Source organism: Nicotiana tabacum, chromosome 19 (assembly GCF_000715075.1).
Source record: "Nicotiana tabacum cultivar K326 chromosome 19, ASM71507v2, whole genome shotgun sequence".
In the NCBI taxonomy this organism is placed as follows: domain Eukaryota; kingdom Viridiplantae; phylum Streptophyta; class Magnoliopsida; order Solanales; family Solanaceae; genus Nicotiana; species Nicotiana tabacum.
In genome coordinates, this window is record NC_134098.1 from 87,694,529 (window position 1) to 87,766,296 (window position 71,768).

General features: G+C 40.1%; 5 protein-coding genes across 8 annotated transcripts; 1 reads left to right on the top strand and 4 right to left on the bottom strand.

Annotated features, from left to right (window-relative positions):
• Nucleotides 1–2,111: 2,111 nt before the first annotated feature.
• Nucleotides 2,112–3,248, bottom strand: LOC107794955 (uncharacterized). Its single transcript, XM_016617514.2, has one exon. The coding sequence runs from the start codon at nt 3,246–3,248 to the stop codon at nt 2,112–2,114; it is 1,137 nt and encodes a 378-aa protein (XP_016473000.2).
• Nucleotides 3,249–10,084: 6,836 nt separating this feature from the next.
• On the top strand, nt 10,085–15,649 carry LOC107812713 (protein NLP2). 2 transcript variants are annotated; one of them, XM_075238161.1, is made up of 5 exons: nt 10,087–10,414; nt 10,886–11,979; nt 12,347–12,394; nt 12,483–13,467; nt 14,087–15,649. In XM_075238161.1, the coding sequence occupies exons 2-5, from the start codon at nt 11,155–11,157 to the stop codon at nt 14,971–14,973; spliced, it is 2,745 nt and encodes a 914-aa protein (XP_075094262.1). In that variant the 5' UTR covers nt 10,087–10,414; nt 10,886–11,154; the 3' UTR covers nt 14,974–15,649. The 2 variants fall into 2 exon arrangements, with proteins under 2 accessions (XP_016493353.2, XP_075094262.1); XM_016637867.2 differs by having other exon boundaries at nt 10,085–11,979.
• A 2,292-nt stretch (nt 15,650–17,941) lies between these two features.
• LOC107812712 (pentatricopeptide repeat-containing protein At2g17210-like) lies at nt 17,942–20,722 on the bottom strand. The gene has a single exon (XM_016637866.2). The coding sequence runs from the start codon at nt 20,494–20,496 to the stop codon at nt 18,283–18,285; it is 2,214 nt and encodes a 737-aa protein (XP_016493352.1). The 5' UTR covers nt 20,497–20,722; the 3' UTR covers nt 17,942–18,282.
• A 491-nt stretch (nt 20,723–21,213) lies between these two features.
• Nucleotides 21,214–25,869, bottom strand: LOC107812714 (putative galacturonosyltransferase 3). 2 transcript variants are annotated; one of them, XM_016637869.2, is made up of 9 exons: nt 25,641–25,869; nt 25,321–25,370; nt 25,121–25,181; nt 24,944–24,982; nt 24,677–24,814; nt 24,418–24,555; nt 24,000–24,334; nt 22,981–23,926; nt 21,214–21,633 (listed from the first exon to the last, which is right to left on the bottom strand). In XM_016637869.2, the coding sequence occupies exons 1-9, from the start codon at nt 25,695–25,697 to the stop codon at nt 21,358–21,360; spliced, it is 2,040 nt and encodes a 679-aa protein (XP_016493355.1). In that variant the 5' UTR covers nt 25,698–25,869; the 3' UTR covers nt 21,214–21,357. The 2 variants fall into 2 exon arrangements, with proteins under 2 accessions (XP_016493355.1, XP_016493356.1); XM_016637870.2 differs by lacking the exon at nt 24,944–24,982 and having other exon boundaries at nt 25,641–25,868.
• Nucleotides 25,870–36,566: 10,697 nt separating this feature from the next.
• LOC107806885 (putative serine/threonine-protein kinase PIX13) lies at nt 36,567–41,471 on the bottom strand. 2 transcript variants are annotated; one of them, XM_075238163.1, is made up of 6 exons: nt 41,037–41,471; nt 40,491–40,822; nt 38,111–38,246; nt 37,852–37,994; nt 37,459–37,582; nt 36,567–37,291 (listed from the first exon to the last, which is right to left on the bottom strand). In XM_075238163.1, the coding sequence occupies exons 1-6, from the start codon at nt 41,101–41,103 to the stop codon at nt 36,891–36,893; spliced, it is 1,203 nt and encodes a 400-aa protein (XP_075094264.1). In that variant the 5' UTR covers nt 41,104–41,471; the 3' UTR covers nt 36,567–36,890. The 2 variants fall into 2 exon arrangements, with proteins under 2 accessions (XP_075094264.1, XP_075094263.1); XM_075238162.1 differs by having other exon boundaries at nt 36,567–37,345.
• Between the last annotated feature and the right edge of the window lie 30,297 nt (nt 41,472–71,768).

Here is a 71,768-nt window from a genome sequence, read left to right on the forward strand (position 1 = left end):
CCTCGGGACCTCTACCAAATATACCAACAAGTTCTAAAACATCATACAAACTTAGTTGGACCCTCAAATCAGCTCAAACAATGCTAAAACTATGAATTACACCCCAATTCAAGCCTAATGAACTTTGAAATTTTTAATTTCTACAAACGACTCCGGAACCTACCAAATCACGTCCGATTTACCTCAAATTTTTCCTACAAGTCATAAATGACATAGTGGAGGTACTCAAATTTTTAGAATCGGATTTCGACCCCGATATCAAAAAGTCAACCCCCGGTCAAACTCCCCAAAAATTCAACTTTCGGCATTTCAAGCATAATTCCACTACGGACCTCCAAATAATATTTCGGACATGCTCCTAAGCCCAAAATCACCATACAGATCTATTGGAATCATCAAAATTTATATCTGTGGTCGTTTACATATAAGTCCATATCCGGTCCACTTTTCTAACTTAACTTTTTAATTGTGAGACTAAGTATCTCATTTCACTCCGAATTCTTTTCGGACCCGAACCCACTAACCTGATAAGTCATAAAATAACTATAAAACATAAATTGAGCAGTAAATGGGGGAACGTGGTTATAATACTCAAAACGATCGACCGAGTCGTTACATTACCCAAAAGGATATCCAACAAATACATGAGGTGTGGTTCTAGGTTCAAATTTATCTCTGTGGCCCTTGGGCACTATAGGATAGCACAAGCAACCAAAACTCCTCATATGAGAGTAAGTAGGTTTTCTGTTGTATAGTAGTTCATATGGTGACTTGCCCTTAAAATTAGAAGAGGGCAGTCTATTTATTATGTAGGTTGCACATATGATGCATTCATCCCAATATTTTAGAGGCAATTTTGACTGAAATAAGAGGGCTCTGGCAGTTTCTAACAAGTACCTATGCTTTCTTTCTACTATGCCATTTTGTTGTGGTGTATAAGGGCATGTCTTTTGGTGGATGATCCCTTTAGAAAGAAAAAAACTGATTTGCCTCTGTGTTGTTAAACTCTAGACCATTGTTTGACCTTATAGGTTTGATAGTAGTGTTGAATTGATTTTCAATCATTGATACAAAGTTTTTGATAATATGCAGGGCATTACTTTTGCTGGTTAATAGGTGGGTCCAGGTGGACCTACTATAATCATCCACCATGGTAATGAAATATCTGAAGTTATCATGAGTTGGCATGTGGTAGGGACCCCGGAGATCAACATGAAGTAGTTGAAAGATTTTGGTGGAATTGGTGGATTTTCTAGAAATGGCAATCTCCCCTCTCTTGCCATTGGGCAGACAAAGCATGTAAATAGTTGTTTTTGTGAGAAAGATGCTGGAATACTGGATATTCCCTTCATTTTGGCAAAGGGTACATGACCCAGTCTGTTATGCCACAACACATTTATATCATCACTTGAAGAGATAGAAGGACTGATGCTATTCACAATAGGAAATTGCACTTTATTATTTGGAGAACATGTATTTACAATTGAATGAGATATGCAACTATCCCTAAACAATGAGATATTTACAATAGAATGATGAAACAATGTAATTTGTCTGTGCAGCAAGTGGAAGAAACCGAACTGGCAATTGAACTATTTACTGTTGATTCTGAATGGTTGTTCCCGAGACACCTTGGGTAGAGAAGATACAGGCCATCACTGGCTTTACCAATATTCAGAGGCCTCATCATTGAAAGGGCGTGCAAAAGACAAATATTATCAGTAAAGCCAACAATGCTTTGAGGGGTTGAACTGGTTAATGAATGAATTGATATGAGATTATATATGAAGGAGGGTATATAATGACTTTGTGCAAAATGATCTTGGGAAACAATGTCACACTTCCAATTTGTGTTACTTTTACCTTGTATCAGTTTGGAGAACTACTAATAAGGGATATTGTAGGGTTATAATATTGGTTAGTAAAGATATATTGAAGGTTATGTGATTAGAGGCTCCTGAATATAATATCCAAGAGTCAGCCTTGTTTTTGAAGCATTCAGAGGACAATTTGCCAAAATCAATAGAAGAAGTGTAATTTATTATGCCTGCTAAGTTCACAGCACCACTGACATAGTTTGTGGAGATGGAACTCTCTCCTCCTGTTCCAATCTAAAAATGTTGCAGCAAATTCAGGATCTGTCCATATTGTTCCTTAGAAAGGTTGACATGTCTGACCTCATCTCTATCTTCTGATCCGTCCTTTCCAGCTGGCATTGCTTCAGCAGAGGTCCCTTGCACAGTGGCTACTATTCTCCTTCCTTTGTTGAACCTTGCAGCTTGATTCATGTTCTGTCCTGCGTTTGAACTTTGAGTGTGTGAATTTCTAAAACTCTGAGGGTACCCGTGTAGTTTGTAGTACTTATCCTTGGTATGCCCTGGCCTCTTACAGTAATCACAAAATGGTCGAGGCCTATTACCTCCAATGGAATTGCTATTGTTAGAGTAATTTGTTTTGTAGGAACCATGTTTTGATGTGTTGACATTTAAGGAAGCAGACTCAAAAAACATTTGGTTATTTGGTTTGATCTCTCTCTGCTTCTCATTCTGAATGAGCAGTGAAAAAGCCTGTGCAAGAGTTGGCAGTGGATTCATCATAAGAATGCTTCCACGTACAACAATGTAGACCTCATTAAGTCCCATAAGGATCTGTATCAATCTCCTGTCCTGCTCGGCCTCATGTATGTTCTCCTTGGCACCACATGTATAGGTACAACTGCAGTGAGTCTTCTTATTCAAAGTATTCAGCTCTTTCCAGAGCTTTTTCAGTTTAGTGTAATAACCTGTAATGTCCAGCACACCTTGAGACAAGACGTTTATCTCTTTTTGAATCTGGTACAACCTAGCACAATTAGTTTGCTCATAGCGATCCTCCAATTCTCTCCATAACTCAACAATATTATTAGCATATTCCACACTATCCGCGATGTCTTTAGAGAGTGAATTTAGAATCCAAGACGTTACCATATCGTCGCATCGCTCCCATTGTCGAAACCTTTGAGTTTGAGGATCTGGTGATTTGCACTCTCCACTTATAAACCCTAATTGGTTTTTGACGGACAAACCTCGCATGACACTACGTCTCCAGGATCTATACCCAATTCCACTGAAAGGAACTGAGACGAGCATTGCTCCAAGATTTTCTGACGGATGTAGGTAGAGTGGATCACTTGGATCTATTCCGGTGCTCGTCGCAGTGACGACACCGGTATCACCAACATATGTATCTTCCTGATTTAATACAACCATGAATAGATGAATTTGTTGTGTCACACACTAATTTCAGGTGAAACTTTAAGAATCAATTATCAATTTTGCAGTTCGAACAAATTAGGGCAAATGACGATCGGACTAGAGAGACAAACTAAAAAAAAAGAAAGTAGTAGGCAAAATTGAGAGGGATGATGGCGGATAGTCGAGCATGAGCATCCTTGCTCTGATACCATATTAGAACTGGGATTGAAGATGAGCTTGAAGCTCGATCTGGAGCTTCAATGGAGTCCTTCTAGAGAGTTCTGTGAGAGAGAAAACATAAGAGAGAAATAGGAATTGGAAAAGTGAAAGCTCGCTTTCTTTTCTCATTGTAGTACAAAGTATATACATGTACAATACCAGAAACTATAACTAATGCTGAGCTGGCTAAGCTGGCCCACTAACTAACTCCCCTAACTGTACAACTAACTATCATTACATATAAAAATATAATTATACAAGTCTCAATAGATTCCTCTAAGTAATCAAAAGAGGCTAGTTGAATCATTGATTAAACCTATTTATGAGGATAATCGAAAGAGATTCTCCTAAAGACCAATCCATTACGAATTCTTGCATATCTTCACCGAGCTTAAATTGGTTCATATTGTGAGGTTGAAACTTAATCGAGAGAGGATTTTCTACTAAGCATTTGTACTGATAATTAAGTGAATTCGAGAGACTCACTTGAACATTAGAAGTGACTAATCTGAATTTACATTCCAAACAATTATCTTGCACTTATTCCGTCAAAACCTATTTTCTCCCATTGATAACTACCTTACTTTCCTTTGTTGCGATTGTCATTAGTCGATAACTTTAGATTCTTAGTTATTTGTAGTTAGAATTCATATATATCTCCATTGTTGATCCTCCTGGATAACAATCTAGCTACAAACTACGATAATACTGTTTAAATCCAATCTATGTGGACACGATATTATACTATACTATCTTTGACTAGCGAGTATAATTCGGATAATACTCGTCAGATGATTTATTTATTTAATTCAAGAAATTTTTCTTTATAAAAAATAAAAAAGAAAGTACAATAATATTAAATAAAATCAATCTACTTGATGTTGGCGCTTTAAAACACAACGGAGAATATATATTATAGCAAGAATATAAGTATTTATTATATTATTGATTAAGATTATGTGCAAAACACAAAAGAAGTTAACTATAGTTAAGTATTAATAATTATAATTAAATAAAGCGACAAATGTCATTTGCTTATTAGTTGGGTGTAAATATCCGATGTGGATAAATTTTTACCCTTCTATTCCATTTGATCAGTTTAAAAGTAGAGGTAGTTTTGGGTGCAACCACTTGTATTAAATTAAGCTTAATTGTGTTGTGTAGCCATAATTAATCATGTATTGGAAATTAGAGGTTAAAAAGGGGCAAATAAACGTACGTACGTACGGGATGCCGCATAAATAGTCGATCCCTCAGAGATGGGAAAGGTGCCGTCCTTTCTCGTAATTAAGACACACATAGAATCTCTCTCTCTCTCCCCCTCCTGCCGCATATGTGTTTTTTGGTTTACAAGACCTGAGAATTAAGATCAGCTTCTTTTTAAAATAACCAATACTATTATTTGTGCTTTTAGAGGAAATCACCTACAAGTTTACTAAGGTTTTATTTATAAGTCTTGAGAATTTAGATGCCCTCTTCCCTGTCTGCTGATCAAGCAAACTGCTTGCTGGTTGGGAACACGTTTAGCTATATAACTTCGCTTATACATCAAGAAAAGGAACATTCCTCGAAATTTCACAATTACATTAATTAGCCAAAAGACAAAATTCAAATATATATATATATATATATATATATATATATATATATATATGTATATATCACCAAAAAATATACTACTCCAATTTATATCGATCTCAGTAGCAGTTGGCAGGGTTGGCATCTGCACCCACTCTATTAGAATCTTATTTTCTCTTTAATTTAAGAGATGCAGCAGACCAAGTCAGTTTTCCATGAGCAAACCCGACTATTTCGTTAACTACTTATAATGATAAGACCAAATTAAGTTTTTTTTGGCATAGTTTATCGCGTTACAAAGAAGTTTTTATAACCACATAATTGTCATGGTCGCACAAATCTTTTACCCCTTAAGTTTTTAACACCACAAATTTTAAAAATCTTTTTTTTTCTTAAACATCGTGTCGAATCAAACTTTCTCATCTAAATTTAAACAGGGAGTATGTTTTTTTTGTCCTTTTTTCCCTTTCAATTGCCCACATATATCGTAACTTTTCAAAAACTCGTGCGGCTGCGGGATATTTGTTACAGTTTAATGTTAGACAGTAAAAGGACATTTGCAATGTCACCTGATCTATATATATTTCGAGTTCTGACCAAAATGTGGTTCTTTTTTACTTAAAAGAGCCAAAATATGTGAAAAAAATGAGCGGTGATCATAATATATATAACGTCATTTTAAAGTGCACTATACCTTTAATGGCCGTTTACCCAGTTAAGTATAGCGCCATTTTAAAAGGTGATATATATATATATATATATATATATATATATATATATATATATATATATATATATATATATATATATATATATGTATATATATATATATATTTATCGCACTATACATATTATGTGGGCCCATCAATAATTTTTCTGGGCTTAACTGACATAACAAAAATTCAATTGGGTATAGCACCCATATTTAAGGCGCTATACCTCAAATAATTGTACCCCCGGGACTGATTTTTGCCTTATTTAAAGAGGTTAAGGATTTTATAAAAATTCATTCATAAATATGCTCAAGTCTTCTAAAATATTTCTTCGTTAAGTTGTTTTGCATTTTATCATAATGTCTGAAGAGCGAAGAATTAGAGTTTCATTATATTGGGAGGGGTGAGGTTGTGATGGCGAATAACTCAGTAAGTTATAGTTTATCTCCACAGTGTCATGTTAAATTGCCACTTACAATGCAATGGAGTACGATACATTGGTATCGTTGTTATGTAAACAAATGAGTGTGAGCAAATGTTCGGTGAATATAAAAGTAATCGGAAGATATCCATATTCTGTCACTCTGCAAGAGGTTGCTTGTTATGCTGAGTTTAACATCGAAGACGATAATTCTGAGAGGTTTTTTGAGGACTCCAGATGAATACCGGGAATTTCTTGTGATAAAAATGTTGAAAATATACGTCAAGGCTGAAGACGTTCGCAATAATGAGTTTGCGCAAAGTAGGGATATCCCTCAGTCATCAGGTGGTTATTTTGGAGCAATTTTAGTCGAACAGGTTCCGACTGAAAGAGTTTGGATATCCCTATAAGGTTATTTTGGAGATTTTTTATATGTTAGTTTATTATTTTATATGTTAGTTTATTATTGTATATGTTAGTTTATTATTTTATATGTTTGTTTGTTACTCACTAATTTTTTACTATAATAAAATGAAATGATTAATTTTTTATAACTATACAAAATTTATTTATTAAATATTCATATAGCAATACTTAGTTTGACAAATATTATTATTTTCTCATGTTATTTTCTTACGTTTGTTGACTAGAATTGGAGAGAGTTTGTGTTTGAACTATCAGTTTTTTTGGTCGTATTTTGGGATTTAACCGATACTTAAATGATTAATTTCAATAACTATAAGGATACTACGCTAAAGGACACTATATTTTACTACGCTAAAAGGGCACTACATCACAAATACGAGCTCTACATTAGGCCACAAGATATCACTACAGGGAACTAAAGTAACAATTTATCTATTTTACTAGTCTTTTAGCAAATAAATAACCTAAATCGGATAAAAATAATAAATTAATTTAATCACAAAACAATCACGAAAATACATATACCACAGTAAAAAGTAACTAATTAATATTTTTTTAACAACTAATAATAATTTCTCTATTTTACTATTTGTTTTAGCACACTAATACTATAGTCCGGATAAAAAATAACAAATTAATTAAATCGCAAAACAATCACAAAATAACATAGAGCATATTAAAAACAACTAATATGCATTTTTTATACGAGTTTTAACAAAAACTAAGTCAGCATACCTCGATTTAAAGTTTTTGGAAAGTTGAAGATGTGGTGATTTGGAGCCGAAACGAGCAACCCACTACGAGATAACGCCTTAGCTAGGATGTGGGACCGAAAATCTATCCTTTTTGTGGGACCAGTGGGCTCCACTCGAGCTTTTTTTCGTTATCAATGGAGGGGGGATCGCTGGTTTTGGCTCGTTTTTTAGGGGAGGGGGGATAGTTTTCTGTTGGTGGGGAAAGGGAAGGGACGACTTTTTATATAGGTATAGCGTCCTTTATTAAGACGCTATAGTACAACGTCTTAATAAAGGGCACTATACCTTCCCGCTTTTTTGAGGTTCAAATACAGTGCCTTTTAAAAGAATATTATACTTAACTGGGCAAACGACCGTTAAGGTATAACGCCCTTTAAAGGGGCGTTATATATATTGTGATCACTGCTCATTTTTTTCATATATTTTATTTTTTTGAGTGCAAATGAATCACATTTTGATTGCGGCCTCTATATATTTTTACCTTTTTCGGGTGGATTTTATGATGAGCAAACACCTACCTTACAATACCATACTCTTTTAGGTACAAAAACCTCTTTAATTGGTCCTACCAATGACATATCATTATTTATTTCTTTTGTTTGTTTTTTAAGCTAATCGTGATCGCATTTCGTCCATTACAATAACATAATGATTATCAATCTCTTATAGTGCTTTAAAGAAGATTTTATGCGTACAATTTGATACTAAAATGTGTAGTAGTAAAACTGTAACTTGTGATTAAAATAATAGAAAATTGAAACTAAAAAGGGAAAAGTTTCAGAGGAGTGCAAAATGAACTAATCGCAGGAGGTAGGTATATATAGGTTTCCAAATAAGTTAAGGTTAAAAGCTTGTGAACTCAACCTTGGTTTCAGGTGTTGTCTACAGAAAGAATCTCAATGGATTCTCTTTCTTTCCTTCTTTTTCTGCTCTCTCGGACACAGTCAATGGAACGCCAAGTTTGAGAATCTTTTTTCAGGGGCTCCACCCCAAAAATCATGGACTCCGTTCCCTTGCGCCCATTCTTTCTAATTTTCATTTTTCTGTGTTTATTCTTTTGTTTATATATACGGTCACAATTTTCCAAGTTAAATAATACTCTACTAGTATTATTATCTTTTCACTTCATCGTCTTCCTAAATATATTTCTGTATGGGTCGAAATCAGTCTGATAGTATTCGAAATAATATTATCCAAGAAGTAGAAATATTCGTAGTCGAAGAGTCGACGGAAACCGTGATCGAGATGACGACAATGGTCGAGGTCGAGCATCACTAATGAAGCTGTAACGGCTAGCTAATTTTCGAAATAAGATGTTAAACTGTTAGGGTTTGTTAGAAATATATATATATATATATATATATATATATATATATATATATATATAAGAAGAGGGGCCAATAACGGAGGGCATGTGATATTCATTAGTAAGAACAGACCTTCACAAAAGATTCATCACTCTTACCAAGATACAAACATCACATTTTCATCAAGATTCTTGTTTATATTATTCCATTCTTTCCACCATATCCGAGGATAATTCGAACATTCGAGGATTTGTTTGTCATTCATCATTGTGAGGAGGAATAATCACCCAATTCCTCATTTATTGGGTGAATCATTCATTTTATTTATTTAAATGTCATTTATTATTGTCCGTTACTATTTAATGCAATATTATTGCTCAAATTACTTGGGATGATTGTTGCACACTATTATTATATTTCTACCATATCTGTATAACGTTAGTCACACTTTCGGAACTCGCGTCTAGAAATATTATTGTTAACTAAGATTAACCTTTTAGCACATAAATTTAATTATTTGGGCCAAAAATTACACTTTTGGTCAAACTAAGCTATATGACAATTGTTTAATTTCTCTAACATATGGAGGCTTTTAGTGTAGTTGCAAAAGCGCTTCAAAATTTGATTGAGGTCATAGATTCAAATTTCAAGTGTAATATATTTTGATTTTTTTATATTCCTTATAAAATTTGTGTTACGTAAAAATCATTTGTCCGGTGAGAAAAATAAAATAATAGATATATTTGCTACACTCAAACTTCTCTATAATAATCACTTGATATAGTAATATTTCACTATAACTATAAAAGTCAAGTTTTTTTCGGAAACTATTTTTTTTTTGTTATATTTTACCTCTCTATAATAACATTTTACTTATAACAACAACCGTCTTTATAGCAGTACGTTATTTATAAAATTATCCCTAATAACTGCCATCTTTATAGAAGTAGAATCTCTAATATTACCAAATAATAGTTCTGGAAATTTTGACCAAATATTTTGAAACATTAATATATTCACTATAAAGCTAAAAAATCATTGAAACAAGTGAGACTGTTATAGAGAGGTTTGACGGTATTAGGTAAATGAAAAAATATCCAAAAAAAATATATATTTTTTTTTAAAAAGAAAAAGATTTAAGTAATAGCCTTAAAGTATTGTATTTTTTTTTTTTGATGTGGGACAAGGTTTTTCTTAAGCGTTTTTTTTAATCCTCGGAATCTTTAAAGTTACTAGTAGAATCAACAGCAACGGCAAGTACCATTTAGAATAGGAATATCAAAGGGGCCACGAAAATGAAATAAATGAAAGGTGATTTTCCTTTAAGCGCGAGTGAGTGTGTGTATATGTATCTTATTCTATTCTTTAAAAAGTGGCTTACATCAGCAGCCAGCGGCAGTTCATATAGGGTGGCATACCTTTATTCATATACTAGTACACCACTTTAACTGTGTCCCATTTCTCTGTAGTGCTCTCTCTCTTCTCTATATTCTCTCCTCAGTTACAAATATTTCTGTGGATGTCCTGGGTTCTGAATTCTGACTTCCTTTGGTAACAAATTAAAAGCAAGCCACCCCTTTATATTTATACACATCATTATATATATATATATATATATATATATATATATATATATATATATATATGTGAAGTGACTTTACCAAATTCTTAGAATGTTTTCAGTTCTTGAAATTAGTCTTATAACCAGCCAGACATGCCAGCTTAATTAAAGACTATATATATTTCAAGAATCTTTCTCAAAGTGAGTAACTTTTATTCTACGGAGTATCTTTTTTCCACTCCCTGTAATTGGTGGTCTTTCTTTCTTTCTTTCTTTCTTTTGCTATACATGGTTGAATTAATGAGGATGAGTTCTTTTTTGTCTATAAAGTGCAGTGTGATTGTCTGCAAAGTCAAATTCTGCATTACATACTCGATGTAGCTTTTGTTTAACTCCACAAAGACGATAACTTTGGAATTGGAATGTTTGTCTCCTCTTGTTGTTTAGATCATACTATTTCTTACCCTTAGATCCATAATCCGTCCCTCTTGATTTGCTTCTTTTGTTGACGGCTCAGGTTGTTTATAGTTTCTCTTTAGTTTAAATTCCTTAGGGGGGGCTTCTGTATCAAAGGTTGCAGCTTTGTGTTGTTTGATTAGCATTTTGGCTATGTAGTGTAGAGTAATTTTGCATGGAAATGTATGGCTCCTGAAATGCATTTGTGAATTGCAGTTAATTTGCAAACCAAAACTAAAACTGATGAGGTTTGTGGAAACCGGGCTGATTGGGTTTTGGAAGGCGGAGGAAAGAAATCCTTCATGGAAGTTCCTCTTCTTGTTTTTCATATATAGGCTGCTTTTGTGTTCTGGCTCGTGATCGTGATTTTTTGCCCTCTCTCTCTCTCTCTCTCTCTCTCTCTCTCTCTGTTGGATCATTGATTTAGGGCTTCTTTTTTAATATTGGGATGGGAGATTCAACTTGAGGCTAGTAGCTATTTCATTATGGAAGATGGTCCCTTTACACTTCATGACATGTTTGCAAAGCTCTCTTCAGACAACACTATTGCTACTTCTGATTTTAGTGAATTCCTCTCCGACGGATTCTGGCTAGAGACAACTAATCACGCCTCCAATTTCCTTACTCCCTCCTCTTTGGCTTCTCAGCCCCTTTTGTTAGATACTACTAAAGCAGGCCATTTCCTTCCTACCACAGATCAACTAACTTTGCAGGAAGAAACTGACAAAGATAAGATTTTGTTTGCCCAAATGGATGATTTTTCTCCAACTAGAAGAGAAAACTCTGAGACTTCCCCTCGTCGGTTGTGGATTGGGCCAAACATAAACCCGAATCCAACTTTATCAGTAAAAAAGAGATTGGTGCAAGCCATTGAACACCTAAAAGATTCCACAAGGGATAAAGATGTCCTAATTCAGATATGGGTCCCAGTCAAGAGAGGAGGCAAACATGTCCTTATTACTAATAATCAACCCTACTTCCTCAACCCAAACTTCCAGAGTCTAGTAGAGTACAGATATGTCTCCCAAAATTACCAATTTGCTGCTGAGAAGGATTCAAAGGAGTTGGTTGGGTTGCCTGGCCGTGTTTTCTTGAAGAAGCTACCAGAGTGGACTCCTGATGTTCGTTTTTTCAAGCGGGAGGAGTATCCACGAGTTAATCATGCTCATCAGTATAATGTTCGGGGTTCCATTGCAGTTCCTGTTTTTGAAACTGGCAGTGGAACTTGCTTGGGTGTTGTTGAGATTGTGACTACTACTCAGAAAACTCACTATCACCCCGAGCTTGAAGACGTCTGCAAAGCTCTTGAGGTATTTCTTAATTGCTTTTTCTCTCTCTTTAGTGTGTCTTACAATTAATGTCCGTTCCCAGAATAGTTAGTTAGATTAGTAATATTAGTCCATTATTTGGTAGGTGAGGAGAGAGATTAATTTTCTTTCGAGTTCTGAATACAAGTGATGAAGTATTGTTGAAGCAGGAAGTTCTATGTTTCTTTTTCTTCCTGTGTATTGGTGATTTTGCTTTGTCTTTGGTAGCTATTATGCCCTGTTGGTTAGGTTACCAACAAAATAGCCTCTGACAAGTAACTTTTGCTACTCATTTTGGGCTACTATGATTCTCTGCTATGACAACGAACCATTTCTCTTGGAAGTTAAAGAAGCCTTTTCCTTCTTGTAGGCTGTTAATCTAAGAAGTTCTGGCATCTCAAATCCTGCAAAAATCAAGGTAGATCCTGAAATTAATCTTTCACTTTCTCATTAGGAGGCGGAGCTCCATATTCACCTCTGATATCGTAGTTGTGATTCTATATCAGGACTGCAATGAGTCGTACCTTGCTGCCTTGGCCGAGATTCAATATATCTTGACATGTGTGTGTGATACACACAAGTTGCCATTGGCTCAGACTTGGGCCCCGTGCATACAACAAGGTAAAGGTGGGTGCCTGCAATCCGATGAGAACTCTGCTTCTTGTGTTACCACAGTCGACGAAGCTTGCTATGTGCGCGATCCACAAGTGTTGCCTTTTCATTACGCATGTTCTGAGCATCACTTGCTTAAAGGTGAAGGAGTTGCAGGTGGAGCATTCAATACAAATCAGCCATGTTTTGCTACAGATATTACGGCCTTTAGCAAGACAGAATATCCACTGTCACACCACGCGAGAATGTTTGGATTATGTTCTGCTGTAGCAATACGCCTTCGAAGTATATACACAGGGTCGGCTGACTTTGTTTTGGAGTTCTTCTTGCCACTTGATTGCAAAAATACTGAAGACCAAAAACAAATGTTAAGTTCACTGTCTTCTGTGATACAACAAAGTTGCCGAAGCTTACGTGTTGTTACGGATCAGGAATTACAGGAGGAAAAAGAACTCCTACAACGTGAGAAGGTCATCCTTTCTGCTGGAGAATCACATGAAGAAATATCAAGAAAACCAGTCTCTCCACCTTACGGGGATCAAGATGCTTCTTCCTGGCTTTCTCAAATGATGGATTCCCAAAGAAAGGGTAAAGGAGCCGCTGTTTCGCAAGAAGAAAATTTTAAGGTGACAGCAAACCATTGGAGGGAATCCATTCATGCATCTACATACTCAGAGCCAAACCAGATCCAGGATAATTTTGGACCCAACGGAGGTTCTGGGGGTTCCTTAGATTTTTCTTCTGGTACAGGATCACATTCCTCAGGTGCCAAGAGAGCAGGTGAAAGAAGACGGTCAAAGACCGAGAAGAGCATCAGTTTGCAGGTACTCAGGCAGTATTTTGCCGGGAGCCTAAAAGATGCTGCAAAAAGTATTGGAGGTAGGATAAGTTGCCTAAAACTTCTACTTCCAGTCCCACTCATTTTATAAATTCTGGATCGAAAAATAAAGCATCGTCATTTCACAATCATGTACCTATTTTGTCTTTAATCACTACTGTGGATTTGGAACTTTAGAAATTTACAATTTCGGCCTTTTAAATAAAGAACTATGCATTTCTCTGCCTTTCTCTTAATTGTCTGCCTCTTTCATGGCATGATTGTCCCCCTGGGCAACTGTTAAAATGATGCACTGAAAATCCGTGGACATCTTGAGTTCTTTGAGAATTATATCCTGGGACTGCTCTAAATGACTCAATAGTACTGATTTTCAACTATTTCTTCAGACCAATTATGCATCATCTTGATTAACCTCTCTACTTTCTAGTTTGGAATCCTTAGGACATGCTCATGTGATCCTTTTGGGTTTTCATCTTTTCCAAAGTTATAATTTTTTTTATATTTATCATCTCAAAATTTTAGATTATTTCTATAATTGTCTTTTCTACAAGTTTGTGCATCCATGATTTACCTTAAGGCCTCAAATTTGGGTCTTGAGCACTATCATCTCTGCCATATTAGCTTGTCATTGATTACTTATCAATTTCTTCCAACTTGCAGTTTGCCCTACAACTTTGAAAAGAATATGCAGGCAACATGGAATCACAAGGTGGCCTTCTCGCAAGATCAAGAAAGTGGGCCACTCGTTGCAGAAACTTCAACTTGTTATTGATTCAGTCCATGGTGCCGAGGGTGCTATTAAACTCAGTTCTTTCTACACTAACTTCCCAGAACTTACCTCTCCAAATAATCCAGGGACCAGCAATTTATCTGCTTCTAAGAACCATGATCATCTGCAGCAAGTAAATACTCAACCTGATGGCAGTGCATTAAGCCCTGTGACCACTACTTCCAAGTCAACTTCTTCATCTGGCAGTCATAACTCCAGTTCAAGTTTATTCTGTTCCACTGATTCAAAGCATTTATTTCCCCTTACAAATGTTTTTGCCACGGGGAATGCCACAATGGAAGAACACCCTGGAGGAATGCTAAAGAGAGCACATACAGAAGCAGAATTGCATGACATGGGTCAAGAAGAAACCAAGCTTTTGGTTCGATCACAGAGTCAAAAAATTCAAAGCAATCACATTTCTCTGGAACCTCTGTGTCCTTTGCCGACGAGTAGCAACCAGGTTATACGGGATTCAGCTACATTTAAAGTAAAAGCCACTTTTGGGAAAGAAAAGATCCGTTTCAGCCTGCAATCACATTGGGGTTTTATAGATGTTCAGCAAGAGGTCTTAAGGCGTTTCAATATAGAAGATGGTAAAATCGATCTAAAATATTTGGATGACGACGACGAGTGGGTGCTTCTGACATGTGATGCTGATCTTGAGGAATGTATAGATATACACAGATTATGTAAAAGGAGAACCATTAAAGTCTCCCTCCACCATGCTTACCATCCCAATCTTGGAAGTTCATTTGGTAGCAGTGGCCCTGCCTAAAGCTATATTTGCTTTGCTTTACAAGTTTTTCCAGATTTCGGGTCAGGTTTGCTTGCTACGAAGCTAGCAGCTTATCACTGTGGAGTATTCTTGGCAGTCACATGTAAGTAAAAAAGGGCCTAATTCACTTTTCATTCCTAGTGTTAATGTTGGATGCACATGCACACAAAATGGGAGATGACAGTTTAAAGCTACAACGTATTGTTTGCACTAGTGGTCAATGTGCCGTAATGTGCCCCGTCAGATGCAGTTATTTGACATTCTTGTTGATTACACGATGTGTACCCATTGTATTAATGTTTTTAAAAATATCAATGGGAATGTACTACGTATAGAACATACAATTACGCATCGAGTGAGATGGACCCTTGGTCAAGCTGTTTGTGGGAGAGGAGAAATAGTCTTCAGTGGTCGTTTAGCAACAAGTTTAGCATTTTCCAGCTACAATGGATACAGCGTAACGATTTGGGCAATGATAATCATACCCTCTCCACACTATATGTCTAATAATGTACTTTAGCTAAGTTCCAACCTTATGTAGTTGTTATTGCATTCACTACCAGGAGCCTAACAAAACTGAACTAATGGCTTGGTATCTACTTTATGGATCTTTCTGATCTTGTAAAAAGACTCGTGGAATGAATTTTGATAGTAGTATTTTTCCTGTGACAGAAAAGACTGGGTGCCTACTTAAATATCAATGATAACAAGTTCAACAAATTTAACTGCTTCTACTTACACCTAAGAAATCATCGGTGATATGAGGTAAACATCTCTTGATAAATATATCAACATCTGGCTAGGAACTATTGTCTTCGAATAAGTCTTCGCATAACTTGTTGGGTTATATAGAGAAATTCGAGCATGTAAAAGAATTTCATTTTCAGAATGTTTGGAACTATTAAACGAAATGAAGATACTAAAAAAGGAAGTAATTGTGTCCATGTTCATCTCCCTCTTTCCTAGCGTCTTATGTGTTACCCCTCCCCCTCTCTTCGTCGCCCTTTTGTCACCACCGTTCAGTGGACAGCAGCGATATAACCCACTGCTGAGATATAATTCCCAATCCAATGTAAGTTACGACCAGAGGTGCCAAAATGGTTAAAAGAACACAGTTAACCACCTATATTATTCATTAAAAATGGGTTGGATAATGAACTTTTTAAAAATGGGTCAAAGATGGATAAGAACCATATTATCCATTTAGAAAATGGATAACCAATGGGTAACCAATGGATAACTAATGGGTTTAACTTTTACATTTGTAAAACCTCAAATTGGGGGTTTCTCAAATTTGGGAGACTAGGAATTCTCCCAAAAGTGTTCATATTCAAGAAGTCATGGATAATATGGTTACCCATATTATCCGTCGGTTAATCCGTTTTTTATCCGTATTAAATATGGGTCGGGTCGGATAATTTATCCGTTTATTCATTACTCGTTTACGACCCGAACGATATCCAACCCGACCCCCCTGTTTGCCACTCCTAGTTACGACCATTTGACTGGCAAAATGTTTGCTCACCCCTATCCCCTAACTCCATAATAAAGAAGAATTTTGAGAAACCACTATTGTTTAGTGGCTATTAACTTCCTATAGCTACTATATATATAATTACTTCTTATAACTACTATTCAATTGTTACAATAGTGTATTCGCGAATACAACAACAAAAAACGCCTAAAAATCATGACAGTCCAGTTGTACGCGCATGTATTCACATGTATTCGTGCCATATATTCATGAATACAACAACAAAAAGCGCCTAAAATCAGGGCAGTCTAGCTGTACGCGCATGTATTCACATGTATTCGTGCTGCTGTATTCATGAATACAGCAGCAAAAAGCGCTTAAAATCAGGGCAGTTCACCAGTACGCGCATGTATTCACATGTATTCGCACCATGTGTTCATTAATACAGTAACAACAATCACTTTAAAAATAGGTATGTTCAGCTGTCTAATAACAGAAATAATATCAATTAGCGTGATACACTCCTAATATAACTCAACAAAATCAATTCTAATATGCCTCATCATCAACGCAATTAATTAGAATGATTTTTCAGTTGTATATAACTTTTGTATTTAGTATGTTTCAATTTTTTTTTTTTACTGTTGCATTCATTAGATTCAATGTTTGTATTTACTATATTCGCTATTTTATATTCAGTGTATTCAAATGTATTTGTATTAACAATATTTTAGTTATTCCTAATACATGTTATTACTGATGTATTCAGTATATTTCATTGGTTGTATTCACTGTATTTCTATTTGTATTCAGTGTATTTTACTGTATTTCACTGTATTTTAAAATTAAATGTATTCTCTGTTTATATTCTGTTCTATTTTAATGTTTGTATTCAGTGTATTTCAATGTTTATATCATGTATTCATGTATACTATATGTACAGTATGCATGAATGCAGGTGTATTTAGTTGTATTAAAAAATACAGACCTTCGAAATACATAAACACAGTAAAATATATATATATATATATATATATATATATATATATATATATATATATATATATATATTTATGTATGTATACAATGTGTTTGAGTGAATTTGTATAGAATACAATGTATTTGTATCATTGTATGTGACTAAATAGCAAAGAAGAGAAGAAAGTTCGTCGGAGATGACGTTTTCCGGCCAAGACTCCTTGTATCGATTCACTACCTCTTCCATTACAATTTACAATGCTTCCAATTTGACCGCTTCTTCCTCTTTTCTCTTTTACTTACCGCGCTAAGAATCCCTCTTTCTCTTTAATCTCGTCGTCGCCCAAGGTATTTCCGCTTCCTTTTTTGATTATCAGTTTACTTTCATATTTCTGATTTTGAGTTTTTTAGGTTTTCTTTCATGATTTGTTTCTCTTTCGTGTATTTATGATTCGGCCTAATTTGCTCGAAGAGAGAGAGAAAGAAGAAAAATTCTAAGAGAGAATCGTGTGTTAACTGAAAGAAAGAGAGAGGAAAAACATAAATAACATATTTCATGCTTCAATGATATTATATACCATAAATACTTATTTTGCTATAAAATATAAAAGGTAGCTATAGAAAATAATATTTTAAAATGATTTTGGTTTATAATAAATAGGGTGTATACCTTTGCTATAAAATTTCCTAAAATTTATAGGTAGGCATCAGAAGCAGAAAACCGCCAACAAGCTTCCACCCCCGACATCCAACAATTCAGAGTTTTGGCCCCCTAATTTTTCGGTTTCCTTGCAGCAAAAGAACGACAGCTCTTTAGTTGTGGAAAAGTGCCGGTTTTCATAGAACACAAAAGAGCCCTACCTGCAAGTGATGTCCATTTTCATACACGAGTGCAGTTGCTGAATGGCGAACTGCAATTCACCAGACAAAGAATGGTGGTTATCTCCTGCAAGAAACTTGCATGCCTTAGCATTCACATACACTAAGCTATAGCCAGCTGTAACCTTGACACCTCTCTCCTTAGACAGCATTCTCATTTTGCTGGCATCACCCCACGAATGACCTGATGCATACATGTTTGATGCAAGAAGATAGCCAGCTGAGCTTGACGGCTCGAGTTCAAGTACTTGAGGGAGGGCATTGGCACCAAACTCATAGTTCTCATAGTTCCTACAGGCACTCAAGAGCGCCCCCCATGCACTTGCACTAGGCTTTACTCCTCCACGTAGCCTTCCTATCAAATTCATTGCACTATCAACCTTTCCAGCCCGAGCTAACAAATCTACAAGGCAAGAGTAATGTTCTAAGCTTGGTTCAACCTCATGATCCCAAATCAACTCCTCAAAAAGAGATAGCCCTTCTTCTACCAGTCCCCCATGACTACAAGCGGACAAAAGAGACAGTGCTGTTACTTGATTCGGCCTCAGACCACTCATTTTCATCTCAGCAAGTAGGGCTAGAGCTTCATTTGGGAGGCCATTCATACCATATGCTGTGATAATGGCACTCCAGGTAACGACATTCTTGTGTGGAATCCGTTCAAACACTTTTCTCGACAATTCAACAGAACCACATTTCGAATACATATCTAAGATCGCAGTTCCCACTAGTACATCAGATGTCAACCCTCTTCGAATAGCAATGCCATGAGCCCACCTTGATCTTTTCAGGTCTGCAGAAAGAGAGCAAGCTTCAAGAAGATGTAGCATGGTAATGGCATTGGGCCGTTCAGTAGTGTGGTTCATCTCTCGGAAAACAGCAATGGCTTCGTCAGGCATGCCACAGTGTGTGAATCCAGCAATCATGGTGCTCCAAGTTACTGCATCTTGCGTTTTCATAATACTAAATTGACTCCATGCATAATTTATGAGATTGCAACTTGCATATGCATCGATCAAAGAGTTTGTAACCAACTCATTCAACTCAAAACCTCGTCGGAGTACTCTGGAATGTATCAACTTGCACTGGTAAGGGTCAAGGAAGGACTTACATAACTGCAGTAGATTGACCAGAGTCACCTCATCAGAATCAACTCCAGCCTTCCTCATCGAATCAAATAAAATTAGAGCCTCAGAATGCTTCTCATTTTGCACAAGTCCTGACAACAAAGAGTTCCAGGATACGACATTCTTTTCGGGAGTTTCGCGGAAAACTCTCAATGAAGAATTAACATCGTTGCATTTAGAATACAAGTCGATCAGGGAGTTCTGTACAAACAAATCATAACCCAGACCTCTAGAGATAACAAATCCATGAATTGACTCTCCCATTCTAATGGCCATCAATTTGCTGCAGGCTTTGAGTACACTTACCACTGATTGTCCGTCTAGCGTTATCCCAAAATCAATCATCCGTTTAAAGAACCCGAGAGCAACAGTTGCTTCCTCGCTTTGGGCATAGCCAGCAACCATGACACTCCAAGAAATAACGTCTCTGTCAGTCATTTCATCGAAAAGGTTATGCGCAAGCTGCATTCCTAATTCAGCATAAAAATTGAGGAGCGAGTTTTGGACAGAAGTTATACTTGAATATCCAGCACGAATGATAGAACCATGAATCATCTGTCCAACCTCAAAAGCTTTAAGATTCCGACAAGTCTGAATGACAAGCACTAAGGTGGAGATGTTGGGTTCAAAACCTGCAGCCCAAGCCTGAGTAAAGAACCACAATCCTCGTCCAGAAGAAGCAGCAGCAGCTCGCTCTAAGTGTCCGTGAACGATTACATTCCACGAAACTGAATCTTTGTTGGGCATGCAGTTAAAAACAAGAAGTGCAGAACCCAAATCTCCAGATTTAGCATAGAAGTCCATCATAGAATTACCGAGGGAAGTGAAAGCTAGGAATCCCTGCTTAATCAGAGAGCCATGGATAGAATTGCCATGTGCGGGTGAGAGGTTTAAGCATGCTTTGAGAAGGACGGCGAAAACCGAATGGTCTGTCAACTCAAGTCCGCTCTTCTTCAATTCACGGTAGTGGAAAAGAACGTCTTGGGATTTGCCATGATACAGTAATTCTTTCAACCTAGAACACCAGTTACAGTTCCAAGCAGGCGACGAGAAAGGAACACGCATTTAGACGACAGGGTTTTTTTTATTTCAGGGTACTCCCTTCCAACTCTAAATCCAATGACCATAACTCACTATACTCTGTACCACACCGTACCTTCTTCTCCAGTTATACGGAAGCAAGTCCACAGCTCAATTTTAGAGATTATACTGTGATTAGCTCTTACTGTTATTCAGGAGGTCGGCATTTCAACGTGACACAAATTAAAAGAACTCCCTTTTTAGTATGAAATAGCGCAATGTCAAGTGTCCTTTCACGATCCGATTATACCTTCTCAGTTCTCCCCCTAGCCGCTACATTTACACATGAGGTTCTCAACTTATCATTGAACTCATAGCTCGTTTTAGTTACTAATTTCACAATTACATATTTACACATATTTAATGAACTTTCTAATTAATTCAATTACTGGATTCGCCTGTACCCATATCTAATACTTTAGCCCCGCCCCTACCTGAGGGATGATACACTTTATCAGAAAGGTGGATCATTTTTCATACAACTTTGAAGGTTTGCTTTTAGCATTGGACTTGGAATGTCTGTATGTGAAGTGCTAAAAGACGGTAAACACAAAGGATCTACAAGTTAGTTCTGATTGTTAACATTAACAACTAAACAGAGTCTAACAGACAGACAATCATATGCCGTGATCCTTCTCAAGTTAGCTGCAGAAAAAACAAATACGCCCATCTGCAGCTATACAACATCATTAGGGTACTCTGTCGCTTGCCCATGCTCTCCCAAATTTTATTGCTACAGGAAAATTTCAAGAGTGACAAAAATAAAACCTTTTCCCTGTTTTCCTATAACAATTGTGAGAAAGAAATTGATTACGAGCAAAACTACCTTGAGAAAACATGAATTTACTACTCGCTGATGTTGCAAAGTTGAAGGTATGAATTATTGAACATTACATATCTAGACCAATAAGATTTGTACTTAGCAATTGCAAGATCCAACCATGGTTTGTAATTTCCATTGTAATGAACAACCGCCCCATTTTCTATTGCTGTTTTGTTTAGGGCAGGATCATAACCAAGACCCAAGACATGCCAGCTCCGGTCCAAAGGATAAGTCAAGTTATAAAAAGTTATCAGCCCCGGGGGTAAGGTCCCAAGTTTCCAAAGTGTTCTATCCTCATTCTGCAATGGAAAATCATAGTCAGCTGAAAGGCTACACAAGGATGAAGAAATTAACAAAATGAATAGGAACTGTGAATTTTCTTCTCTAACGGAATTGCTCTTGAACATCAAGTGCATTACGACTCTTTGCAAGAGAAAAACTAGCATTCCATACATAGGTAGATTCTAAGAGCAAGGTTTCTATAAACATGGTGGATCATAACAAGAGTTTGCAAAAAAGCCGACTAGTAGGCAACAATTCATTTTTCTAAGAGATTGTGCTATAAAGCTCAAAGGAAAATGAGCAATCATAGATAAGGTATGTTTCTTCCTTTTTATGGAGTTAGGGGGTGCTGGGGATAACAAGGGCCGCACCCTAATACGACTGTTACAATTCTATGTTTTACAAAACTAGAAATAGAGATCACAAAATTAGGTAAATAGGTGATAAGTAGACAAGCTACATGGTTTGGGCGACAAAATGAGCCCTTATCATGAATGTAGAATTTCATCACTTCTACTCAAAACCTAAAGAAGGCACCCACTATTATTCTTAAGTCTAAACAAAGCCCGAATTTGCAAAAAAGTCAAATTCTATCTCCACTGCAGAACACACTTTAAGAGCCATGTCTGAGACCCCCAATACAGCCCCGGGGGGGGGGGGGTGTATATTTCCTGACAAATTATGGCAGTTTAGTTTTGAGTCTTTTGACACAATAACATCTATCTACCCTCAAGCAAACAAAGGAGCTTTCAGCAATAATTGAAGGTTTCAATCCCATCAGTCTTCCGACTATATTCTACTTAATTCTTTGTTTTTCATCCTCACTAAATACATTGATTTTCAATAGTAATTTAATCAGTATGGTTTTTTGAGCTGCAGCACTTTCACGGAGTTTCACCTCATTTGACCATCCAAAGCAGCAGCAGAAGCATCTTTAAAGTTATAGTATCTAGTGTATTGCACTATGTCTTGGTTTTCAAATACAATCATATAAACTTGAAACTAAGATGGAGATCAATGTGATGACTGCCTAGCCTTTAGAGCCACCTCCAGGCAGCAGGAGCTATTAAACTCACAAAACCTATATGAAATTGGGAGAGATCGGTCTATTGGCCCATCACGAATGATCCATTAGCTCTTTTTTTTCTTTTCTTTTGAGGTTAAAAGGAGATCGCTGAAATATAACACACAATACCGGTATAAAAAAAACACATTAGATCTTTGTAGGATCATTTTCTTCTATTCAAATTGTAGCGGGTCAAAGAAGATCATTTCCTCATGTAAAACATTCATGATGATAATATCAAAAAACTCAGCTCATTGTGTCTAGAAGCACCAACAAAGAATATATAATATTAACTTACCATTTCCTGCCAATGATGATATATTCCTGTAATGTTGCGCCTCCTCCACTCCTTCAAATCAAAGATATTCATGCCAAATGCCCAGCCACAAGCATTTGGATCAAAATTTTCAGATATCTTCGGGTTCGAGAAGTTAAGATATTTATCAAATCTATGGAAGCTTTCTTTGCATGTCTCCACGGCACCATTGACCATCCCTTGTAGGTCGACAGACCAAAGAGGCGTCAGATCCTTTTGAACTACAATATCATCATCCAGAAACAAAATTTTCTCCAGCTTTGGGTATACTTCAGGAAGGTAAAACCTAAGATGATTTAGCATTGACAAATACTTTGGGTTCCTATATTTGAGATTGTCGGTGCCAGTTGTAAGGGAATTTGACTGATGTGCCTTGAAATAATACTCTATCATTCTAGCAGATTCAAGCTGACGTAGTACAGGGCAGTAAGAAGAATTAAGCCATGTAAAGTCATCCACATTCTCAACATGAATTGTTGCACCAGCAGGAGGATTGACAAGGAACCACATTTTCATAGCTAGGAAGTTCAATTTATCTGTCACTATATGGAAAACGTGCTTTTCAGGCTCCTTTGCGTGCAGTGTAGTAGAGTTCACAACAACAGATGTGGCTAGTACATTATCAGAAAATATTGCATAATGGTACAGAGAAGGATCTTCAAGTTTTTCCTTGTTTGGAAATCCTCTCTCTTCATATCCACGTAGGAAGTAGTCCGTCGTGAGAAGCAAGGGAAGACAATGCAAAGGCCTGGGGACTGTTTTAGCAGCCAGCTGTATCAAGAATGCACTCCTTTTCTTCAGCAGACTTAGACCAGTTTCAGCCGACTGAAGCATGACCCTTAGTTTCCTTGCTAGTGTTATGCAATCGTATAGTTGATCTTTCGCAGCAGCTAGAACATGGCCCATATCCTTTGCTCTGTCAAGTGCACTGTAGGTAAACCTAATATTAAAGACAAAACCTAACATCTAAACTTCATTAACGAAAAGTTGAAAGCACCAACCTTGGTAGAAGTTCAGCATCAGAAGTGGCCTCTCCAATTGCAAGCTGATTTACTCTAGAATGTTGTATCAAAGAATCATAAAGAGCATCTTCATTCTTAGCTTTTGCAATGGTAGCATAAGCTCTTGCCATGATTATTTGGTCACGCATAAGTTTAAGGGTAGAGTCAGAATTGGGATTTTCATATTCTTTCCTCCATATATTGTATTTACCCTTGCTAGTTGTGTCAAGCTCTTTAGCTCGCTGAATAGCAGCATCTTGAATCTGGTTTTCAATTTCCTTATCTTGTTGGATCAGCTCTGCAGTCCGTCGGTCCCTTCTTTCATTTCTTAGCCTCTGAAGCATCAGGAAGTATCTATGAATCCAAATGACTGAAAAAGAACATGAATGACAAATGTAGAGATATAAGAATTTGCCACCTGGCGCTTGAGTTTGATTGGATGAAGCTCAGATGCTTTTTTATGCTCCATGACAACTCCATACTGATTTTCATTTACGTTAGAGTGCTCAATATTGACCTCAAACTTATCCGCTGTCTGAAACTTCCCTTCCACTTCCTGAGAACAAGCAGTAAAAAGAATTGCAGTCTACATTAACAAATATAAAAACTACTATATCCTCTTCACTTTGAGAAGATGTTGTGTCCATTTAATATCAGCAAGTAAAGTAAACACACACCTTGGAACTCTTTTTCTGATCACTATCCTCATCACTAGGATATCTCCATACCCATGAAGTTGACAAGTCCTTGGAGTTTATGCTCCTAGTTCTAATAGCACCATTAGCATCAGTGTATGTTACAATGATGTCAATATTCTGCATACAGAGCAGAAAGATTATCATGGTATGGTATACGAAGATTAAAAGTAAATAAATCTAAAGGAGAAAAGAATTCTCTAGTCATCATTAGACTGTTATCCTAAAATCAAAAGATAGGTTGGTTACTTTCTCATCAGGACGAGCAGCAGTCATTAGACCTTGTTCCTGCCAAGAAATTGCAAAGTTTACAGCATATACAGGCAAAAGGGATGCAAAAATAGAAGCCAATTTTTTCATAGAGGCAGAAGTCTTGAAAGACATAGATAATGGGTTTCAAGTAAACTAAATAAATAATTGTATTACCTTTCTATTAATGCATTGTGGACAATCATATGAGGGGAAAAGACCTTTTAGCTCTCCCTGACTGGAAATAGGAGGAAGAGAAGAGAAGTGAAAAGGTAAAACATAGAAGTCGGGTAAATAAGAAGTACTAGTAACAAACTAGTAGCATTACTTGCAGCAGCAAAATTGAGTAAACATGAAGATAAGTATGATGCACTTACAGTGATGATACATTTGAGAATTCTTCTCGGGCAGGTTCAACATGTATAACCTGAATAAATAGGATAAGAAGAGTAAGAAAATAACAAAATGAGAAAAGAGAGCTAAGGTAAAGCTCATTATTATGATACACTCGTACAAGTATAATTTGAATCACAACAAGTTAAAAATGAGAAGAAAATAGAAACTCTTTAAATAGTCTCGACGAGATCCAGGCCACATCAACACGATTAAAGTAGAGTGAAAAATGAAAACATAAATTTCAGGGAGAAACAGAAACATAGATGCGCAACAGAGAGAAAGATCTAAAGAAGTGAATTACCAGGAAGAAGATTAGCAAAGTCGGGGAGAGGAAGGATCCTCTAAAACGAGCCCTCATAGCCGGCCGACCCAAGAAGAAAGAAGAGGCCTCTGCTCTGACTGGGTGGGGATCAAATCAATAATCAATTACAGTATTATTCTCTTTACATTCAACCTTAGCTCAGCTCAGCTCTGCCGATGAACATATAACTCTCAACGGAATTGAATTATCAATACAACTTCCTCCCTTAGTAATTTATTATATTATAAACTTGTATTATTACAAGTTTAAGGGAAAAAGTGTGTGGGCATGATATTTGTTTGTTATAAAATTTTCTTGTAAAATAGGTAAAATAAACAGTTTAAAGTTGAATTATTTTTAAATTTAAAAATAAGTTATTTATTTTAAAACGGACTAAAAAGGAAAGTACTCGTCTAATTTGAAACGGCGGTAATACTATTTACTAAAAATGTTTTGGCTATTTATTAAGGGGGGAAACAAATTTCTACATTTTGGCATAAATAAATAAAATTGCCACTTTCAGGGACAATATTGGATTCTTGTCCTCAGTGTAATTAATTATAAAATATCTCTCTCTCTCTCTCTCTCTCTATATATATATATATATATATATATATATATATACGAGAATTCATTTTAGTTTAATGTTCGATAGTTTGTAGTGCTATTCATGTTATTGCTAAGATAATGCCTACTTATTTAAAAACGAAAAACCTCTCTTTGTATTATTTTAGTTCAAAATTTAGCAATTGTAGTGCTCCTCATGTTATTGTTAAGATAATGCCTATTTATTTTCATAAAATAAATAATGCTAAAGAAAAAACTTATAATCATTGTAAATCACGTAATAAGATAAAGTTGGTGAATTGGCTGGTAGTAAGTTGAAAAATATAAAAGAGAACAAACTTTTTAATGCATTATTTGTCTAGTTTTCTTTAACCGACCTTTGTTTCTTACTTGTTTTACTCCATTTCAAAGGTTAGGTTCGTCCCACTTCATTCCCGGCAAAAACATTGTGTTTTCCCATTCTTTAGGCAAAATGTTGGGTAGCCTTGATTTATTTACTTTTCTACTAACTTATAACATTGCTTCAGGTCCATCGTGTGGGGCTTGAAATTGTAAAAAAGACTTTCAAAAACAGTATATCAAATCTTCTATTCATTGCAGAATGAACATGAAGTATGTATGAAACCAGAATACCATGTATGTATCATAATGTCACAACTCGCATTTTGGAGTTGTGATTTCGGCCAAGAACTGGTGAGAAAAGGTCCTTCTGATGGTCTGACGTAGAGCAGTCTACTCGGGCAACTCGGGCTTTTTAATTTTAAGCATATATAAGGGGTATAGGTGATAAAAGCTCCGACCTGCCTCCCCCATACGTGCTGCCACCGAGCCGTATAGAACGAGCTGCCTTGGGGGCAACCTCAAGGGCCTGCCTAGATGACTCGAAGGAGTGTCAAAGGTATCCACACGAGCTTGGGAACTCGTATGGACGGCGTGACGCCTTTGGGCCAGCGTTGGGCATCAAAGTGGTGCTGGAGGCTCGATGTGTGGAACGGCCAGCCCCGCGGGCTGCCGAATATTGGAACGAGACCTCCGTGCCGATTGGATACTTGACGCACCTGTCATAGGAGCATCATGTGTCGACTTGTGAGCATGGCTTTGGTTCAACCATGCAAGCAAGGGTCCGTTGGCCTAAAGGTGCAGGTGTGGGCGACACTGCACTACTTCGGAATGGAAGCGTGCTGCAAGAGGGCTATGTATGGGCATGGCACGAAAGAGGCGCATGACAATTGGCCAAGGGCTAAAGGTTGCCTTACTCGGGCAAGGCACGAGCTAGTCGCGGATGCACTAGGCGAGTATCAAGCTTGAGGATTGGGCTGTGCACGCGGGAGCGATGCTCAGTCTTGGGCTAAGGACAAGGCACGTCCTAAGCCAATTCCCCCAGGGCATTGTGATCCTAAGATGAAGCGCCACGACATGTCTAGGGCCAAGGGCCTAGGCATCTTACGGGCGGCGCAAGTTGGGGCGAGCCCCACCAACAGGCACAGGATCGTGCTTGGGAATCCTGGGATTAGGAAGAAGGCTGGCCCGCGGCGAGGGGAGCCGCGGGCGCCGCACGGGCGAGCAGGTGCCGCTACCCAACGTAAGGATTTGGGCCCGTGACACTTGGTATCAGAGCTGATTAAGGCCATATTATGCCATGGCACAACGCCAAGTCAAAGGGTGGATATGGCGAGTGCATTTTGGATGTCAGTGCCGAGATCACGTCAAAGCAGAGATTGATGTTCATATGCCATCAATGATCGAGAACCCGATACTGATGGTCGACGAAAGAAATGGGTGATTTCATTGTCTTTCGAAGTCTAAGGTGCTACTGAATGAGGTGATATGCCGATGAGTCGGATGGCCAAGAGAAATCCATGTTTGCCAGGTCGTGCAACCATATTGCTAAGAGTGGGAGCCATGGACTATAAACTTGGGCATGATCATAGCGGAGATCTTGCCAAGGATGCGTGCGACGCATCATGTTGAGTGTCTTTCCTTCGGGAGAAGACTTTGGGTTGCCTGAGGGCATTGCCAAGGTGAGGAAACGGATTCGAGGGTATAGCGAAGCTTCGAAATGGGGCGAGTTTCCAAGTTAGAAGGTGTCATCATTCTGGAAAGAGGTATGTCGAATGATCAGGGACCGTGAGTGTCCAAGTGCGAGGCACACCGAACCGGGAAGCCGTGCTAGCAGGGCCAAGAGGGTGCCTGTCTATAGGGCGAGTATTGAACTACTACCGGGAGCATTGGCTACTTGCTGAGGAAGTGACAACTGGAAAACAAAGAGCTTTGTTCGGAAATGCGGCGATGCTATGACTTTGGGAATGTAGTACTCACCAAAGGTCGTCCCAAGAGCTGGCCGAATGCCAAGTGGGACGACAGAGCTAAGATGTATCCTCCACATTGAGTGTGGAAGGATCCCGCCTATGCAAGAGGCATATGGGCAAAGTCATGGGTCTGGAAGCGAACACATCTTCAAGGTAGTGAAGGCAAAGAAAGCTACGGGAGCGGAATGTTACGTAAGCTATGCCAAGAGGGCGTCTTAATGCTACGGGAGCGAAAGGCTACGGGAGCCATGCCAAAGAGGGCATCTTAAGGCTACGGGAGCGACGTCAAAAGAGCACATTGATGTGCTAACCTGTGAAGGAAAGCTTCAGACGGACATGAAGTCCGTGAGGGTCATGGTGTGATTGACTAGTGTGGGTCAATTACAAAGTTAGACACCAGAGAGTGCAAGTGCGGAGGCACTTTCCAAGTGAACACCGAATGGAGGTGAAGTGCAGAGGCACGCTTGGAAGATACTTGGGGGAGAAGTGCATGGGGCACGACTCCTTTTGAGAAAGGACTTCGAGGAAGTCCAACCCACAGGACAAAGGGAGCTTGAATGGGCATACCTGAGGGGGCAGACTCCGGGATGTCTTAAGCCATGATGTGTCATCGGGGACGATGACATTATGAGTGTGGGAGGATGTCACAACTCGCATTTTGGAGTTGTGATTTCGGCCAAGAACTGGTGAGAAAAGGTCCTTCTGATGGTCTGACGTAGAGCAGTCTACTCGGGCAACTTGGGCTTTTTAATTTTAAGCATATATAAGGGGGGTATAGGTGATGAAAGCTCCGACCTGCCTCCCCCATACGTGCTGCCACCGAGCCGTATAGAACGAGCTGCCTTGGGGGCAACCTCAAGGGCCTACCTAGATGACTCAAAGGAGTGTCAAAGGTATCCACACGAGTTTGGGAACTCGTATGGACGGCGTGACGCCTTCGGGCCAGCGTTGGGCGTCAAAGTGGTGCTGGAGGCTCGATGTGTGGAACGGAATGTTGGAACGAGACCTCCGTGCCGATTGGATACTTGACGCACCTGTCATAGGGGCATCATGTGTCGACTTGTGAGCATGGCTTTGGTTCAACCATGCAAGCAAGGGTCCGTTGGCCTAAAGGTGCAGGTGTGGGCGACACTGCACTACTTCGGAATGGAAGCGTGCTGCAAGAGGGCTATGTATGGGCATGGCACGAAAGAGGCGCATGACAATGGCCAAGGGCTAAAGGTTGCCTTACTCGGGCGAGGCACGAGCTAGTCGCGGATGCACTAGGCGAGTGTCAAGCTTGAGGATTGGGCTGTGCACGCGGGAGCAATGCTCAGTCTTGGGCTAAGGACAAGGCATGTCCTAAGCCAATTCCCCCAGGGCACGCATGGATTGTGATCCTAAGATGAAGCGCCATGACATGTCTAGGGCCAAGGGCCTAGGCATCTTATGGGTGGCACAAGTTGGGTCGAGCCCCACCAACAGGCACAGGATCGTGCTTGGGAATCCTGGGATTAGGAAGAAGGCTGGCCCTCGCCGCGGGCGCCGCACGGAAGAGCAGGTGCCGCTACCCAACGTAAGGATTTGGGCCCGTGACAATAAGCTCCTTTGAATGATTTAATGTCATGGGCGGCTTTCCAACCATGCCCCATGACCCCTTGGACGCGCCCCGTGGCGTCCTGGCCAGCTTCCCAACGCCCGTCGCCACGGTCGGCCCCGTGGTCTCGGCAGCTCCAAGTGACAAGCGCGCAAGTGCCTTTGTCGCCCCACCGATAGCCATCGCCAGCGCCCAGCCACAGGCAGATGCTAGCAGCGCCGCGCGCGTAGACAATGCCGCGCGCGCAGACCCTGATGCTAAAGGCAAAGTTGCAGCCAACGGACTTGTTTCTGCTTTGTAGAAGACTAAGTCCTTTTCATTGTAAATATAGAGTAGTTTTGCTGCATTTTCTTTAAGTGTGATTTTCCAGCTTTCATAGGTCTAGTCATGTAACTTTGGTTTATTTTTTTTAAGCATTATTAAGGGGGACCAAGCAATCAAAACTTTCAAGCAAGCAAACAATTCTCTGTACTGGTGTCTCTCCCCCCGACACCGTCTTGTTTTTCTGTAATAGCTTTCATTCAATGCAATCAAGCTTTCTTTCATTCTCAATTCTCTTTTCTGCTCTCTTTCAATTGCTCATGACATTGGTTTTCCCGTACGGCACTGACAATCTAGTCTAGCGTACGGAGGGGACCTCAGTTGGCGGACAGCAACCGTACTGACATCGGTTGCTTAGCCTTACATCGCCCTTCCAAGGAACTTCAGGAAGGCGCCGCGTAACAGTATAGATGAAATGTATATGCTTCTAAACTAGTACGAGGGATTACATTGCAATTACTACCATTTCTGACCATGGTGAATTATGGGGATCGCATCGCGACCCTTGAGGGAACGGTTGACGCCTTACGGCCCATCGTGGAAATGGTGCCTGACCTAAAGACCAGCCTAGTGCAAAGGTTAGACGACCTGGACCGCAGACTGATCCAGGCCGAAGTTGACATAGAAAACATCAGTCGCGACTCTGAAGGAGACCGGCAAACGGCAGCCACAGAGGCAGCCGAAATTTTTGGTAAATTTGAGGTCCTCGAACAGGAGCGCGCCGAGGATTTAGCCAACAGGGCACAAGAGGCATACAGGGTGACTGCCATGCAACAAACTATAGACAACTTGACAGGCCAGCTCAACATTGTCAATGCTGCTTTACAAGGCATGCTTCGAGGAGGTGGAAACCAAATCGGGGGTATTGTGAACCGCGCCCCTGTGGCCCAAAAACTGAAAATTCCTGAGCCAAAGCCATACAGTGGAGCTCGGAATGCCAAAGAAGTGGAAAACTTCATCTTTGACATCGAACAATACTTCGATGCCGTGGGGAGCCTAGAAGAAGCTAAGAAGGTAGCAACTGCTGCCATGTATCTTCAGGGTGATGCCAAACTCTGGTGGCGGGTGAAATACGAAGTCATCAAGGCTGGTGAAGATGCCCTCGAGACATGGGCAGAACTGAAGGCAGCCATACGCCTGCAGTTCTTCCCCGAAAATGTTGAGTACAATGCTAGGAGAAAGCTACGGGAGCTCCGCCAGACCAAATCAGTGCGGGATTACGTGCGGGAATTCTCTGCGCTCATGCTGAACATCCGCGACATGGGGGACAAAGACAAACTATTCACCTTCCTGGAAGGGTTGAAACCTTATGCCCGCATGGAGTTGCAAAGACAAAGGGTAGACACGTTACCTAAGGCAATCCAAGCAGCAGAGTGCCTTGGGGATTATCAAGTGGAAGCCCGGAAGGACAGGCCTCAACAGCCTGTCCGAGGAGGATACAAAGGAGGCCAGCCGAACACTGGTGGCCCTCGCAGAAGTGGAGACCGGAGTGCACCCAAATCTAAGGCTCCCACTTCAAGCAGTACTAGTGCTGCATCTAACAACAATGATCGGGGGAGGAAACCCCCCTCAGGATGCCGTCATTACGGCGGACCACATTGGAACAATGAATGCCCGCATGCACAGATGAACGCCCATCAAGCTTTTGAGGATGGGTCCGATGACGATGCCGATGATGCGGACCAGACCGAACCAGTTGGTGCATTCAATGCCATTGTTGGCTCTTTTTCTGAGCCCCTAGCGAGAACCAGTGCTGGTATCCGTAAGAAGAAGGACCCCTGTCCAATCGCCAAGAAAGGGAAAAAGAAGGCAAACGAAAGGACTCCTCCTCATCAAGAAAGGACCTTAATGTTCGTTGATATGAAGGTAAATGGCAAGCCCATTCGGGCGATGATAGACACGGGTGCTACCCACAATTACTTAGCCTTGACTCAGGTGGAGCGCCTTGGCCTAGTTGTATGAAAGGGGAAAGGTCATGTCAAGGCTATCAACTCACCACCTCAGCCAGTGGGTGGAATAGCCAAAGAAGTACCGGTGAAACTTGGCCCTTATGAAGGAAAGTTCAACCTGCGCGTGGTGATTATAGGTGACTTCGAGTTGATAGTGGGGTTGGAATTCCTGAGACAGACCAATACCATGCCCGCACCGTATGCAGACTTGCTACTGATGATGGGAGAAAATGGAGCTAAGCCCTGCATTATTCCGTCCATTCCCATGAAGATGGCCGCCGAGAACATATCGGCCTTGCAGTTGAAGAAGGGGGTAAAAAGACATGAACCCACGTTCCTGGCTACTCTCTGCATGGAAGATATAGAACGCTCCTCGGGTCCCATTCCTGCACCCGTGAAGGAGTTGCTTCTGGAATTTGAAGACATCATGCCACAAGACATGCCAAAGCGTCTTCCGCCTAGGCGAACTGTGGACCATGAGATCGAGTTGGTGCCGGGTGCGAAGCCACCTGCCCGGGTACCGTACAGAATGTCACAACCCGAACTCACCGAGCTTCAGAGACAATTGACGGAAATGCTAGACACAGGGATCATCGTGCCCTCCAAGTCCCCATACGGGTCCCCTGTGCTATTCCAAAAGAAACATGATGGTAGTTAACGACTCTGCGTGGATTACCGGGCTCTAAACAAAATCACCGTGAAAAACAAGTACCCTATTTCGCTAATGGCAGACTTGTTTGATAGACTGGGTGGTGCGACGGTATTCACCAAAATAGACCTGAGGACAGGTTATTGGCAAGTTCGGATTGCAGAGGGTGATGAGCACAAGACGACCTGTGTGACAAGATATGGGTCGTACGACTTCCTGGTTATGCCCTTTGGCTTGACTAACGCACCAGCCACATTTTGCACCTTGATGAACCAGGTCTTCCCAGAATACATTGATGAATTCATCGTGGTTTATTTGGATGACATTGTGGTATATAGCCAGACACTAGAAGAACACCTGGAGCATTTGCGGAAGGTCCTAGCCCGATTGCGGGAGCACGAATTATATGCAAAGCTATCCAAGTGCTCCTTTGCTCAGAAACAAATTGACTTCCTCGGACATATCATCGAGGAAGGGCGGATCAAGATGGACCAGCAAAAGATTCAGGCCATCACAGAATGGCCGCCTCCTAAGGATATCCACGCCTTGAGGTCGTTCCTTGGCCTATGCAACTTCTATCGGCATTTTGTGAAAAGTTACTCCCTCATTGCAGTGCCGCTGACAGAACTCCTCAAGAAGGTCACACCTTGGGATTGGGGCCCCAAGCGGGCAGAGGCCTTCGACGCATTGAAAATGGCTATGTCTAGTAGTCTTGGCCCTCCCTGACTTGGCCAAACCATTCGAAGTGCAAACGGATGCCTCTGACTATGCACTTGGTGGAGTATTGCTACAAGAAGGGCATCCCGTAGCATACGAGAGCCGGAAGCTGAAGGATGCAGAGCGGCGCTATGCCGCCCATGAGAAAGAATTATTGGCTGTCATTCATTGCTTACACCTTTGGAGGCATTATCTACTGGGAGCCCCATTCGTGTCAAGACAGACAACACCGCCGTTAGCCATTTCATGACCCAGCCAAAGCTGAATGGTCAACAGGCTAGGTGGCAGGAACTCCTAGCGGAATTTCACTTCAACCTGGAGTACCGAAGTGGGAAGACCAATCATGTTGCTGATGCACTCAGTCGGAGAGCTGATCTAGCATCGGTGTGTGTACTCGCCGCCCTAAAGGGAAGCGAAGTAACCACCACTATAAAAGACCAGATACAAGATCTACTCATCAAGGATCCTGCTGCACAGTATTTGGTTGATTTGGTAGGACAGGGCAAGACTCGCCAGTTTTACACCGAAGATGGTTTCCTGAAGGTGAAAGGGAACCGACTTTATGTTCCTAAAGGAGGAGATCTGCGACGGGCTCTTCTAGCGGAATGCCACGATACTCTGTGGGCCGGTCATCCCGGCGAGGAACGCACCATGGCATTGCTTCGCCGTGCATATTATTGGTCTCAAATGGTCGACGACGTCGCTCAGTATGTGAAGACTTGTCTAGTATGCCAGAAGGATAAGTCAGACCGCTTGACACAGGCAGGGCTCTTGGAACCACTAGCTGTCCCAAAAGACCTTGGGAAAGCGTTTCCCTGGACTTCATCACCGGATTGCCCAAGGTCGGAGATCTCACAACTATCTTGGTTGTGGTGGATCGGTTTTCCAAGTATGCTACCTTTATAGCAGCCCCACAATATACATCAGCAGAAGATACAACTCGACTATTCTTCTCTCAGGTCGTCAAATATTGGGGCCTACCCAAAGACATTGTTAGTGATCGCGACTCACGCTTCACTAGCAATTTTTGGACCCAACTCTTTAAGTGTCTCGGGTCAAAATTGAGTCATAGCTCAAGTTTTCATCCACAATCTGATGGCCAGACGGAGCGATTCAATGGCATGCTAGAGGAATATCTCCGGCACTTTGTGACCGGATCGCAAAAGAACTGGGTGAAGCTTCTGGATGCTGCTCAACTGTGTTTCAATTCACAAAAGAGCTCAAGTACCAACAAAAGCGCTTTTGAAATTATTACCGGACAGCAACCGCTACTCCCACACACAGTGAACGCACCAAACATGTCAAAATCTCCTCGGGCTGCTAGCTTCTCAAAAGAATGGAAGCAAAATTTGAAGATAGTGCGGAGCTATCTTGTCAAAGACCAAAAGCGGATGAAGAGGCATGCTGATCAGAATCGTCGCTTTGTTGAATATCAGGTGGGAGACAAAGTGATGGTCAAAATCCCAAAGCGGTACTTGTTTGCAGGGGTCCATGACCCTCGCCTATTGCAAAAATATATTGGACCCTTGTCCATTGAAAGGCGCATTGGGAAAGTTGCATACCGGGTGGATACCCCAGCTTGGTGGAAAATCCATCCTGTTTTCCATGTCAGTCTCCTGAAACCTTTTCGGGAAGATATGGAGGATCCTTCACGAAGCCAACTCATAATACCAAGTATTCGAGGTCCCAATTCAACCGGGAAAAGGCGTGCTGAAGCTATTCTTGATGATCGAGTGATTCACGCCTCAAGAAAAGATCACCAGGAGTTCTTGGTGAAATGGCAGGGATGTGATGCAGAGAAGAATACTTGGGAAAGGGGAACAAACCTCAAAGCCTACAAGAGCCTGATTGATGATTACCTTGCAAGAAAGGCACCGAGGACTTCGCCAACTCAGGTGGGGGAGAATGTCATGGGCGGCTTTCCAACCATGCCCCATGACCCCTTGGACACGCCCCGTGGCGTCCTGGCCAGCTTCCCAACACCCGTCGCCATGGTCGGCCCCGTGGTCTCGGCAGCTCCAAGTGACAAGCGCGCAAGTGCCTCTGTCGCCCCACCGATAGCCATCGCCAGCGCCCAGCCACAGGCAGATGCCAGCAGCGCCGTGCGCGTAGACAATGCCGCGCGCGCAGACCCTGATGCTAAAGACAAAGTTGCTGCCAACAGACTTGTTTCTGCTTTGTAGAAGACTAAGTCCTTTTCATTGTAAATATAGAGTAGTTTTGCTGCATTTTCTTTAAGTGTGATTTTCCAGCTTTCATAGGTCTAGTCATGTAACTTTGGTTTATTTTTTTTAAGCATTATTAAGGGGAACCAAGCAATCAAAACTTTCAAGCAAGCAAACAATTCTCTGTACTGGTGTCTCTCCCCCCGACACCGTCTTGTTTTTCTGTAATAGCTTTCATTCAATGCAATCAAGCTTTCTTTCATTCTCAATTCTCTTTTCTGCTCTCTTTCAATTGCTCATGACATTGGTTTTCCCGTACGGCACTGACAATCTAGTCTAGCGTACGGAGGGGACCTCAGTTGGCGGACAGCAACCGTACTGACATCGGTTGCTTAGCCTTACATCGCCCTTCCAAGGAACTTCAGGAAGGCGCCGCGTAACAGTATAGATGAAATGTATATGCTTCTAAACTAGTTTTGCCAATTTATTGACGACAAACAACCTCCCAAGGAAGGTCGTAGTTTTTGATAACGACTCTAATTACTCAAAGTTCACTTCCCTCCAAGAATAACGAAGATAATCATATGGAATACCATTCTTATTTTAGAATCAATATCAAAATAAAATTATAGATGTATCAGTCCTATGTGCAGGCGTGATTATCTGCTTCCAGTTTTTAAGTTCTGATAGCCATTAGCCACCACCTCTCTATTCAATGACATCCATAACATAAGACAGTAACAAGTTACTGACTCGAAATCTGAATCTCCTTCAATGTACAAAATAACGACCTCTTTACATATCACTAAAACAATTACAACCCAACACCATACAGAGCCTTACCACTTCACCTCACAAGCTCAGACTATAGACCAACTAGACATACAATGGCTTTGAAGAAGCCAGGCGACAAAAGAAGAAGAAGAAAATGTTTCTACTTGGACAACTAAGTTATCATAACTTCTTCAAATTGCTGTATAAATAGAAAGTATCATATTCAGTATGCTCTTCTTGGGAGTGGATAGGCTCGATTTACATCGTGCCTTGGATGAAGTGGAGAACGATGGTGCAAAGGTTGCTGACCATATCTATAAGCAGTCTGATGTCTGGAACTTACTCTAGGCTCCTTGGGTCTTTCATTGACAGCTTCAATATGTTCTAGTTTCTCAACTACTTCTTTCATTGATGGTCTGGTTTTAGGTTCAGGTCCAAGACATGACAGTGCCAGTTGTGCTATTTGTACTGCAGCTCTGGATGGATATTTCCCTTCCAGCCGTGAATCCATCTTGTCCTTCAACTTCCTTCTATCAGATAAATGTGGCTTAATCCATTCAACCAGATTATGCTGGTGGCTTGGACGGTTTGTGTCTAGTGCCCGTAGACCTGTTAGCATTTCCACTAAAACAACACCAAAACCATACTTCACCCGTTTCATTCCCAAACACCACCCCCCTTTATCTCTGAAAGATATTTGGATTTGACTCTATGTTTTTGAGCCTGTAAGAACTAGATGTGATTCCAGAAAAGTTGAATTTCCAACTACAGAAGCCCAACAGAAAGTTTACCTGTTGCAACATACTCAGGAGCAGCATAACCATGCGTTCCCATGACCCGTGTAGTCACATGTGATTGACTAGCCGAAGGACCTAGTTTTGCCAAGCCAAAATCTGATATCTTCGCATTGTAAGACTGAAACCAAAAGGAATTAAAAAATGTCATGAAACATTTTTATTAATAACAACCTTTTCTCCCTAATGTTCACAGCTAGTCAGGTTTTGTCACTTTGTGATGAAGAGCTCCAAACTTTAGGCAAAACAGCGTGTAAACCAGAAAGATGCTCAGAAGAAGAGGATTTGTGCTGAATGAAATAATCAACTGGCGTCAATTTTGAATCTCTATATTACATGCGTTAATCCACTATATGACAATATTCTGAGGGAGAAGAAAAGGGAACATACGCCATCAAGTAATATATTTGAAGCCTTGAAGTCTCTGTAAATGACTTGCTTCTCCGATGCATGTAGGAAGGCCAAGCCTCGGGCTGCGCCAATCACAATTTTAAGCCTTACGTTCCATGGAAGTGGCTGAGCCGCAGAGCCCCCTAAGCAGACCAAAGAGAACAAATATGTTTAGGTAGAGAATGAAGTAGACACATTCCTCACTGCGTTAATCTAGAATAGCGTATATATTATTGAGAAGATATAGCTCATCTCTTACTTCCAAAGAGATGGTTCTCCAAGCTGCCCTTTTGCATAAACTCATAGACAAGCAATAGCTCTTTATCTTCCCAGCAGTATCCCAAGAGTTTGACCAGGTTAGGATGAGAAAGTCTTCCAAGAAAATTCACCTCAGACTGCATAAACAAATGAAATGAGATTCACAGAGAACCTTGGAAAATTTTTTAGCAGATACCAGCAATAAAAACTCACTGTCTCTGAGCAATGGATTAATTTTTCACTTTTAAATATTTAGAATAAAAGCCTATAGTTCCTAGTCTAGTCAATGAACAACTAGAGTTAATCAGGAGAAAGCAAAACATGTGCCCAAAGATGTTAACCAATCTACTAAATTAGAAGACATAATATCACAAGTTTCAGTAAAATAGGAACAACAACAACAAACCCAGTGCATTCCTACACGTGGGGTTTGGGAAGGGTAGTGTGTACGCAGACGTTACCCCTACCTTACGAAGGAAGAGAGGTTGTTTCCAATAGACCCTCGGCTCAAGAACAGTGAAAAGGACACAATAAACCAACATTAACAATGGCAAGGAAATAAGATAAAAGAAACAAATAGCACATCAAGTAATAGCAGAGAAACTAGGAATACGAAGCTATAAGAGAAGTGCGAAAACTACCGGCATTAATGCCATATCGTCTAATCAGCAAGGAACTCGGAATAGGAGAATACAAGACTAGTACTAATACTACTAAAACGACTAGAAGAGACTCTTGACTACCTGTCAACCCACAACCCTAATTTTCGACCTCCACACCTCCCTATCGAGGGTCATGTCCTTGGTAAGCTGAAGTAGAGTCATGTCCTGCCTAATCACCTCTCCCCAGTAAAACGACTAGAAGAGACTCTTGACTACCTGTCAACCCACAATCCTAATCCTCGACCTCTACACCTCCCTATCGAGGGTCATGTCCTTGGTAAGCTGAAGTAGAGCCATGTCCTGCCTAATCACCTCTCCCCAGTACTTCCTAGGCCTCCTTCTACCTCTTCTCTGACCCGCTATGGTCAACCTCTCGTATCTCCTTACTGGGGAATCGATGTCTTTCCTCTTCACATGCCTGAACCATCTCAGCCTCGATTCCCGTAACTTGTCTTCCACAGGGGCCACACCCTCCTTGTCCCTAATAACTTCATTCCTAACCCGGTCCTTCCTGGTATGCCCACATATCCATCTCAACATCCTCATCTCTGCTACTTTCAACTTCTGGACATGAGATTTCTTGACTGGCCAACACTCGGCTCCATACAACATAGTCGGCCTAACTACCACTTTGTAGAACTTGCTCTCAAGACTTGGTGGCACATTCCTATCACACCAGACGCAAGCCTCCGTTTCATCCACCCCGCTCCAACACGATGCGTAACACCCTCGTCAATCTCCCCATTCCCCTGAATAACAGACCCAAGATATTTGAAACTATCTCTCTTGGGGATGACTTGTGTATCAATCTTCACCTCCACTTCTGTTTCCTGCGTCCCCACACTGAACTTGCACTCAAAGTATTCAGTTTTGTCCTACTCAACTTAAAACCTTTAGACTCCATGGTCTGCTTCCACAGCTCCAGCCGATCGTTAACCCCGCAGCGCGTTTCATCGATTAGCACTATGTCATCTGCACATAACATACACCATGACACCTCCCCCTGAATGTGGCGCGTCAGCACGTCCATCGCCAGGGCAAATAAAAATGGGCTAAGAGCTGAACCCTGATATAACCCCATCATCACAAGAAAATAGTCTGAGATTGGATAATGGAATGCAATTGGATAGATGGTAAAACAGGATTATACAAGAATTAAAAAAGCAAAAAGGCGAGACAATGGAATGCAATTGGATAGATGGTAGAGGGTTGCCTGCGTACAAAAGTGATGACTCACTAAGCTTGATGAATGAGCAAGTGGAAAGGTGCTTTATGAAATCATGTAAACACAAATTCTGCACTACAAAACGAAGACTGCAAACAAAGATCCTAGACCATCCATCCAACTCAATGTTAGCATAATCATATTGGTCACTGTTCTATTTCTGGAGAACGACAATAAGGTGCCAGACATTCGAGGAATATGTTTTTGCTAAAGTTTAGAGCAAACGACGTGCATTAAACAGCATAAATAATATCTTAAATCTTAATTTAATCTTTCCCACTAAAAGTAATCAAAGAAGTTCAAGTCAATGGAACGTTAAAAACCTCCAGCCAACCAATATTACCCAGAAATGAGTTACTAAGTGCTTCTTTGTAAATTGACCCATATGCTCATGCAGAGAATAAAGAAGAGAGCAATTGCAGCTACACTAAACGAAGCAAGCTAGCTGCTGGTATAAACTAGAAATAGGTCCATGTTTAGAAGAGAGGAATGACCTGCCACTCTTCCAACCCTTGTAAGCTTTCAGAATTCAATTTCTTAACAGCAATTACAGTGCCGCTACCACTCTTGGCAGAAGCCCTCTCATCAAGCCAACCCTTGTAAACTTTCCCAAAACCACCTTCTCCCAGCACCGTATCATTTCTAAAATTTCTGGTGGCGGCCTTGAGTTCGGTAAAAGAAAACATCCGTAAACTGGAGTGGGGTAATATTTGCCCATTCGGATAAACCTCATCGACTGATCCACTGGCTGCTGAGAATTGGCTATTCCCGGAGACGTTGCTCACAGTTGAGGATGTCGTGTTGCTGGTCGTCTGTGATATGCTTGCTGCAATTTCAATAAATAAAAACCGACACACATTAATCAACCAGGTAATAGTTTTTGGATAGATAAGCACTTTAAGAGAAGAAAAAATGAATACATAAAAGCGAAATCAATAGAAGCCGATACCCAGAAAGAAGTGATAGAAACGAATTCTTGAAATCTCTGAATAAGTGAGGGCATCAGATTCTAATTAAGGGGGGTAAAAGAGAAAGGATACCTGAACTGAAATGGCCAGTGGTACATGGGCTCTGATTATCAGACGCATTACTGAAACAAATTCCCATCCCTCTCTCTCTCTGGGTCCAGAATTTCTTGTTACTAATGAGTGCTGTGTAGGTCCAAAAGTATCTCAATCGAAGTAGAATCCCAAGAAATAAGACACCCAAAGCAGAGAAGGCATAAGAATACAAAGGAGGTCAGCCAAAAAGAGAGAGGAGATCTGTTTGCAGCTTTTCTTTTTCTTCTTCTTCAGCTGTCTCCTGATCAGCCTTGTTTGTTTGCTTCCGAAGCTTGTTTGACTTGACTCAAATTAATACTACTATAAGGCTTTCTTTTTTTTTCTATTCAATCACACTCTGGGTTGATTGTTGTAAATTTCAATACCAAATTGTATGACTTGGTCTTCTTCCGTTTTCCAGCTCATACATATCCCTTTGTCTGTTCTTAAAATCATTTTTCCACAACTTATACCATCCTTTTTCTATTTACGTATCCAATAACGGATTTAAAAGTTTCAATTATAAACAACAAAATATCACACTGCATCCTTTACTTTTTGTGACACTATATATATTATCTAAATATAATTTCTATTCTTTAAAAAACTTTTAAATTTTATTAACAGTTCAAGTTAAAGACCGGTGCATACGGGTAAAACCGAGCCCGTGGAACGCCTCGGTTTCTGATGAAGTGAACGGGGCAAGAAACGTAAAGGCAAGGAACCGGAATCGAGGCAAGGAGCCCCTTGATCCGGGGTCCGGACAAAACATCCGCCCTTGGGAGTATCGGAGCCATGACCCCCAGGTCCGGTTCGAACCCCAAAAGCCTCAGAGAGCATTACTAGATAATCGAGCACGACCAACAAAAGGCTGTGATGTCCGTGACTAGCTGGATATCACGGCGTGGATCGCGGCACGTATCGGCAGAGAACCGGTGATTAGTTAAACAGAAGATTTTTATCTTTTATCGAATTGTACTTAGGGTAAAACTCCCCTAGTATATAAAGGGGGTCTTATTATTCATTAAGGACATTGTAACACGCATATCAAGGCAATATACTCTTATTTTCTCTGTTATTCAAAGTTCTTACTCTTGTTCATCGGTGCTTCTTATTGTGAGTCAGGAATCGAGGGTAGGCATCTCATTAAGGTTGTTATTGAGTCCGGAATCACCCCTCTTAAGTGGTTTAATAATCTATTACGTCATTTATCTGTTTAATCTAACGCAATTTATCGTTTGTATTGAATTAATCCACGTATCCTTAAAACCATATATAAATTTAATTGTTATCCATTTTTTAGAGTAAACAGTTTGGCGCCCACCGCGTGGCTAAGGATAATAGTTGCAATTTGCTACAAATTTTCATAACACACTCTATTTTACACTTGTTCTTTGAGCTTTTAATTTCAGGTCAGATTATAAATGTCGAACTCCCAATCTACCCATTTGAACATGGATGTTGAGTCTGGCTACCATGGCGAAAATAACAATGTGGTACCAAGCAACGAGGTGCCCCCTACTGATCCCAACGTGGTCCTAGTCGTTGATCCGATCGATGCTAACTCACACGTGGCTATCGAAGCAAACTTGCCTACTGACCCAAAAACAGTGTTCGCGGGGGAGCCCGGTCGATAGCCCGGAGCACACACGACTACGGAGGTGACGGGATCAACTTGCGCGTGATCTTCGAAATGTTACAGGCTCAACAGGCAGCGATAGCCCAGTTGCAAAACCAAAGCCGATCCCCTAGCAGAGTTGAGCCCGAATCGTCCAGGGAAAACGCCCGAAGGAATGAACCAGCCACAGAAAGGACGGGTGAAGCAGAATCCAGGACCAACCCTGAGATAATAAAGATGCTTAAGGAACTAACAAAACTAGTGGAATCGGGAGAAAAGAAAATCGAAGCTAACGACAAAAAAATGGAGGTCTATAACTCCAGGGTTGACCAAATCCCGGGAGCATCACCGATACTAAATGGCCTGGATTCCAAAAAAATTATCCAAAAGCCTTTCCCTCTGAGCGCAGCTCCGAAGCCGATCCCGAAAAAGTTTCGTATGCCCGAAATTCCAAAGTATAATGGGACAATCGATCCCAATGAACATGTGGTCTCTTATACATGCGCTATCAAAGGAAATGACTTGGAAGATGATGAAATCAAATCTGTCCGAAAAAGTTCGGAGAGACCTTGTCGAAAGGAGCTATGATATGGTATCACAACTTACCCCCTAATTCTATTGACTCATTTGCTATGCTTACACATGCCTTTGTAAAAGCGCAAGCCGGGGCCATCAAGGTCGAAACCAGGAAATCAGACCTTTTCAAGGTAAAACAAAGAGATAACGAGATGCTCAGGGAATTCGTATCAATGTTTCAAATGGAACGGATGGACTGCCTCCGGTCGCAGATCATTGGACCATTCATGCCTTCACCTAAGGATTCAATCCCCGAAGCTCATTGGCTTCATAGAAGTTGAAGCAAAATCTGATAGAATACCCGGGAGTAACTTGGGCTGACGTCCATAACCGGTACCAATCAAAAATTATGTTCGAAGATGATCAGCTCGGGGCCCCTTCCGGGTCCGTTTATCCCATCAGAACTGGTGACAGATCCAAAAGAGATATTTATCATGAATCAAGATTGAATAGAGACCGGTATCAATCATATAATGGATATCGAAGGGGTAATGAGTTCGGACGCAACATTGTGAGAAGTGAAAGAAGGAGCGACCGAGGTCAGAATAACCGGGGACTCATGAGCAAAAGCGATTTTGATAGACCCATCGGGTCTAAGGAAGCACTAAGGTTATCGGAGTGCAACTTCAACGTCGACACTGCCACTATCGTATCAGCCATCGGACGCATCAAAGATACTAAGTGGCCTCCACCATTGCAATCCAATCCTGCCCAAAGGGACCCTAACCTAATGTGTAAATATCATGGCGCTCACGGCCACATAACTGAAGATTGCCGACAACTGAGAAAGGAAGTAGCCCGGTTATTCAACAACGGACACCTCTGAGAGTTTCTGAGTGATCGAGCCAAAACTCACTTCAGGAATAGGGACTCCAACAAGCAGATCGATCAAGAGGAACCTCAGCACGTCATTAACATGATCATTAGTGGGGTCGACGTCCCCCAGGAGCCGATGTTAAAGTGCACTAAAGTGTCCATTAAAAGAGAAAAACGGACTCGAGATTATGTACCAGAGGGAACCGTATCTTTCAACGATGAGGATGCTAAAGGCATCATGCAACCACATAATGATGCATTGGTAATATCTGTACTCATAAACAAATCTCGAGTTAAGCATGTGCTAATTGATCCAGGTAGCTCGGCTAATATAATCAGATCGAGGGTCGTGGAACAACTGGGTCTGCAAGACCAAATTGTGCATGCAGTTCGAGTTTTAAACGGGTTTAACATGGCATGTGAGACCACTAAAGAGGAGATAACCCTACCGGTAAACACAGTAGGAACCGTTCAGAAAATAAAGTTCTATGTGATTGAAGGAGATATGAGATACAATGCTCTGTTCAGGAGGCCATGGATTCACAATATGAGGGCAGTACCCTCGACATTACACTGGGCGTTGAAATTTCCCACACCAGGGGGAGTTAAAATAGTTTACGAAGAGCAACCGACCGAAAAAGAGATGTTCGCGGTCGATGAGGTGATCCTAATATCCGCACTCTCAATATCAAAGAACCCGAGTTCGGTTACCAAGGAAGAAACCAAATAGCAGTCACCGACACCAACCCCGACCGAACCAGAAAAGCAGGGGATAGGCGAGGATGACGACTACGGAGTTCCCAGGTCTTTCATAGCCACCGACGATTCTGATGCCACCAAGTCAACAATTGAGGAGCTGGAGCAAGTCATATTGATCGAGCACCTGCCCGATCGGAAGGTATACCTGGGCACAGGGTTAAGTCCCGAGCTCAGAAAAAAACTTATTGAATTCCTTATAGCTAACATAGATTGTTTCGCTTGGTCCTATCTTGACATGACAGGGATCCCGCCAGAAATAACTACTCACAAGATGAGCTTAGATCTGAAGTTTCACCCGGTTAAACAGAAGAGGAGACCTCAGTCCGAAGTCAAGCATGCATTCATCAAAGCCGAAGTATCTAAACTCCTTAAAATAGGTTCCATTCGAGAAGTTAAGTACCCGGATTGGTTAGCAAAGTAGTAGTCCCTAAAAAGGGAAATAAATTAAGAATGTGTGTAGACTACAAAAACCTGAACAAGGCATACCCCCAAGGACTCTTTTCCTCTACCCAACATCGATCGCATGATCTATGGAACGGCCGCCCACGAGATCCTCAACTTTCTCGATGCTTATTCCGGGTACAACCAAATCTGGATGGACCCGTGCGATCAGGAAAAAACTTCCTTCATCACTAAATACGGCACCTATTATTATAATGTAATGTCGTTTGAATTAAAGAACGTCGTTGCCACTTACCAATGCCTAGTAAACCCATTGTTCGAAGAACAAATAGGAAAATTGATGGAGGTTCACATTGACGACATGTTAGTAAAGTCCCTGCGAGCAGAGGACCATTTTGAACATTTGCAGGAAATCTTCAACATACTAAAGAAATAAAATATAAAGCCGAACCCGGTGAAATGTGCATTCGAGGTCAGATCCGAAAAGTTCCCATGATTTATGGTGTCCAACCGGGGAATCGAGATCAATCCCGACAAGATCAATGCCATAGAAGACATCACCGTCGTAGACAATGTCAAGGTCGTTCAAAGGCTAACCGGACGTATAGCCGCTTTGGGCTGGTTCATTTCAAGATCCTTCGATAAGAGCCATCGGTTCTTCTCGTTATTAAAGAAGAAGAATAACTTCTAATAGACCCCGGAGTTCCAAAAATCTTTGGAAGAACTCAAGCAGTACCTTTCGAGCCCGTATTTGCTCCATACTCCGAAGGGAGACGAGCAGTTGTACATGTACTTAATGGTATCCAAGATAGAGGTAAGTGGAGTCCTAGTCCGGGAAGAGGAAGGTACATAATTTCCTATCTATTATGTTAGTAGGACTCTAGGCGAGGCCGAAACTAGGTATCCTCACCTGGAGAAATTGGCGCTCGCTTTGCTAAGAGCCTCTCGGAAGTTAAAGCCATATATTCAATGTCATCCTATATGTGTCATAACTACTTACCCGTTAAGAAACATAATACATAAACCCGAGCTCTCGGGATGATTGACCAAATGGGTCATGGAAATTAGCGGGTACGATATCGAATATCGACCTCGAACTGCCATCAAATCCCAATCTTTGGCAGACTTCGTGGCCGACTTTACGCGGCCCTAATACCCGAAGTCGAGAGGGAATTATTGTTAAACTCAGGTACTTCCTCGAGGATCTGGACCCTCTTTACAGACATTGCCTCAAACACAGAAGGGTACGGTCTTGGCATCGTGCTAAAGCCACCCACGGGTAACGTAGTTAGAGAATCTATTAGAATTGTGAAATTGACTAACAATGAAGTCGAGTATGAGGCCATGATTGCAGGTCTCGAATTGGCTAAAAGCCTGGGGGCCAAAGTGATCGAAGCTAAATGCGATTCCCTCTTTGTGGTGAATCAAGTCAATCGGACGTTCGAAGTGAAAGAGGAACGAATGCGAAGATACCTGGATAAACTACAGGTAACGCTACATCGATTCAAGGAGTGGACCATGTAACATGTACCCCGGGATAAAAATAGTGAAGTTGATGCTCTATCTAACTTGGGGTCGTTCGTTGATGATGAGTTCAACTCAGGAATGGTCGTACAACTCATGAAATCGGTAGTGGAAGAAGGCCACACCGAGATAAACTCGACAAGCTTAACCTGGGACTAGAGAAACAAGTATATAGATTACCTGAAGACCGGGAAGTTACCCTCGGATCCTAAAGAATCAAGAGCTTTGCGCACTAAGGCGGCCAGGTTCAGCTTGTCCGAAGATAACACCCTATTCAGAAGAACAATTGATGGCCCCCTCGCCATATGTCTGGGGCCGGGAGACACCAAATACGTTTTGTGGGAAGTTTACGAAGGCACCTACGGAAACCACTCAGGGGCCGAATAGTTGGTTTGTAAAATAATCAGAACCGGCAATTACTGGATCGATACGGAGAAAGATGCTAAGGAGTTCGTACGGAGATGCAACGACTGTCAGAGGCACGCACTGATGATCTACCAGCCCGGGGAGCTGCTGCATTCGGTCTTGTCACCTTGGCCATTCATGAACTGAGGAATGGACATCGTCGGTCCCCTGCCATAGGCACCTGGTAAGGCTTAATTTATATTATTTATGACTGACTATTTTTCTAAATGGGTTGAAGCTCAGTAATTTGAAAAAGTCAGGGCGAAAGAAGTTATTGATTTTATTTGGGACCACATAATATGTCGGTTTGGAATGTCGGCCGAGATCGTATGTGACAATGGGAAGCAGCTCATTGGCAGTAAGGTGAGCAAATATTTTGAGGACCATAAGATCAAAAGGATCCTATTAACACCTGATCACCCTAGTGGGAATGGGCAGGCGGAGTCTACAGACAAGACTATACTCCAAAACCTTAAGAAGAGACTGATCGACGCCAAAGGAAAATGGAAGTAAATTTTGCCCGAAGTCTTATGAGTATAACATACGACCTCAAAATCTAGTACCGGTCCACCCCATTCTCGTTGGTCTATGGCGTCGAACTGCTAATACCGGTCGAGGTAGGAGAACCGAGTTTTAGGTTCCGATATGCAACTGAAGAGTCAAACGGTGAGGCCATGAGCACGAGCTTGGAACTATTGGACGAGAGGCGCAAGGCCGCCCTCGTCCGATTGGCCGCCCAAAAACAATGCTGAACACCTAGAACCCAAACAAAGGAAAAGCTGGGACCAAATAGGGAAGGTCCATATTGAATTATTGAGATTACTGGTAAAGGTTCATACAAACTTGAAGCAGGAAATGGTGAGCAACTACCAAACAACTGGAACGTGACCCATTTAAAATGATACTACTGCTAAGGTACGATCCCATTTATTCTTTTCTTTACATATATTGCGAATTGGACTAATACTTGTAGGCAACAACCAAAGAATGATGCAGCTGTTAGGCCTGAAAGCACGCGTTGCACTCTTTTTTCCTTGAACCGATTTTGTCCCAAATAAGTTTTCCGGCAATGTTTTTAATGAGGCAACAATGGATCGTGCTAACTTAGAATCAAATACCGGTTATGAACTTGAATCGGTGGTCGCATCAACAGTATCTGAGCCCTCTCGACAATCGACCTCGAATATTGGGGGCCATCACCCTCTGGAAATGATTTTAGCAAGGAAGGAAACTTTGTGCTTTAACAGTCTAGGCTCAGTGGATAGGATTTATTGTAAGGGCCAAACAGTCAAGTGAACCGTGCCCGCGTAGACCACCTAAGCCATAACACGAAGCTTATACACACTTACAATCTTGTATATTGTGCACAGGAATGAAATAAAGTTTCTACCTTGCAGATACATATTTTCCCCTTAAGACTATTACATTTTGTTCCTTAAGGATAACGATCCCAAGGGCCGCCTCTATCGAGATCCAAGAGATCACCCCCACTCGGGGACTGTCGTCCAAGGAAAACACGGACGGCTCGGGCTATCGAAGCCCAGAGGCACAGAAGCCTATTAGGCAGTGCCTAAACTTAAAAGGCTACTGCCACCCCCACTCGGGGATTGTCGTCCAAGGCAAGTACGTATGGCTTGGAGACGTCCGAAGCCCGTAATCAAAACATAAGGCCTTCGAAAATTCCAAACCGGTTCAAAGGCTACCCTCGGCAAAACCATAATCTAAAAACATCTAAACAAGAACTTCAGGGAAAGCTTCCGGTCATACCGAGCCCTTCAAAAGTATTAAACAAAATTTACATCGAGAACGAGTCTTGTTTGAACCTCCTAACAAAACCTTATTACTACGTTTTATTCTGTGCTAAGGAATTTGAAATCTTTGCAATCACAAATAGAAAGCCAAAAGAAACAAACTCAAAAATTGCCAAAGGAGAAAAAGCCTTATATACATTCCAGTGAAAGTCTTTTACAAAGGCCAACGATAACGGCCTCAACAAAATGAACAAAATGCAGAAACAAAAAAAATCCCTAAGGCACCTAAGCCTGATCTTTACCAGAACCTGCCTCGTCACCGGAGTCGTCGGGGTCTTCTCCATCCTCGGGTTTGACGAAGCCCTCAGAGCCTTCCTCACCCTCGGGGCCAACCGGCTTCTTGGCCTCGGCCTCGAGCCTTTTCGCATCTTCAATCTCAGGCGACAGGTTGAAACCCCGGGCATGGACCTCCTCGAGAGCCTCCTTTCGGGACAACCACTTCACATACTCGACAGTAACTTTCAGGCGGTCCTGGGCTGTCTCGGCATTAGCCCTATACTGAGCCACCATCTCTTCAACATCAGCCCTGGTTATTTCTGACACAGACTTCGCTGTTTTGAGCTCCTTGTCGAGGGCATCCCGTTCAACTGAAGGTCTTCGATTCTTTGAGCATGTGCTTCGACTTTCTCTCTCGCCACTTGGAGTTGGACCTCCATCGATGCCAGCTGCTCCCGAGAAGTCTCCTTCTCTAAAGCCAATCAGTCCATTTTTCCTTTCCACCCTTCGGCCATAGCCTTGACCTCGTCCATCTCGGCTCGGAGTTGGTCGATCCTTTCAACCTTCTGCTGGACCTGCGGGGTATGGCCGTTAGTCGCCATGTATAACTCATCATCACTAACTTCAAAAATCTTTACTTGTTCCACCAGGTCGGCATGCTCCTTCTGAGCCGTATCCAACCCGGCTCAGAGACTCTTGGCTTCTTTTTCACGTTGCTCGATGAGAAGCTTATACATGTCCCTCTTCTCAACAAGCTCCTTAACCTCAGCCTCGAGCTGGTTAACCTCAGCCCGGTACCGGAGAAAGCTTTTATGTTAAAGTAGGAGGCCTGCAAAAATATTTTTTAAAAAAAGAAAAAGAAAAGGCATGAGAGATATCAAAAACTAAATTCGAAGATGAAAGAGTGTAATGACGCCTTACCCGGTTCATCGCCTGTTGTGCGTCGTTAAACAAGTATGGTGTATCCACCTCGTTCATTTTTGCCTGGTCTTCTTCGGTTACCAGGCACTAGAGGTAGCTAGTTACTCTAAGGGGGCGGAAAGAACCCGGGCATCCTCTGGGACGGTGATGATTATTGACCGCTTTCGGCCGGGATCCATGCTCGGGGTGGGGAACCGGTTGATTAATTTTAAGCTCGAGTTCAGCCCGCCGACCTCCGAAGATGGATCTTTCCTCGGCACCTCCATATCACCTAACTCGGAGAAGTCTTCCAGGGTGGTTGAGTCCACACCTTCAAAAAAGGAACTGAAGGGATCGTCCACACCATCAGCTCCTTCGTTGGATCGCTCCTTCGTCGTTCGAGCCTCTTCAAGTATGGCCTCGATATAAGAAGGTGACCCTGAAATATCTATTACACCGGGTGCCTCCTTTGGGGCATGGCCGGCATCCCAGTAAGTCTCGGCTCCAGTATCCTCATCGACTTCCCTAATCTGAGGGAGATCGGCCTCATGAATCTCCCATTCAACAGCCACCCGCTCTTCGGGGTATATCGGTCTACGGGCCACAAAAATATTATCGTCCTCGAGCTCATCCCTGAGCCGATAAAGCGAGTTCGAGTCGGGTGCTCGAGAGCCAGAACTCTCATTTGCCTTGCGGGCCAATCTTCTCATTGGCTTATTCTTCTCCGAGCTAGGGGAACTCGGAGCCTTTCTTTTCTTTTTCTCTCCTGCAGCAGCCCCGAGCTATCCCAGGGCGGAGGGATCAACGGACAAATCCTCATACCCTACTGAAGGTCTGAGCTCAATGTCTTAAGCAAGACTACGAAAAGAACGGAAAGGAAATGAGAATGTGATGCTAAAAGGGGAGCCTAATGTTACTTATTCGGGAAAGAGATATTACCGTGGGAAAGAGCCTCCAAACGACCCTTCGAGAGATCGCGCCATGAGCACTCATAACAAGGCATCTACAAGCAAATGCACTCGATCCATTCCTTGAGCCGAGGAATGGCGTTTAGGACCTGAGAAAGGGTTGCATCACAGCAAATACCAATAAGAAAAAGGGAGATAAAACATAAAATTGACATTTAAAAGAAAGTTATGCTTATGTGATACATTCCACTTCTCGGGGAATGGCCTGAACTCGGCAAGGATCAAGTCTGCGGTCTTCACCCGAACAAAATATCCCTTCCATCCCCGATCCCGGTCCTCGTCGATGCTTGAAAATAGGGCTTTGCTAGCCTGACGTACGAGCTTTATCAGTCCCTCCCGGAAGATTCGGGGACTGTACAGGCGGAGTAGATGATCGATGGTGAACAAGCATGAGTCGATCTTTTTCACAAAGAATCGGAGGATTACAATCCTCCACATCGATGGGTGGATCTGACCAAGGCACACTTTATACCTCCTACAGAAGTCCAAAATAACCGGGTCCACCAGGCCCAGTGTGAAGGGGTAAGTGTAAACACTCAGATACCCCTCCACATGAGTGGTAATGTCATCATCGGGCCTGGGGATTACTATGTCCTTATCTGCCCAGCCGCAGTCCTTACGAACCGCAGGAAGGATGGCCTCGGTGATGGAGCAAATATACCTAGATACCGCCTCGCATCGGCCTTGCACCGATGAGGGCTTTTCGACCTTAAAGTCGTCCACTACCGAACACACCCGGGGACGAATATTTTCAGGGGAGGGTCGACTGCCGGTTAACCAGTATCCGCGCCCGAAGCGGACCTCTAGAGGTCAACCACATCGTGAGCGGTCTCCTCGACTTCGGTGGTCGGTCGTGAAGAAGAAGAAGCAACTTTTTGGGGAACAATCTTGGAAATCTTCGCCATTGTTATCTGGAAAAAAGTTTGAATAAGTGAGAAGGAAGATTGGGAGATGAAGGGTAAAAGCTTGTTGAGAAAATCAAGCGCGCTGGTTTGGGTAGAAGATAAACAAAAACTTGCAATTTGCTGAAAAATGTTGAAACACGAAGGTAAAAATATTTGGGTATGAAGAGAGGCAGTGATATCCTGAAGGTACGAAGGTAGAAGCTTGGTCAAAAAGTAAAAAATGAACGAATGGGGGGAGTATTTATAGAGGCTTCGCGCCGTTTCGTGTCCAGGGACGGTCTGTCGATGGCCGACACGCGTTTGAAGTCATTATGATGCGACTGACGGGACGTTTTGGATTCTTTGTCATTTCTGTCACGACGTATTGAAGAAGGAATCGAGATGCTCATGTTGTTTATCGTCGTTTCCGTAAACTTACTCTCCGAGAAACGAGAGGACTTCTGTATATGGGTAAAATCGAGCCCGTGGCACGCCTAAGTTTCTGATGAAGTGAACGGGGCAAGAAACGTAAAGGCAAGAAATCAGAATCGAGGTAAGGAGCCCTTTGATCCGGGGTCCAGGCAAAACATCCGTCCTCGGGAGTATCGGAGCCATGACCCCCAGGTCCGGTTCGAACCCTAAAAGCCTCAGAGAGCATTACCAGATAATCAAGCACGGCCAATAAAAGTCTATGATGTCCGTGACTAGCCGGATATCACTGCGTGGATCTCGGCACATATCGGCAGAGAGCCAATGATTAGTTAAACAGAAGATTTTTTACCTTTTATGGAATTGTACTTAGGGTAAAACTGCCCTACTATATAAAGGGGGTCTGATTATTCATTGAGGACACTGTAACGCGCATATCAAGACAATATATTCTTATTTTCTCTGTTATTTAAAGTTCTTACTCTTGTTCATCAGTGCTTCGTTATTGTGAGTCCGGGATCGAGGGCAGGCATCTATCTCATTAAGGCTGTTATTGACTCTGGAATCACCCCTTTTAAGTGGTTTGACAATCTATTACGTCCTTTATCTGTTTAATCTAACATAGTTTATTGTTTGTATTGAATTAATCCACGTATCCTTAAAACCATATACAAATTTAATTATTATCCGTTTTTAGGGTAAATAATTTATTTCTCACTTTACGGGGTTATTATATACTTATAGCATCATTTGATGTTTAAATATTTTTTTCTGTTATAAACAAAAATTATCCATTTTTTAAGGTTACATATAATAGATAAGAAAATTAATCAAATTTAAATACTCAAAATATATGCATATTTTACTAATTAAATATTAGAAAAAATAATACATTATTAATAAATTCATAAATAAATGTACAAAGATTTAAACTTTAAGACATATTTTTTAAAGCTACTAGAAGATTAAATTCTTTCAAGATTGATAGAAGAACTCATTAATTGTATGCTCACTATCATAGGCGGATATAAAGTCCTATCTTATAGTTACAGATGAAATAGATTTATTTTTCTCTTTGAGATCTAGTAGATGTTGAAGGTACAATTGGCTTCCATCGAGTAACTTTTGTTCTCTATTGTATTCCGTTTGCCCTCCCATCCTTGTGTTGGCTTCGATTCCAGTGATCAAGCGAGTAAGCAAGTTAGAAATTCTTTTCATTGAGATAGGAACAAAATTGATTTGGTTCAAATAATTTCAACGTCAAGGTTCATTTTTTTAATAGATTCTACTTTCTTACTAGCGATATAATATTGAATTGGCAATTATTTGTATACAAACTTTCAGTAAAAGGATATTGTCTGATAGTTTTCCCTTGAAGGCAATCTAATAGCTTAACAATTGAATCTTTTATCTCGGTTCAAGTAGCAGTAGGATGAGATTAAAATCTTTAACATATTATTGGTGATCTTAGAGATTCTACATTGATGTTATAGAGGGGTGGTCTTACAAAGAGCGTACTACTATAAAAATGGATGTTGCTTTTATAGGTAAACAACTATTATAGAGAGGTAAGATATAACATAAAAAATTAGTTTCAAGAAAAACTTGACTTTTATAGTGAATGATTGTTATATAAGGATGTTGTTATAGAGAGACCTGACTGTATATAATTTTCTAGAGGGGGATTTGTATCTATACCCAGTTTTTGGGTCACAATTTAACTTATGCCCGCTTTGCAAAAATTATTACAAGCGTACCTACTTTTCGGGTAACTTCAGGCATACGGGGCCTGAAGTAGCAAGAATTAATGTCTGAAGTTTGAACTTCAGAAATTTTTGCTTGAAGTGTGACCTTATCAAAGTAAAACTTCAGATATTTTCGTCTGAAGTTTGGCCTGACTTGCAAAAGCAATCAAAAAAACTTCAGTTCGTAGTGCAAACTTCAGACAAATTAGTCTGAAGTTCTTCAGTTTGTAGTGCAAACTTCAGACAAAATCAGCTTGCTATATTTGAACTTCAGATAATTTTTTCTGGCATGATAGTTGCAAACTTCACACAAAATTTAACTTGGTAATGTCTGAAGTTTGGCCCTGCAGTCCCAAACTTCAGTTGATACTTCTTCGAGTTTTGACAATAAACTCTTATTTTATTATTTACGTACTTTGTGTTGGGGTACAAACTTCAGACAAATTAGTCTGAAGTTCTTCAGTTTGTAATGCAAACTTTAGACAAATTAGTCTAAAATTCTTCAGTTTGTAGTGCAAACTTCAGACAAAATCAACTTGTTATATTTGAACTTCAGATAATTTTTTCTGGCATAATAGTTGCAAACTTCAGACAAAATTTAACCTGGTAATGTCTGAAGTTTGTCCCTGTAGTCCCAAACTTCAGTTGATGCTTCTTCGAGTTTTGACAATAAACTCTTATTTTATTATTTACGTACTTTGTGTTGGAATGTATTAATGTTTGAGAGGCAGTGACGAGTCTTTCTTTCTTCTTGATTTGTCGCTTTGTCCAATTTCCAGAAACGATAACATGTGTAACTTACATGATAACATATTTAAGAGAGAAAAGAAGAAGAAGAGGAAAAAAAGAAGAGGAAGAAAGGAGCGCATAGGTCGCAGGATTTGAAGTTGTCAAAATTAGGGTATAAGTTATATAATTTTAAAAATATGGGTATAGGTTAAATGGGGGCGACCAAATAGGGCGCCCCGTAAAATTTTTACTCTATATTGCAAAAAAGTCAAAATTAAATTTTCATCTTTCTAACCCAAATTGATGTCTACCTTTTTTGTTAATCGTTCACCAAAAACAATAGTAATTGTTTAAGTTGTAAAAAAGAGAACATTATGCCATATTTTATTACACAAGTTCAATGTGCCCAATTTTCCTACATTTGCCCAAAACCTTTTTCCCTTTTCTTATTCCTAAAAGAACAATCATGATGTAGTTTGCTATTGGTACAGAGCCAAACGCGGTTTTGCTATCTTCTTTGATTTCATGCCAGGTCAAACATATTCATTTAAGTTTGGTCAAAAAAATATTCCATTTTTAAATTTATACGTTGTTGAATAAAATCATACAGAATTTCATAAGGACTGTACAGAACTTCAGTTCTGCGAAGTGGAGCAATAGTCACTTTTAAACCCGTTATTTAAAATATATTTATAATTTACAATATATTTAAAGATTAGCCAATTTACCTAAACTTCAGGACTAAGTATCTTGAATTTTTGAGCTGCTAATTTGAAATTTAGGACTAAGTGTCCTGAATTTCTGAACTACTAATTTAAAATTCAGGACATAAGATTTGAATTTTTAGACACAATTTTCGAATTTTAGGACACTTTGTCCTAAAGTTTGAACTTTGAGGTTTAAACTCTAGAACATCATATCCTGAAATTTGAGCGAAATTGGCTAATCTTTAAATATATTACAAACCGTGAATATATTTTAAATAACATACTTAAAAGTGGGTAAGTGATATCATTTCGTATAATTTGGTGCCTCATTTGTATTTCTAATTTAGAGAGTGCAAATAGAAAAGAAGTAGAATCTGCCAATAAATAAATGAACGAAATGCCAAGTCAAGTCAAAGGACGAGGGCGAAGAGTCAAAAATCAAAATACAGAAGCTAGCTCATCAATAAAATAAAAGAATGAATTAAATGCAATATCCTTTTCCATCACTTGTGTCAAAGGTGTGGTAGGAAAAAAAGGCAGGAATATAGTCAAAGTCTACCCTGCCCTGCCCCTCCGGTCTCTCCACTGTATTTAATTAATATAATGGAGTTTTTGGTTGTTAACTTATACAGTATTGCTTTTCATAATGTTGATGATTTGACTTGGACTGGGGCCTGATTTTTTGCTTGGTGCATTTTACTCAGTTAAAAACTCTAGGACGTTGAATTGCAACATCATCACAAATATTTCCACGAAATATATATGTAGCCGAAACATTATCTCTTAGACTATTACAGGCAAACAAGAAAAGGAAAAATAATTAGTGACTGTGTTTTCTGCATTTTGCTTACAAGGAAAGATGGAAGAAACAGGATGGTGTTTGGCATATTCAATTTTAAGGTCACTGAAGTGAGGGGCATATTCAATTGCATTGCGTGCGTAACGTGGAATGGGAAAAGGGGAAATTAAGCTCAGGGATATGATTAGACATTTTTTGACATAATCTTTCTTAACCCTGTAGGCCACTGTACTATATATCTTTCGAACAAGCTGCTACAGTATTTTTACACCAAGAAATTAATAGTCAGCTCATTGATCAAGATTCAACAAATTATGTCTAATTAGTGGGCGCCAAAATTTACCTCAGATATTTTTTTTGAGAGGAGATACAGAATAATGTTTTCAGAATATTAGCGTATTATAGTAGTATATTCTTTAAGAGAAAGGTGCGCGCGCGCATGAACGAAGAGACAGAGGGTTAACGGTAAGCTAAGCAGTAAAGGGAAGTTGGACTTGCATATATATGTCTAATGAGTTGATTAAGGGCAGTGATATATGCAACGTAACTAATTTGATATCTTAGAGTTTCTAGCAAATTCAATAATCAAAGCTTTGTTATTTACTTGTCCCATCTCATTCACGTTGAAGAGAATAACGCTCCATCTTCACTAATCTTTCTATATATCAAATTGTAGAAAATTTATTTCCAAATTTGTTCATGTTTGCACTTAATTGCCTTTTTCAACAGCTTGTTATACAGCATCGATCTTTTAAATTACATCTATGTCCAAGACCCAAATTAGTTGACGCTGTGTGTTCTCTACTTTTTATATGGTACTGGATAGTTCATACCTCACTCACTATATTCAGTGTCGAACCCACGTGTTATGATTTTGTCCATTATCCTGCGTATGTGATATGGTGTTAACTTTCACATTAATTAAGATCATACTTTTTATATACACGGAGAAGGGTCAAAAATATATATTTACTATCCGAAAAAGATCATATATACCATCCGTTATAATATCTGTCCACAAAAGCTTCCAACATTAAAAAACTGATGCAAAAATACCCTTTCTCCATTAGGACCTCCACCATATCCAACATCATCCCACGCGGCCTGATATTTTGGTGAGATAAATGTATTGTCACTTCACCGCCCTAACCCCATTTACCCCCAACCCCCACTTTTTCCTTCACCACCACCTTCCCCTTCACCCAATCACTGTCATTAACATCACCCAACCATCATAATCATTACCACCACTCTAAACCCACCACTACAAACCTCCATAAGCTGCCCCTTCTCTCTATAACAGGAATTTCATATTATTTACATCGTTCATATAGCCTAACACACATAGTATAATTTTATTGCAAAATTATTTACTTAACTCTTTCCGGGGCTCAGTATCAAGTTAAAGTAGACGAAGCCATCGATCTGCAACAATATATTAAGCAGCTCTATGATAAAAAAATTTACTTTAAACATAATCAAACTAAAAGAAGATAATAATAATAATAAAAAAAAAAAAAAAAATTCCAAAATCAATTAATACAATTTTGCAGACTTAATGTCAACTTCTTTCTTATCCGTTCTTAAAGCTTTAGGCAAATCAACAAAACCCTTTATCCAAATCACAAGTGCATTCATCACGATTTAGGCGCAGAGTTCTAGTCTCACTATTCACGAGCCGAAAGAATAAAATATAATAACAAAATTGACTACTAAGCAAGAATTACTGGAAGAATAAAAGTAGAGATTGAATTTTTATTTAATTACAAACGAGTAAGAATTCAGAAGAACAGATATATTAATCGGATGTACAACTGAACAACAAAAAGAAACGAAAGAGGAATTTGAATACGATTCACATATTGTTGTTGAAGGATATGTAGCACACATATATTATTTTCTTGGATGGTACTGATACCGAGTTAGAAGAAAGGCCAAGGAAAAAAGAATCAAAAAGGAATTTTTCTTGCAATTACAGAGAGAAGGGTTACGGGGAGGGGGTAAATGGGGTTGGGGGAGTGAGTGGCATTGCCACATGGCGTCTACCTTAGCAAAATATCAGGCCACGTGTTGGACATGGCAGAGGCCTCGACGGAGGAAGGGTATTTTTGTGCCAGTACTATAACGTCGGGACTTTTATAGAAAGATAGTATAACGGAGGGTATATATGATCTTTTTCGCATAGTAGAGAAATATTTTTGACCCTTTTCCGTTTTAAATATTTCCTCATGAGCTAGTTTTCAAATATTCGAATTAGACCTTAACTCTATCTGATAACTATCATTTTTTTAAAAATAACATAAATATTATATGAAATTATATTGGTGTTAAAAATAAAAGTTAAAGAAAAAAGTATAATTTCCTAAAAATAATGATTGTTTATTATATTTAGCCAACTCAGCAAAAAAAAAAAAAAAAAAAACTCTACTCGTAGAAGTGATTAATCAACTTAAAAATTTATTTTAATTTTATATTTTTATTATTTCAATTTCACAAAACTTTTTTAGTCTCTGGGGACGCACTTCAGATAAGTACATTTTTAAAAATCACATAAATATTAATATTAGCTAATATATTTGAGTAATAAAATAAAAAATTTAAAAAGTGTAAGTTTTTTTAAAAATAATGAATGTTGATCATATTTAATTAGCTTACTAAGAATTCTTCCCACAGAAGTTCTCAGAGGTCTTTTGTGATTTCTTATGACTTTATGTACTAATATCTTGAATATTGTTGGTGTTTCTGTAATCTAATATTGCAAACAAACAAGTAAAACAAAAAATACTTTTATCATGATTCTTCAAAAATTTCTTCAAACTAACACAAATTAAAAATCTGAACATTTTGATCTTTTTAGAAATTTGCGAATAAAGAGGTTGACCCTAAACTCCTAGAAATAAGATAAGTGACAATGTAATAAACCAACAAAATTTCATACAATATAAAACATAATCAATATTATATTAAAAATGGGAAACCTAAAACTAAAAACTTGAATTACCAAAATACTCTTCTATATAATCTAAATACCCTACTTATAAAAAATTAAGGAAGAAAAAAAAAATCTCGAAAAAGTTGTGTCTTTCCAATTGTGTAACTAACTTTTCCTTCAAAATTAGTTTAATCATTGGCTGCCTTAAGGATTTTGTAACCAAAGCTTGTCTATAAAGAGCTTGTGCCACTGGTGGTAGAGTAATATTAAATCAAATTATCTTTAATTTGGGTAGAAGGCGAAGGGATTTGAAACGTAAAGATCATGAATAACGCTGAAAAAAGAGGATAGTGAATAGTCACAAGCCAACGGTTTAAAAAATAAATCGTCAATAAAACAAATGTTCACTTCCCATTCACTGTTTTGATGTCTTTCAACGAAATTATCCATAAAATTATTTATTTGGTGACACCAATATACTAGCAAAAGCAAAACATAAAATAATCATATGCTTTAAGATTTAAGCCTCTTATCTATTGTTGGGGTTCCAAACCCAAACCAATTTCACACGGAGGACACTTTTAGTTAACCATCTCCTATCACTATATAAACGGTTACATTGCCTTGTTGTTTCAAATTAAAAATGCGCGCACCAAATATCTTTCTTGGACGGGTAAGTATGGATGAAACTTTCTTTTATTCCTCATCGTGTTGTTTACCTCTGAATCTGTCACACCTCCTTTTTCTCGAGGGATAGAAATATTTTTCCAATTAAAGTGATATTAATCAAAATTAAATTATTTATTTTAATTCAGAGTCGTCACTTGGAATAATTTATGATGTCCCAAGTTACCGGTTTATTTTGAAATTTCAAATCGAAAAAAATTGACTCTGTTTTAAAGTCTACGAAACCAGAATATCGGGTAAGGAATTCTGTTAACCCGGGAGAAGGTGTTAGGCATTCCCGGATTTCGCGGTTTTAGCACGGTCGCTTTAATCATACCTGGCTTAATTAAATTGTTTAAATTACGTATTTTAGAACCTATGTGCGTTTTTACCTTTTACCGCTTTAATCATGGCGTTATAGATTTATTTTTGAAACGGATCACATGTGCGTAAATCCATTTTATTTGGGGCGCTTAAAATCATGCCACGCGTATGTGTACACAATTAAGCACGCTTTATTAATTTGTTAAGATTGTTTCGCCCAAAATTGCGCAAACGCATACCTTGATATTAATTTTGAAAATCGTAATTATGTCACGCGGACGTATATATAATCACGATGATTCAATTAATTAAGAGCACGCTTAAAACATTCTAACGTATTCATGGATTATTTTTCCTACTTTGAAATTATTGTGGGACGTACATTATGGAATTTATGGTGGAGGGAATAAAGTAAAATTTTTATGAAAGGTGGATTAGCCTTGTTATTGAAGAGGAAATGGGTCCGCAACATATTATCACGAAAGTGGGCCTGACAGATGATTTATTTCAGTCCAAAATATCAAAGATCTGATTGTCTCTAACCCAAATCTAATTGTCTTATTAAAGCAGTCCTCAAACCCTTTTCTTCAGCCCAATTACTTATGAAAAGTGTAGCCAAGACCAATCCGTCTTATAAGAATCAACCGAACGGCCCAAATCCTTTTATTTCTTATTAGCTAAAACCAAAATCCTTTTTATATTAAAAACAAAATTCCAAAATCCAAACATTTATATCTAATGAAACCTTTTGACCGATCATGAACTTAACTTAACAATTAAAACTTCCAAACATTGGTCAAGCTAAGTAATTTAAGAATCAAATCTATATTTTCAAACAACACTTCAAAATTAGTGCTTAAAATTTATGTCTTATATACACATATTTAGACACAGATTTAGGCGTGAACAAAATAGATACGCATAGCAGGTTCAATCACCAGAATAAATAGTTAAATAAAAAGATAAAATGAAATCAACTACGTGATAAAGAAATATAGCATTCCAATAACAAACCAACATTAATATTGTAAGCTTTAATGATAGTGAAAGCAAATAAATAAGATAGAGACGGACCTTTTGTATAAATGAACTAGGGTGAATTACAAAGGAGCTAAGCAAACTCGAGAACACATGTCAAAGCTTTCATCAGCGACCACAAACGGAACCGGCGGCGAAAGACCTCAACGAAGACCTCGAGACTCCCCTTTCGATGCTGCTGATTTTTTTTGTGCAAAAGGGTTGCGTTTTTGTTTCTTGTCTCGACTGATTTTCAACATGTTTTCATGGAGTTTTTAGCCGGAATTTTGGTGGTATTTTGGTGTTGTTTCATGGCTATGTTTCTGAGCTTAAGGATTGATGAAGACGACAAATTGGTGGTTGGATTTCACTAGGTTTAAGTGACGTTTATTCTACTGGTTTTTGGGTGGAGTCTCGATGAGGAAGACGGATGATTTTTGGTACTATTTTCAGCTAGGTTTGGAGTGATTCAACAGGAGAACAGTGGTACTTTGGGTGAAGTTTCAACTGGGTTTTCTACAGGCAGAAGCTATGGTGTATTCAAGGTATTAAATTGCTGTGTTTTTTTAGTTTAGGAGTTTTCTTTCCAGCCTTTTTGTTTCTCATTCTTCTCCGCTCTCAAATGTCGCCCCCCTTTTTATGTGTTGTGTGAGTTGAAGATATATAGGTGTAGGTATATGGATTAATTGGTGACCAAGAAAAAGAGTGTGTATGTGGATGTGAGTTTTGAGGGAGAGCATGTGAGTTAGTTACTAAAGATAAGGAAGAATCTTGCCACATGAAAATGACTCATTGGCTCTTGCTTTAATTAATATTTTTTCTTTTCTTTTAAGAGTGTAAAAAAAATACTAGCTAAATATTTTAAAATCAAGAACATATATTTTTTTTTGATTTTTAATTTTCATAAATAAAACCTATAAAGGTGAAATAAAGCTAAAATATCAAAATTAAACTTAAAAGATATTTAAATGCTAAAAAGTGATGAAAAGAATTAAATATGGTCAAAAATTTGGTGCTCACAGCATGCCCTTCTTTGCGTGAAAACATGAAGAGTTTTCAGGCAAAGACAAGGTGAGCCATGTGACTAATTTTTGACCAAATCATTATTTAAAGGGAAACGAAATAAAAGGCAAGAGTGCAACCGAGTCCTGATTTTGGGCAACCTACATATCACGGGTTATAAGGGAATCAAGTCGCGTGTAGTTCAAGGAGAATAATGGAATGGTGAGTTGGAGAGTCGAGTGAGGTTCCGTCGAGGCTCCGGTCCGTGGTCCCTGCCATTTACATCATAAATTGAAAGCAAAAATTACAGCAAAATAAAAGAAACATACAAGATCCTATCTACTTCTTGTCTTGAATCTTCCTCGAATCTCCGCTTGATCCTTCAACATGAAACTGAAAATTCACTTTATTCTTCAGGTGGGCATCCTGCTGACTTGAATTTGAAGAAAACTGGAAATTGACCATGTTCTTCAGGCGAGCATCCTGCTGCTTGCACTTGAAATAAACTTGAACTTGGAGTAGACTTGAGCTTGCAAACCTTGTTCTTCAGGCGGCTTGTGCTACTTCTGATTTGAATTGAAAAGACTGGAGGTTAACCCTATTCTTCAGGAGGGATCCTGCTGCCTCTAACTTGAACTTGAAAACTGAAAGTTGACCCTATTCTTCAAGCGGGCTCATGATACTTCTCTAACTTGAACTTGAAAACTTAAAGTTGACCATGTTCTTTAGGAAGGCTCCTGGTGCCTATGACTTGAACTTGAAGTGAATTCTGAAATGACTTCCCTCATTCTCCAGGTGGGTGCCTGCTACCTACTTGAAACTTGAAATAACTCTGAAAAAAATTCTCCCGTTCTCCAGGTGGGCGCCTGCTACTAACTTGAAAATTGAAATAACTCTAAAATGAATTCCTTCATTCTCCAGGAGGGCGCCTGCTACTGACTTGAACTTGAAATGAATTCTGAAATGAATACCTCGTTCTCCAGGTAGGCCTGCTAATGACTTGAACTTGAAATGAATTCCCTCATTCTCTAGGTGGGCGCCTGCTAATGACTTGAAACGCTTGAAATAAATATTTTCGTTCTCCAGGTGAGTGCCTGTCACTGACTTGCCCTTGAAATAGATTCCATCATTCTCCAGATGGGCGCCTACTGACTTGAACTTGCAATGAATTATGAAATGAATACTTTCGTTCTCCAGTTGGGCGCCTGCCACTGACTTAAACTTGAAATGAATTCCCTCATTCTTCAGGTGGGCGCCTGCTAATAACTTGAACTTGAAATGAATTTTGAAATGAATACCCTCGTTCTCCAGGTGGGTGCCTGCTATTGACTTGACACTTGAAATAATATTCCTTCATTATCTAGGTGGGCACCTGCTAATAACTTGAAACTCTTGAAATAAATACCCTCGTTCTTTAGGTGGGTGCCTGCCACTGACTTGCACTTGAAATGGATTCCCTCATTCTCTAGGTGGGCGCCTACTACTGACTTGAACTTGCAATGAATTCTGAAATGAATACCCTCGTTCTCCAGGTGGGCGCCTGCTAATAACTTCAACTCGAAATGAATTTTGAAATGAATTCCCTCGTTCTCCAAGTGGGTGCCTGCTATTGACTTGAAAATTGAAATAACTCTAAAATGAATTCTCTCGTTCTCCAGGTGGGTGCCTGCCACTGACTTTCACTTAAAATGGATTCCCTCACTCTCCAGGTGGGCGCCTGCTACTAACTTGAAATTTGAAGTAACTTTGAAATGAATTCCCTCGTTCTCCAGGTGGGCGCCTGCTACTGACTTGAAATTTGAAGTAACTCTGAAATGAATTCCCTCGTTCTCCAAGCGGGTGCCTGCCACTGACTTGCACTTGAAATGCATTTCCTCATTCTCCAGGTGGGCGCCTGCCACTGACTTAACTTGAAATGAATTCTCTCATTCTCCAGGTGGGCGCCTGCTAATGACTTTAACTTGAAATAAATTCTCCCATTCTCCAGGTGGGCGCCTGCTAATGACTTGAACTTGAAATAAATTCCCTCATTCTCCAGGTGGGCGCCTGCTAACTTGAAACTTGAAATGAATTCCCTCGTTCTCCAAGTGAGCGCCTGTTACTAACTTGAAACTTGAAATGAATTCCCTCATTCTCCAGGTGGGAGCCTGTTAATGACTTGAAATCTGAAGTAACTCTGAAATGAATTCCCTCGTTCTCCAGGTAGGCGCCTGCTACTTACTTGAAATCTGAAATAAATTTTGAAATGAATTCCCTCGTTCCACAGGTGGGTGCCTGTTATTCACTTGAAATTGAAATAACTCTGAAATGAATTCTCTCGTTTTCCAGGTGGGTGCCTGCAATCACAACAAAATAGACAAAACAAAATAAATTTTCTGAACTATGCTTTCCTCATGGAGGATCCCTACAGAATGGACAAAAATTTCTTGCCCTTGAACCATGCTTTCCTCATGGAAGATCCTCGCGAACGACCAAATTTTCCTTGCCTAAGACTTTAGCTTGAAATGAGTTCCCTCATTCTCCAGGTGGGCGCCTGCTAATGACTTGAACTTGTAATAAATTCCCTCATTCTCCAGGTGGGCGCCTGCTAACTTGAAACTTGAAATGAATTCCCTCGTTCTCCAGGTGGGCGCCTGTTAATAACTTGAAACTTGAAATGAATTCCCTCAATCTCCAGGTGGGAGCCTGTTAATGACTTGAAATCTGAAGTAACTCTGAAATGAATTCCCTCGTTCTCCAGGTGGGTGCCTGCTACTGACTTGAAATCTGAAATAAATTTTGAAATGAATTCTCTCGTTTCCCAGGTGGGTACCTGTTATTCACTTGAAATTGAAATAACTCTGAAATGAATTCCCTCGTTTTCTAGGTGAGTGCCTGCAATCACAACAAAATAGACAAAACAAAATAAATTTTTTGAACTATGCTTTCCTCATGGAGGATCCCTGCAGAATGGACAAAAATTTCTTGCCTTTGAACCATGCTTTCCTCATGGAAGATCCTCGCGAACGACCAAATTTTCCTTCCCCTGTTTCAATCAAAGGAAATTTTGTGAATATGAAAATATGGTGGTTAGTTTGTGGCATCGTTGCTGAAGGTGTCTGCTTCTGTTGCTGCCATGCTTCATTCTGATTAGCTGCTTCGGGCTAACAAGGAATTGTTTGACCTTCTGATCGAACCTTGACCACAAAAACCTCTGGATGACCCGAATCTCTTTCACTCACTTGTTGCATTTTCATGCATACAATTGTTGAGCCTTTGTATTTTCTCAAAATTCAATATTCACTTGATTACCTGAACTTCAGTTAGCACCACATTCCTCCTTCTGAATCATCTTATTTATGATGTGCTCGGCCAAACTTTGCCTTGTGCAATCAAGAAGCCGATAATAGGCTTTGAAGTCCTTTCTTGCTTGCCTTAACAAAATTGACTTGGAAGAAATACAAAGAAATATAACCAAAAGAACAAAGTGAAGTGATTTTTGGCAAAAGAAACAAAAAAAAAGGTCTGAATGAGGATGTCTTATTCGGATGAGATAGGAAAAGAGACTTATCTGAGTGAAGCAACTTGCTCCAATGATCATGACATGCATTTCGATTGATCGGCCTAAATTCGTCCAACCAATCACAATTTCAGTTCATGTCATGTCTTCATACTTCAAAAACCGGGCTTTCAATGATCCAATTTCTCTGTAAAGTCATGAACCTCATTCGACTTGTAGTGCCCCGAAGGGTTTTCACTAACAAACCTCTCTCATTTGTTCATCTCTCAACTCACCGTCACCTTACGGTGCCCGCGAGGGTTTTCACCAATAAGAGTCTCTCATTTTAAACTTTCTCTCGGCTCACCATCGCCTTACTGTGCCCGCGGGGATTTTCACCAATAAGACTCTCTCATTTTATTTATTTTTCCTTGTGCCCATAATCAAAGTGTTACCCACAATGTAAATCATACCTTTATCTCGCTTGACTTGGCATCCTCAAAGATTGATCGGAAGGTGTTTCTTTGAACCATAGTGTAGGCTTTTGGACAGGGTCAGAAAGAAAAGGGTGGCATGAAGGCACTAGATAATTTAAGATGAAAGGGTTCAAAATTACAACTTTTGGAATCAGATCTTTTGTAAAACTAAAATTTCTGCCCCAGTTTCTTTTGAATCTGGGGAATTTTGGATTTTTATTTGATGGGACCGAACCTTAGAGTAAGGCTGCCTGCGTATCCTTAAAAGGAATCAGGTCGAACGTAGTTCAAACCGCTATTCATTTTTTTTTATTTCTTTCTCTTTTTTTCTTTTTTTTTCTTTTGTTTTTCTTTCTTTTTTTTTTCTTTTCTTTTCTTTTCTCTTTTTTCTATTTTCTAACTCCATTTTCTGATTCCAAAAGAGGGGTATGAAAAAAAATACATTAAGGCTCAAAAGGGGTAGCAAAGGATAAAAGTGTTTGGGTAGCTGAATAAAACACCTTCGTCATACCAAACTTTAGAAATGCCATGTACAAGACATACAATAGAAGATAAGGCAAAGAAGTCATACATAGTATCTCTTAACGATATCAGCATTAATGGCCATATCCGCAACTCTGCCCTCTATGTCTGTCAAGTATCAAGCATCATTGGGCAACATTCTTGTCACAACGGACGACCCTTGCCAGTTGGAGGCAAACTTGGCTTTAGCTTCAGCTTGATGTGGACGGGTGCGCTTCAAGACTAGTTGGCCCTGTTCAATTTCCTGCGACACACCTTCTTATTGTACGCTCTAGCCATTTTCTCTTGATAAAGTTGACCATGATATTTTGCTGCCAATCTTTTCTCACCCACTCATCATTATCAATTTCAACTTCTACAATAACTCGGAGGGATGGGATCTCAACCTCTATTTTCTCAAATGATGCATCTTCATCACATTCAACTTCTTGGATCATTATTTCAAGGTTAGACTGGCTTTTAAGATCTGGCTGAAAATTCCTCATGCATGTCATGTCATTAGAACCAGCATAAAAATAACTGTACAAAAGAGAAAAAAAGAAAAAAAAAATACACATTAGGAATAACGAAAAATGGGACACTGCATTTCCTTGAAAACAAAAGGATAGAAAGGTTTGAACGTCAAAACAAGAAAAAAATAAAATCTGGGTTACAACCCTGGCATAACCCAGACAAAAGAAAGAAAAACAAAGCAAACTATCAAAACTCCTCCCGGGTGGGGAGAGGAGTAGCTTCCCAATTGCTAAGCTTCGCATTCGGTCCAACAGGCTGCACGTCTGTGTTGCTAGAACCTTCCCCAATTTCAACCATATCAACCACAACAAATTAGACATTGGGAGGTATTGATCAGCTCTTCACCGCCTTTAATTACTTGTTTCAAGACTGATGATATTGAGCGTTTTGCAACCCCTGACTTGACCAAAGACTTAGACATGTGTGGGACAGGCTTGGTAGAATTCCCATACTCCCCATCCTTACGAACCATTTCAATCATGTGCGCCTCTATATGAGATGGCAAAGGATTTTGGTTGATGTTTGGCGCATCCGAGATCTGTACCACAATTTGATTTGTATCAATAAGCTCTTGGATTGCTCTTTTCAAATGCCAACACTTCTCTAAGTCGTTCCCCGGGGAATCAGAACAATATGCGCACCTCAGAGAATAATCAAGGTTCTTTGGGGGCGGATTTGGTATCTTTGCCTCAATCGGCCTCAACACGTCCAATTGCCTCAACCTTTGAAACAAACTGGCATAGGACTCCCCCAGAGGGGTGAAGGTCTCTTTCCGCTGCTACCTTTCTCTTTTATACTCAAGCCCAGGTCAAAAGTTTGGACCAGTAAGGTTTCGATAGGGTTGTGGGTGTGGATAAGAGTTTTGTGGAGTTGGTGCATTCCATTGCGGGTAAGGAGGGGGTTGAGCATATGATTGTGCATGGTGAACATGGTATTAGGGTGGTGTGACTGAGTATTGTGGGTCTTGTGGTGTGAAATAATGCTAGGATGGATTATATGGAGCTTGGGTGTAGGCTCGAGGTTGGGGCCGAGGCTGAGTGTATTGGTGAGGTGGACCCCTTGGGCCACGCCATGGTCCCGAAACAACCATAGCAATATCATCCATTTTCTTCTTACCCAACAAGCTTCGTGTGCCATTCTGAATTACTTGTGTGGTTGCTTTTATAGCGGAGTTGCTCATGATTTTGCTTGAGTTGAGTCCCCCTTCCACCATTTCTCCCATCTTTACCACGTTGTTAAAAGGCTTACCTATGGCTGAGATTAAGTGGCCAAGGTAAGTAGGATCTAGAGCTTGAATAAAGTACTTGACCATCTCGTCTTCTTCCATTGTTGGATTGACCCAGACATCTTGTTCCCTCCATCTGAACCCGTATTCCCTAAAACTTTCATTAGGCTTCTTTTCTACCTTGGTCAGGGATAGGCAATCCGAGACAATGTCTGTCACGACCTAATTCTCCCTCCATAAGATAACGTGACTACACCTAGTCTCTACAACTAGGTAAGCCTAACAAAGATGTGGAAATAACAAAAATAGAAACAAAACTTAACATCTAACTGTAACAGATAACTAAATAACTGATAACAATACCACTTGGCATTTACAATAAACAACACTCTGATAATACACAGTATTCCCAAAATCCGGAACATCATAAGTCACAAGCTACATGAGGAAACTAGTATCTCTATACAACAGAGTCTAATAAAAATAGTAAGGAAGGTAAATGACATAGGAGAGAATAGAGGGGGACTCCGAGGTCTGCGGACGCGACAAATATACCTTGAAGTCTCCGTATAACAGCAATCACTCTCAGCTAGTAGCGGCGGGGCTGATAAGAAATACTTGGATCTGCACACAAAACATGTGCAGAAGAGTAGCATGAGTATACCACAATGGTACCCAGTAAATGTCAAGCCTAACCTCGGTAGAGTAGTGACGAGGTCAGGTCCAGGCCCTAATGGTATATAATAATAAGACAGATGCTATAATAAACATGAAGTAAAATGGAGAAGACAACAACAAGTATTCACAAAGCAATAACAACACCGCATAATGATATAACAATAGGGGCGCTCCCGAGATACCGTCTCGTAGTCTCAAAAGTAAATATACAAGGAGAACTCTTGAGGTACCGCCTCGTAGTCTCAAAAGTAAATATGCAGGGAGAACTCCCGAGGAACCACCTCGTAGTCTCAAAAGTAAATGTGTAGGGAGAACTCCCGAGGAACCGCCTCGTAGTCTCAAAAGTAAATATGCAGGGAGAACTCCCGAGGAACCGCCTCGTAGTCTCAAAAGTAAATATGCAGGGAGAACTCCCGAGGAACCGCCTCGTAGTCTCAAAAGTAAATGTGCAGGGAGAACCCCTGAGGAACCGCCTTGTAGTCCCAAAATAAATATGCAGTACAGAGGGATCTCCCGGGATACCGTCCCGTAGTCCCAAAATAAATATGTAGTGCAGAGGATCTCCCAGGATACCGTCCCGTAGTCCCAAAATAAATACGCAACTCAAACAAATGAATATAACAGTTACAACATGAAAACCTACAATTTAGGCTAAGTACAAGTCAAGAAAGTAACAAGACTTACTAAACATGCTGCACAGAGTTCAAATAGGCAATTAGGACACATAGACGTGCTATTCTAGGCTAACAGGATAACTACACATGCTAGTATACTCAGATAAGATGAAAAATAGGCTATTAATCAATAAAAATTAGGTTTTTCCATAAATAGCCCGTGTACACACTCGTCACCTCACGTACACAGTGCTCACATATCATAACAACACCAAATCCTAAGGGAATTTTCCCCACACAAGGTTAGGCAAGCCACTTACCTCGAACCAAGCTCAATCAATCCATAAGAATGCCCTTTTCTCGATTATCTGACTCTGAATGGCCCAAATCTAGCAAACCACAATTGCATATCATAAATACAACTATAATAGGCTCATCTAATTAATGAAATCAATACCTTAACAAAAATTTTAAAATTCGCCCTAAAAAGTCGACCCAGGCCCACGTCACGGAATCGGGTAAAAGTCACAAAAATATGAACACTCATTCACTCACGAGTCTAACCATATTAAATTTACTAAAATCCGACACCAAATGGTCCTTCAAATCCTCAAATCAAACTCTCCAAATCCCTAGTCTCAACTCCAAAATTCTACCTTAAATACACATTAACGAGGTGGAAAAATAAACGAGGAAGCAAGATTATTGATCAAAAATAAGCACAAGGGACTTACCTCAAGAAATCCCTCAAAAATGCTCTCAAGAAATTGCCAAACTCGAGCTCAAAATGTTAAAAATGAGCAAAAATCGCGAACCTTTGCATTTAAGTATTCTGTCCAGAAATCTCGCACCTGCGGCCCATAGTCGCACCTACGACGCCCGCTCATGCAGAAATTCTTCCGCTTCTGCGTTCCCTCACGCCCTGGCCCCTTCCGCTTCTGCGCTCCATCTTCCGCATCTGCAGATGCGCAGTTGCGGTTATACCTTCGCACCTGCGACCTCTGGCCTCTTCCTTGCAAACTGTACATGTGTCCATTGGCTAGCTTCTGCGGGCTCGCACCTGCGGTCAATGTTGTGTAGTTGCGATTACACCAGGTGCAGCAACTTCAGCTATTCTTCCAAAACCAAATTTGATTCGTTAACCATCCGAAATCAACCCAAGGCCCCCGGGACCTCAACTAAACATACCTACTAGTCCTAAATCACCATACAGACTTAGTCGAGCCCTTAAATCACATCAAACAATGCTAAAAAGATGAATCACCCTCCAATTCAAACTTAATGAACTTCAAAGTTTCGAACCTCCACAACCGATACCAAAAACATATCAAACCACGTCCGATTGACCTCAAATTTTGCACACAAGTCACATTCGACATTACGGACCTACTCTAACTTCCGGAATCAGAATCCGAACCCGATATCAAAAAGTCCACTACCGGTCAAAATCTCCAAAAATTCGACTTTCGCCATTTCAAGCCTAAATGAGTTATAGATCTCCAAAACACAATCCGGACACGCCTCCATTTCGGAGTCGTCTTCACACAGTTCCGACTACGGTCAAAATCCTAAGGCTTAAGCTTCCATTTAGGGACTAAGTTTCCCAAAATACCCCAAAAACCAAAACAAAACCTCCCGGCAAGTCACATAAGCTGAAACAGATACGGAAAAAGCAGTAAATAGGGGATCGGGGTTATTACTCTCAAAATGACCGGCCGGGTCATTACATCCTTCCCCTCTTAAAATAATTGTTCGTCCTCGAATGAGTATAAAGACATGCCTGAAGTGGTGAAAAGATGAGGATAACGGTTGCGCACATCATGCTCGGTCTCCCAAGTCGCCTCCTCGACCAGCTGACCCCTCCACTGAACCTTCAGAGAAGCAATATTCTTTGACCTTAGCTTTCGAACCTGCCTGTCCAAAATAGCCACTGGCTCCTCAACATAAGATAGATATTTGTTCAACTGGACTGAGCCGAAATCCAACACATGAGTCGG

Coding starts and splice junctions, on each gene's coding strand:
- LOC107794955 (XM_016617514.2), bottom strand. CDS start 3,248: ATGGTTGTATTAAATCAGGAAGATACATATGTTGGTGATACCGGTGTC.
- LOC107812713 (XM_016637867.2), top strand. CDS start 11,155: ATGGAAGATGGTCCCTTTACACTTCATGACATGTTTGCAAAGCTCTCT. Junction 12,395..12,482: donor CAAATCCTGCAAAAATCAAG/GTAGATCCTGAA, acceptor ATTCTATATCAG/GACTGCAATGAGTCGTACCT. Junction 13,468..14,086: donor TGCTGCAAAAAGTATTGGAG/GTAGGATAAGTT, acceptor TCCAACTTGCAG/TTTGCCCTACAACTTTGAAA.
- LOC107812712 (XM_016637866.2), bottom strand. CDS start 20,496: ATGCGTGTTCCTTTCTCGTCGCCTGCTTGGAACTGTAACTGGTGTTCT.
- LOC107812714 (XM_016637869.2), bottom strand. CDS start 25,697: ATGAGGGCTCGTTTTAGAGGATCCTTCCTCTCCCCGACTTTGCTAATC. Junction 25,182..25,320: donor TTCTCAAATGTATCATCACT/GTAAGTGCATCA, acceptor TCCTATTTCCAG/TCAGGGAGAGCTAAAAGGTC. Junction 24,983..25,120: donor CACAATGCATTAATAGAAAG/GTAATACAATTA, acceptor ATTTCTTGGCAG/GAACAAGGTCTAATGACTGC.
- LOC107806885 (XM_075238162.1), bottom strand. CDS start 41,103: ATGGGAATTTGTTTCAGTAATGCGTCTGATAATCAGAGCCCATGTACC. Junction 40,823..41,036: donor CACTGGCCATTTCAGTTCAG/GTATCCTTTCTC, acceptor TTGAAATTGCAG/CAAGCATATCACAGACGACC. Junction 37,995..38,110: donor GGAGAACCATCTCTTTGGAA/GTAAGAGATGAG, acceptor TGGTCTGCTTAG/GGGGCTCTGCGGCTCAGCCA.